Source organism: Puntigrus tetrazona, chromosome 7 (genome assembly GCF_018831695.1).
Source record: "Puntigrus tetrazona isolate hp1 chromosome 7, ASM1883169v1, whole genome shotgun sequence".
Classification (NCBI taxonomy): domain Eukaryota; kingdom Metazoa; phylum Chordata; class Actinopteri; order Cypriniformes; family Cyprinidae; genus Puntigrus; species Puntigrus tetrazona.
In genome coordinates, this window is record NC_056705.1 from 36,809,755 (window position 1) to 36,880,109 (window position 70,355).

Below are 70,355 nucleotides of genomic sequence, written 5' to 3' on the forward strand. Positions count from 1 at the left end.
GGGATGCATTGTGAAGTCAGCTAATAAATTCACAGTTGTGTTTGTAAAATCATCTATAAATAATGAATTATGACATTTATTGAAGTACCTGCGCTTTTTGCACGAGGCTAACAGCAGTTTGGATCGTGACGTTTATGGCGCGGAGTTAGCAGTGTTGTGATGTAATTACATAAAGGCCATTCTTGTGACGCAATTTCATCCCCATTTCGTTCCACTGACTTTATCTGTCTGATCATACACTCTTTGCACATGTATAATTAATGTAGTTATATAATTATGCTCAATAGCTTACTTACCCCTGCACCCAAGCAAAAAAAAAACACAGGAGAAACCATGAAATGTGATATATATGTCACATAAGATTCATTTATTTAAATATGATATACCAAAGGACAAGATGTAATATTTATATGCTATTCACGGCAAAACGGCCACAAGGAAAGAGTTTCTCACAATTTAGTTATCAATTTTACAACCATATCTATCGAGAGAAACACATGTTATGTGCATTTGTGTTGTATTTTACTTTGTTTTACGTTCATTTATTCAGTCATTTATTCTCATTTCATTTAATTAAATCAATGGTATTGTTCTATTCGATCAAATAAGCATTTATAATAATCATTACAGTCATTTATGCATTCATTTAATTTGTTTGTTAGTTTGTCATTTCTATTCTATCGTATCCTGTTTTTTTCTGTTCTATACTGTTTGCTCATTTTATTTTTCATTGTTGTTTAGTCTCGTGACCGTGTGGTTCAAGGGCTGCTTGCCTTCATGAATAATAAGAGATACGAGGGAAGGTTTTTTGGAGACTCGAGGTTCATGGGACGTTGTTCTGAAGCTGTTTGCTATAACAATGCATGTTATGACTTATTCTGAGCACTGAAACATACCCAACTACGCCAATTCAATAAACTTCTTTTATCATCACTCCATCTCCTACTTTTGCTCTTCACTGGCTTTTTCTCAGGTAACTTCTTCACTGATAGACTGTTGACATAGTTTTGGTATTTTGGGGGTCCCAGAAAAGACCTCCTTAACAGGTTTTAGGCATCCAACTACTTTGCTGTTGTTCTTACACCTAATCCTAAAGTAAGCCCTTTCATATACTAACTCTGTCAAAACACAGCAAACCTGATTCATTAGCTCTAGTTTTCTATCCAACAGAAACATATAGTCTATCATAGAGCATAGAACAGTTGATGACTTTATAAAAACCACATTACTTATCATATTTATGTTCTACCTGCATATAATAGACAATATAAAAAACATAACTTTTTCAGTTTAACTTCAACTGAAACCCTTTTTACAGTGATGAAGAAGGTAAACGGTTTCAAAACTCATAATAAAAACCTCCTACAACTGTTCAGCTCCCTCTTCCAGGCATTATCTCTCTCTCTCTCTCTCTCTCTCTCTCTCTCTCTCTCTAATTCTGTGTTGTTCTGCATCAACAAAACCAATTCAAAAATGTATTTTTCTTGTTGTTGGCGAAAAGAGCTTCAATACCTGCCTATTCCATTAAGTGAGACAGGAATAAACTATTAATAAGCGACTTAAAAATACTTACCAGTTGTTACAAAACACCGTTTGTAGAGCTTTTTCATTACTTTTGAGCTGCTGTTATCGCAGAACTAGATGCTTTATACTACATTTTAGGTTTGGAACATTACATCTTCATTTCTGACACGTTGCGTTTAAGCATTTGTAAAAAAAATAATAAGATCCGCGATTTTGCAATGGGGTAAACTTGTGTTATTGACTGAATATTGTGGGAAAGCGACATGAATTGTGTTAATGCTGTGCTAACTGTGTTTAGAGAATGTGACTAGAAATCGGACAAAAGGATGTTAGCAATAGTAGAAAAACTAATACTGTGCATCGTGCACCATTTTTTTCCAAGTGTTTTTTCATTGAACTATTTATTTACTCGCTTTGAAAATGTGCTTTTATCATTTTAGATAAATGAACTATGCTTGTAAATGTGTTTGCATGCTCTTGCGTCCTCCCCACATGCGGCCCTTTGTTTTATAGCTATTATAGAGTAAGGTTAGGCTTAATCTGTTTCCTTTGAGGTCAGCGTCTCCTGCTCTCCTTCAGCCGCACATCTGTGGACACAGACAAAACACCCACACTGAGCCACTTCCGAAACGTGTTCATACCTGGCATTCCTCTCCGTTCCCACGTCAGCACATGATTTGCTGACATCGAGAACTGGGTCACCGAGGGTCATCGAGAGGATTATTCCAATTCAGCGCAAGTTTGGCAAAATAAAGGCTGAGCTCTTCATTCAGCGGCAAGGTTTAAACTCGTGTTTGCTTTTCAGGCCAGAGGAAACCAACCCGTTTCGTTCTGACAGATCTGATCAGTAACTGCTATATCCACAGTGACCTAAAACACGAGCCTTTTCTTCTCAGTCTCATCAGATTTGACACAATAGATTGCTTAGATTTTGCACTGTGTCAAGTCTCCTTTGAAAGAAAGAAACAAGTCTAAATACATTATCATCTTATAAACAAATAATCCAGACTGCCTGAAATCTAGAAAATCACCTGCCTTTCTGTGCCCTATATGTGTCTCCTAGCACTTTGTAAGGAGAAGTATTACTTATTAGATCTGCTATTACTTTTCTACTACCTAGGTATCAAACCAGAGCACTTTCTGTATAGACTCTCTAAACTTTTAAAATGATATTCAAATATATGTATTTTCCCCCAAAGAAAAATTAAATGTAATCAATATATTTTCTGTAACCGCAAGCTAATGCTAAGTAATTCAGATCAAAATAGATAGGGATTAATTAGAATTGTTTTCCAGTCATCTCAATGACAAAAAAAGTGTAGAAATATATATTGAGTTTTTACAACTCAATTTGACCATAAACAAAGGCTAAACGACTTTCACACAACTGAACTTAAATGCTTTGTAAGTAAATGTTCGCTTACTACAAATAAATATAAAACTTTGAAAGATGTTTTTGTGGTGTCTTTTACAACATGAATTCCGGAAAAATGTTGGGTTTTAAATTTGAACAAAATGAAAACTAAAAGAATTTCACATTCACGCGACCAATGTTTTATTCACAATAGAATATAGATAACAGATGTTTCAATTGAGAAATTTACACACAAAATGAGCTTATCTTATGTATGCTACAGGTCTCAAAATAGCATGGGAACATGTTTACATGGTGTAGCGTCTCCTCTTCTTTTTTGTTAATAAAAAAGATCTGGGCATCAAAGTTATGGGTTTCTGGAGTTTTGGTGTTGGAGTTCGCTTGAAACAGGTTTCCAGCTGCTGAAGAGTTTGTGGTCATCTTTCACATATGTTTTTTAATGATGCACTAAATGTGAGTGAAAGAAGTCCAGGCAGTCCAGTTCAGCTCCTTTGATTGCTTATGCTTAACAGTTCAACAGCTTACTATAGCTGTTAATTCCATTCAGCTCTATTGGTAACAACGAAACTTGTGTCCACACCTGCTTTTGGGAAACGCATCCCAAAACACCAAGCATTTGCATAGCTAAGCCTTGTCAACTGCACATAGCTTTTTACGTGGCCTTTGTAGGCACAGCTTACATTTTCTTCAGCAGATTTTCCCAGGGCCCGTGATGAAAAATGACCCGATTAATTTTGAAACACTAACTGCGGCATCTCGCTACGGGACCGAGCGCTGCTCCTTAATACAGATATGAAACCAATCATTTCTCACAATGAGCATTGTTTGTTTTGACTGGGGCCTGTCCGTGTTGTGACTTGCAAGACTGTTTGCTCTCTTGAGATGGAGGCGAGCTGAGGATGACAGGATGAAATGTTGGAACTGAAGTAATGCAAGGTAAACTCAAAGTTGGGAGTTTTTCCATCTGACAACATGCGAAGTTCATGGATAATGCATTTTAATACCGAATTCCCTCATTAGCCTCAGGTAAGAGTCTGTTAAGCCAATAAACACCGAATACATAATCCCCAAGATAGGAAAATGTTAGTAACAATAGCACAGGGACTTTTGACTGCATTACAGTAATTATTACTGCTTGTTCAGACAAGAATTATTATTCATATACTGGGTTAAAGATTCGAACAAATCCTTAACTCTAAGTATTAAACTTTGATGTGAATCTCATCTCTGGGTATTAAGGATACATCTTGCGGCTTGTTGAGATGAGGATTGCTGTTATTTTTCTAAATGACTGAATGAAGATGAGGGTGGATTTTTTAATGGGTCAGTAAGCCTAGCAACCATCAAGCAATGTCTTAACATCTTCCAACGAATGCCCTCAAAAGTCAAAAATGTTCTCTTCATGCTTAGAAGATGCAAGTTATTATTAGATATGTCTATGTTGTGTATATTAGATTGGCTTAAAGAAATTAAATCATTTCTTAATTAACAATTTTTTTTTTACTTTTTTCAATGAGGATACATTAAATTTATTGCTTTTTTCATATACATTTAATTATTCAGTAGATGTAAAGATTATGTTTTTTATTGTTAGAAAGAATTCTAATGAATGCTGTTCTATTTTCTACTTTTCTATATTTTTACGAAATAAAAAAATAGTATTATGAAATGTTTCAACATTATCATTAATAAAGACTATGATGCTAAAAATAACATTTTAAAATATATATTTAAATAGAAAACATTTGTATTGTCATAATATTACACTGTTACAGTTTTTACTGTATTTCTGATACCTAAAAACTAATAAATGCAGCCTTAGCAAATATATTTATAATGCATACTGCATTAAAAAGGTATTCTTAATGTAACGCATTATATCTTTTCATAAATAAGTGCAAAAAAAGTTTACTTTAACAAACTTTAAAAGTTTGTGTTAAAATGCATTATACTTTCTAAAGATGTAACAATAAGTATTAAAATGCATTAGAACTGTGGTTACAGTCATTCACGAAATCATACAATACATTATAAGATTCATTACAAGACATAATTAATGCATTAAAACTACTTTCACGATGCATTATATATCAAGGCGACCCCAAATTTCTTACAGTGTAAAAAATTCACCAGCCCCCGTCTGATGCATTTTAATCAAATGTAAAATTCTATGTCGACACAGAAGCTGTTTAACGTACAAATTTTTCATCCGGTGTAACTTTTCTCTCCATGGCCCTGCACCATCCACAAACCGCCTTTTTACAAAGGTGAAAATCTCCCATGGTCGAGACTCTGTCCCACACTGTGAACGGGGTCAAAGTCCACAGCGGGGCCCCACGGGCCCGGTACACCTGTCATTACTCTCATACAGCGACGTCTAATGAGGTGGAGCCCGGCGTAATTCCTGAGGATACTTTGCTGCGTCTCCACGGTGGGCCTCTGATCTTTCTGCTCTCGGAAACAAAGCGTTCGGAAAAGCCTCCTGCCTCCGGCTCGAAGGGCCCCGTAGCAGTCACTGATTTGGGTGAAGTGTGCTTGAGCGGGTCAGCCCATTGCCATTGCTGATTGGCCCCCTGTAGGACTCCGGTGGTTTGGTAGGGTGTTAATGAAAAGCAGCCCTCTTCAGTGCCCGGCTGTATTAGCGACACAGCAGCAGGTTAGCAAGACGACACAGAAAAGTGACACATTCCACAAATTAGCAAAGGCTATTATATTGTCAGGAATGGACTGATGTTACCCGACAAGCAAGGAGAACAAAATTGCATTAAATATGAGTGACTAACTACAAGCCGAAATGCATTTTTTATACGCAGAGACCTGTTCGTGCTGCAGACGCTACGGCAAGCTTCACTGCTGTATTAATCATAAAAAAGGCATGTGATTGCGGTATTACGACAAGGAAAAGTGCAGTTTTATGTTCTGCGGCATGCAGTAAACGAAACGCTAAAAAGCTTTAAAAATGCAGTACTTCAATTCCGTACTGTAGCATTTGCGGTTTAAGGATGGAAAGATATTTTATATAATTATTTGAAGTCCGTGTGAAGTATAACTGTAAACACATTATACATTTTAGAAGTGCATTGCTTGAAATGTTACAAAGACTGTGAACTATATAGTGCTTAATTTCGGAGTTAAACCGTTAAACCGTTTTTCCAGCCTCACCATTTTTGCAAGGGACTAATGACTCGATGACACACGGCTCCTTCCCCAACACTATAAGAGATGTGTTCGACTGCACAGGACGATCAGTGTGTGACATAAAAGTACAGCGAAACGCTCCTCATGCTTTTGAATCAGTATCGTTCTGCGTGATATCATTGCAACTGCTCCAGACATGGTACGGCAGCAAAGCTCCTTGATTATTACGCACCGGAAGGAGAATATAGTTCCCAGCCATATCGGCCTAGAAAATCTTCTGTTGGTCTTAGTACACAATGTGACTACGGAAAAGACAAGCTTTAAATAGGATAATTATCAAAACTTTGGTGCATTTTTGAGTGAGATGCAAACTAATCGGATGCTAAGCTATGCTAAAAGTGCTACCGCCAGACCCCTATATCGCCTGCAGCAGATTCAAAAACGGTGAAACTCAGCCGTTTAACTCTAGGGGAGTTGGAAAAAGTGTCTTTTTTCAAAAGAAGTGGAGTGTTCCTTTAAAGGGTAACGCTGATAGCGCTGCATTGCACGAAAAAAAAAAAGTTGTAGGATTTACTTCAAACAGCTTTCACTCAGAAAATGAACTATAGTACATTTAAAAAATGTTCTTGTTTAAACCGTGCAGTAAATGTTTAAAGACTCAGCAGGCTTTGCACTGTTGGTTCAGCTGTAATAGACATGCAGTATCAGAGTTAACTTAACACTGCCACTCGATTAAACTTACAGCACCGAACTCAGATTACGTATACTGTTAGATTTTTTTCCACAGGCTCGGTGGTAGAGAAATAATTACTTGGTAACCTTCTCAGATGCTACGTATGTGCCTCTCTCATTACTGCCTGGAGACAGGCTCATTAAAGAAACCAATGGGGAATTTCTCAGAGAGGGCCCTCGAGATTCCAGCCGATCTCACTGATTCACGAACGAGACGAGAACGGCTAAAGAACTCGCACGGAGAACACAACAGATTCATCTGGAGCACAAACCGCCTCATGTGCATGGGAAAGTTGGTACAGAAGAGGGATAAATAGCTAAAGGACAAACCACAGCACCAAATGTGTGTGTGTGTGTGTGTGTGTGTTACACCCAGTTTTGCTTCATTGTTTCTTTTTCTCAGAGCTAGTTTCTCAAAGCTAGTTCTCAGCTAGTTTCTTTATTCTGTCTGCTTTGTTTAGAATGCGCCGGTAGAAACACTTTATGCGTGTATCTCCTAACAAGGTCACAGAATGTGATACTCTTCTTCCTCCACAGCAGAAGTGATATTGGTCTCGGTAATTCCTATTATATCCCAATTTGTAAGTATTGTGTTTCTTTTTAAGTGTGTTTGAAAATAAGATGTCGCAAGCTTTTTTCCATTCTGCAACAGTTTCATACCGTAGTAACAAACTTTCATCTTTACATACTTTTGCAATACAGGATGCGCAACTTGCTTTTGTCAAACAAATGCCTGTGGGGAGATGACAAAGTAGTGTCAAAAACAACCTCCAAGGAAGATATTATAATGCAGATATTTTTGCAATAGGACATAATTGTGTTGTATCTTCGGGAATTTAGTCAGGAATTGATGGCGGATCTCACAGAATATGTTTACCGGAAAGTACCACAGTAATTAAATGTCTTCCTTTTAAAGCTTTTTTGAGCCTTGTTGGTAACATAGTAATGTTTCTTTTCATTCTTCTTTATTTTAATTAAATAAAAATGTTTATATATATATATATATATATATATATATATATATATATATATATATATATATATATATATATATATATATATATATTTATATATTTATATATATACACTATATATGTGTGTATGTGTGTGTATATATATATATATGTGTGTGTGTGTGTGTGTGTGTGTGTGTATATAAAATAAAATGAAATTATATTAAATTAAAAGGTAAAATAAACCTTCCTTAGGTTAATGTTAATGGAACAAGCAGTATCTTGAGGGATGTAATAGTCACTAGTAATTCTTATATTCATATATTACATCTTTTAATTTTCAACCATAATTGCTTATTATAATATTCACAGTTTATTAATCTTATAAAGCGCATATTCTGCATAACCATATTCTACATCCCAAATCCCACCCAACACCAAAACTTAACTATTTTACAAATTTTTGAAGCAGCAAATTAAGCGTTCACTAAGGCAAAAGTTGTAGTTTATGGTTTGCTAAAAGGCTAACATAGCTATATTAATCTTATTATTATACAAACGTGAATGTTGACGCTGGCTTCAGACATTTATAGCTTTCGGGACTTGTTTCGATTCGTTAAGCCATACGTGCACCATAACTGATGAAACGCTCCGAGTCATATCAGGAGGGCTTTCTCGGTAAAAAGCTTAAATTGAACAGGGCTGGGATGTTTGCCATCCAGAGTACATTCCTCTGGCTCATTCCTCATCCGCTTGCCTGCGTGTTTGTTTGTCTGCATCAAAGCGCTGTCAGCAGTGGCCTTTGACTTTACCGAAGAACATACAAGAGAAGCATTTACACAAGAAACCTTGACTTATTAGCCGACAGTTGCTTTGTTTTACTGCAGTTTAGTAACCCGTGCGCATGTGACGTGTGAACCACCTGAACTTGTTGTGTTTGTCGTGTCACGCATTTTTCAGGGAAAAGTCTTTATTCGGAGTGGATTTCCTCCCTCTCTTTATGCCGACTTCATGCCTGCAAGAAAGGCCATGTTTGCTCACCAATCACTTTTCTTTTCTGTCTCTTGAAAAGGAGCTGTCACCGGGCCATCACGCGCCGTGCCAAGCAAACAACGCCGCAGAGAGAGCGACTGAGACAAGAGAGCCGTTTCAATCATTTGCCTTCAGCTGTGACTTTGTCCATTTTAAAGCAGTGCAACATTTTCTCTTCGGTAATCTCGACAGGTTTCGCCGAATGCTTTGTACAGATTGCAGCTGATACAGTATGTTTATCTCTGTCCTGAACCTGAATTTTAACTGTAAGTAATTTTAAAGTAAAGTATTGGGAAGGATTAGGGATTTTAGAATAAGGTCATGTAGAATAAGGCATTGATATATGCTTAATTAGCACTAACAAATGGCTAATATTCCAGTAATATGCATGCTAATAAGAAACTAATAGGTGTTTTAAAAGCAGATCATTTAAAATGTAATGCATTGCAACAAACCATATAGACCCTGCAAAGCCTACTGTATCATATTTGATTTGTAAATAAATTAGTAAGGACTCTGAACATAAAACAATTTTTAAAACGTGTTGTTGGGAACCTTTTAGTGTCATTCTACGCTTTGGTTCATGCTGTAAAGTCTTTACTGATTTTGATTCACGTAAGTATACCTTTTATATTGCTAGTCATTTTTCAAAACACGGTTTTGTTTTTTTATACGTAATTGTCTCGAAAAATCATGTTAAAATGTGTGCATTAAATGCTGTAAATCATACATTGTAATGCATCGCTCCCATAAAATAAAAACGGGCTTCATCATAAAACTAAGCATTGACGTATCGTCTTTCTGCGACATATAATGGGGAGATGACATCTCATATTTACATGCATTGTAACATTTCAGTTTGGGAGTAATTTTACCATTAACTAGCATCTCATTAGCATGTATATTACTATCATATTATCAGTTTGTAGTATAATTGATCCCATATTCTGCATGACCCTACTTTCAGATCCCTTAATTCTACCTAACACCTATCCTGCTAACTATTAATAAGCAGTAATTACAACTACAGTATATGCATTTTATGTGTATTATAATGTTCTCACTGACTTACTTTATAAGCTATATATAAATAAAGCTGAATTGACCGCACCTGCATATTTTACTTTTTGCTATCTTTCTTTATTTCTTGTTTGATATGTCTTGAAAACTAGTCTGACCAACCAGCCGAGGACTGATACGTCTTTAAGCGTTCAAAATATTTCCATTTTTATGTAACTGACTCAAGAATTTAGCTGCAACTTGTAAGCTAACAGCAAAGCATTTTATGTAGCTGACCCCTGTGGGCAACAGTTTACAGTCTTATTTACATTTACCGAATTTCCCCCGCAATACGAAAATCCCAGGAGGAGTCAGACATCCTAATGGCTCGGTCTGACCCTAAACACATTTGAAATGTCCCACATGCTTTTTTTTTTGACGTCCTTTGGGGTCATGAAGGTGAACAAAACCCATCTGCAGTTTAGCATCTTGCCACTATTCTGCTGTAATATTTATAACGTAAAAAAATGGAGGAATCGGGGATTTCCCTATGCTTTGATTCCACTATGTTCATGTTTCCTCAGTAATCTTGTACACGTTTGTGTGTGTGTGACATGCCATGCAGTTACTCTGTGTAAAACATGACACTAATCCGACTGAAAGTCAGTTTAATGAACGCTTGTCGAGAGGCTTTGTTCCTGGTGACATCTTTGTGGCATTCGTTATTTGCACAGTCATAGCTTTTATAACAGCAACCGTCTCAGCCCAGTCAGGACAAAAACAAAACCAGTAACCAGTTAGCGCCAAAAAGCCATGGCTATGTTTTGTGTTTTAGCGCCCTCTGGTGGTGAACGCGTGTAAGCGGCGTTATGTTCAACACTACAACATAATAACAACAACCATTTATTCTCGTCTGCCACTGATAGTGTATAGGAAATAGGTTAGGAAAAGTTTCGGTGACATATACGTGTATTTGAACCGTTTAGATTCATGTAGAGTTATAACTTTTTATCATCATCCTCATCATTATTACAATAGCACTTTTTTTTTTTACTAATACATATATTACGTGCGCACAAATCACAAAATACATTATTTTATTTAATACAATAAACAATTAAATACATAAGATGATATATATATATATATATATATATATATATATATATATATATATATATATATATATATATATATATATATATATAATGACGAAAACTTATATATGTAAAAAGTTAGTGCAAGCGTTTTGCAGCTAGTCTTCGTGTGTGTGTTTGTGTGTGTGTGTGTGTGTGTGTGTGTGTGCGTGCGTGCGTGTGTGTGAAATGACCCACATAATCTTCTAAATCTAAATTTCACGCGTCGACTGTAAAACGATAACCACGCGCCTGACCCTAAGAGCCCTTCGCGTTTGTTGAACATAATTACAAAAAAATTAGCCTGACGCACAAACAAACGACGTAGCTCTGCTTCGGAATCCACCACTGGCTCTTTGTTTACTGTTGTTGCAAAGCTGCGATATTTTGACCTTTTCCATTGGCTGAGCTCATTCCCCGTGTTTTCCCATTGGCTCTCGGATTCGTAAAGCGCGTTCTGATTGGACAAAGGGCTCATCGCTCAGTCTACGCTGTAATGCTATTGGCTCAATAAGTAGGTTAGTGGTCCTCTACTTATTAGAGCGAGAGTAAAGTAGGTCATAGAGAATGTATAGCGATACTGCCTAGCGCCGTCCATATTCGCCTGATTATACATGTGCTTTTCTGCCTTCTTCATGTAAGTAAGACATATTTGATTTATAAACACGTCGAACTGTGCTGTGGGATGTGTATATGTAAATACGGCTATGCGTCTAGTTACTTAATTCGCAAGTCAACGAGAGATACATTCAGGCTTTTAAAGATCTAATATCGTTTTATACAATCGTACGCGTTTTTAAAATACAACATTTCTGCGTACAGTGCTAGCTAGCGCTACAAAAAAAACATCAAACTGGTCCGACAATCGCACTTTTGAATCCATGTTAGGTTGTATGAGGTCATAGCATGTGCCTGAGAGAAATGAACGTGTTTGTTTTAAACCACAACGCCGACTGCAGCGACAGTGTCATATTTCCGATATAAAACATGATGGTTTAAATAAAAAACTTAGTCTTTACAAGTGCACACATAATGATGCACGTGCTTCAGTTTTGCTGCGTGAAGCACAAATGTGTCTCGATGCGGCGTGGAGGGACACTGTAAGCTCTCGTCTTTTTCCTAAAGTAAACACTGAAACCGTCTCGAATCCGGCGATGTGGCTACCTAGGGAATATTTATAGCATTATTTGAGCTTCCAGCATCGTTTTTCAATATTCAGCGTCACGCTGAGCATCATTATGAATCAGGTGCTGTTTTGGGGCATCGTTAGCATTTTTAACCTGGGCATCACAGACAGGAACAATGATTTTTTTTTTCTCATTTATTTCTGTTTTGCCAGGTAAGGCAAAACCAGTAGTGAATAATTAAATGAAGGATTCGGCACGCTGCAGCTGTGTTTAACTTTTCTGATCTTGCAATGAGGCATTTACAATTACAAAGTTTTCTTGGTACTATACACACACACACACACACACACACACACACACACACACAAATCATAAATACAGTTGTTGTTTTTTCTATTTTGGAAATCGTGATTTGTGATCTTTTTGTTCACTGTACATTGTTGTTAAAGTAGCCTATTAATTTCTAAAAAAACAAACCAAAATAAAATTTTACTGACCCAAACGTTTCAATGACAATGTGTTTATGGGCATAATGTATTTAAAAACCTAATTTGTTGAACACATATATATATATATATATATATATATATATATATATATATATATATGAGTTCTCATGCCTCTTAATGTCTAGTGCAAAACCAGCTAACAGTTATTCACATGTTTGGGCATCATACTGTGGGTGTATTCTGTATCTTTAAGCTTGGCCAGTGAGTCATGTGCAAAGATTTTAAGGTTTAATAAAAGCACGTCATGTTTTTATACATCATTGGCAGGTGAAAAAATAGCTGTTATTGTTAGGCGTCAGACTGGGAGCTTCATAGGTGCACACTGCAATTTTTGGACATCTTGCGCACTCAAGCCTATTATTAAACACAGTTTTGGGATGTTTGTGTTTTTCTGTACAGTAAACTACACCATCCTCCCATTCAACGAGTCAGACTTCCATTGATTTTGTGTGCAGCAAAGGTGTTCGCTTTTACATATGGGTGTGTTTGTGTTGTGTATGGCTATTTTATTATGCTTTTATTACTGCAACAAGGAACTAACCGTGAAAAAAAAAAACACAAGAAACGTGTTTACCAGAAAGAATGTGATCCAGTTCAGGGCAGACATAAAGAAGTTTAAAACAAAGCTGCTTGCTGTTTTATGTACAATGGTTTTCTTTATGTATCATGGATACTTCAATGAATATCACGGTATTACTATGGTCCCTGTGCTCAAATTGGCAGAATTTTTATGTGAAGTGTGAAGCTTGAGCCAGAATGTTAAAAATCAGTCTACTTATCAGACCCTAGATGGATTTTCGTCTTTATTAAAATAAGGTATTATATATATATATATATATATTTTATTATTTATAAAAATATTAATAGCATAAGCAGAAAAGTATTTGAAATTGAAAACTGTAGTTATATAATCATATAGTTTTGTTTCTTTTATTTAATGCATTCTTGCTAGGTAAAAAATAAATAAATAGATAATAAAGTGCATGTTAATTTATACACAGAATATATAATAAAATTAATTTAAAATATTTTAGCATCAAGCCTTTAGATAAAAAGTGCAATGACGTTACGAATTTATTAATTTGAAGATGTAAAGATCACGGGAAACCGTTCAGTCTAATCATCTGAGCAGCAGGACGTCTCAGCTCTGCGAGAAAGATCCGTGTAAAGACGGCGAAAAGCCTTGCTCTTCATCTTAACTGATAAATCTTATTCAACTTCAGTAATGCAGCGAGACGCCTGATTATTCGCGAGGCGGTGCCGTGACACCTGTCTGTGCAGGTGAGCTCGCTGCATCTGCTGCTCCGGGTGAAGATGGTACGGTTAAGCAGCTTGCAGCGTCTTGCGGAGTCTCTGTCCTCCCATGATCCTCCGCTAACTGTACATCATGTGCAGAGAAGCCATCTGCTGTCCCTGCAGTCACAGACGAGCCCTCATACAATCAGCACAGCAGTTTGTGGAGCGACACTGCTTTACTAACGTTCGCACGCTCTGTCTTTTTGTTTCCCCCGCTTCTGCATCTGTCCGTGGCCTGTGCTCTCTCAGGTCCAGTGCCTGTTCTGTGTATTCCCGCGGAAGCCAGCGCTGTGAGGAGACAGCTGTTTTCTGAGGTATGTGCTCGAGGATAATTGGAAACGGTCTCCATTGAATTTATTAATGGGACGCTTCATCCAACAATGAAAATCTGTGATTACTTACTCACCCTCAAGTCACTGAATGATTTCTGAATGATTAACGAATTAAATGTCAGTTTGTGTCTCAAGCAAAGCTGTTGCCTGACATCATTGTTCATATCGTGAATTGAAGACTTTTGATGTTTAGAGAAAAAGGACATTATTTTTACTGAAGCTATTTACACTAATTGAAAATAGCAGCATTATATTATCTTCTGCTATGCTACTAATTAAAGGGCAGTTATCTGCACCTCAGTACTGAAGCACATTATAAAACATAATGCAACTTATTGAGTTTAAATGTTCATTTTAATTCAAACAATTAAATAGACGCCATGGTTGACACCTTTACCTTTAGCCCTCTCTACATTTACCCTAATCCTACCCGATACTTTAATAATACTTTATCCTGTTATTATTGAAAATAAATGCTTTTATGATTCGATTTCAAATTTATGAAGGTAGAAAATTTGGATTCGAACCCACTTCGATCGCATCTAAATACGATCATCATACGTCTGACATCTGCACCATTGAAGCTGATTTCAGAGAACAATCTTTTTGTAATGATGACTGTCCCAGTCACATGTTGGTGGGTGGAGTTAGTCACTGCCAATAAGGCGGGCCATTTGGGCTATTCGATAATACTTATAATACTTATAATTTGGCGAAGGTTTAGAACAATTGCCATTAGAGAACCATGAACGCATTCATAAAATGTTTACTTCGGGTCTCAAGGGGTACTAAGGAAGAATTTTTTTCGTCTTAAGGGTTCTGTCGGAAAGAAGGTTTTGGAAGTCAGTACAATACAGAATAACAGTGAGATTTCTACAAAAATACCAAAAGTTGAGAAAGCTTGAAAGTTTAAGGCAACCAGCTTCAGCGGATCTTTGTGTTTTCTCGGCTTGTTTTGTAGATGATGTTAAGTGAATAATGTCTGTTTTGGACATCAGTAAACTATAACATTTTTTTTATTTTATGCTTTAACTGATCATGCCTGTGTTTATATGATAGGCCTTTTATAATACCTTTGAATTAAGACCTTTGTATGTCCAACATCTTTTTTTTTTGTCATGAATTGTGAGGTAAATAGGTCAGGTGTGCTTCCTAGATACCAAAATACTGTGATTAGTAATTATTTTGATGAAATCCATAACAAACACACATCACATCAGACTTTTTTTATTAAGTATAATAACTTGCTGTAAATGAACAGACTTACTCAAGTGGCCTAAATTCACGGCCGCTTTTGTGAACTTCTGGCTATTTCCTTCTGTTCCACGACCTGATATTCACACGCTCTCCTTTTGGTTTTTTGTTTGCTCACATCGTCCTGATATGATCTTGTGGTTGATTTAGATTTTTTTTTTTTGGTTTTATCTGTTATAACTTTTGGTTACACGTTATTTTAAGATGTCCTTGTTACATGTTACGTATGCATGTGTCTGGGAAAAAAAGTGATGCTTTTTATTATTAAAATGTAATTAATTAAAATGGCATCCAGAAAATCTATAGAAAACAATTTTTGTAAAAATGGAGCTGAATTAAAAATGTTTTAGGGCATTACAATATATATTTGTTATTAAATAGCTTTTAATTATTTTTAATTTGTGTATTTATTTAGCTTTTTAACTTTTTTTATTTAATTTTAATTTATTATTTTTTTTATAAATTACTGTTAAACATTGTTTCATCATTTCAATTAATTAAACATGATTCTTTTGATTTAATAAATTTAAATTTGACCATTAAAACCATTAAAAGAAAAATTATGTAAATAAAACAATTTAAAGAGAAATCAGTCAAATATAAAAAATGAATGTAATTTGAAAAATAAAAATAATTGTAATTACAAAAAAAAATGGATTTCATAGGGCCTTAAGTTCCTGACAGGAATGTCATTGAGGTGCTTGATGTGTAAATGTAGAGAATTCTTCAAGGTCAGACTCCAGTGCTTCTTATTACTGTTGCAAGGCATTTAGTTTCCATAATCCATCTGTCACAGACTTGTCACATTATCAGCGTCCTTCTATACTTGTCTGCAAGCTTCACGTTTCACGATGCAAATTATTGGCTTGAATAGAAGCAGGTGTCAGTCTGACCTATAACTGCAAAGAGAACAGATTGTGCCAGAACATAATCGAATATGGGCTGTTGGAGGCGTGGGGCGATCAGGGTGTTACATAGCAGCTTTAATTGGGTGTCACGGCACCCTGGATCAGTCAGGTCAGTTGGATCAAGTGTCAGCTGGGGAAAGATAGGTCAAAGATAATGATGAACAGAGTCTTAGAAGAGACACAGCCTTAAGATGATGATATGCAGTAAAAAAGAAGCATATTTGAAGATTTGATGTTTTTTTAAATATGTCATATTTGATACATGATATTACGATATAGGAGAAAATGGAGCTCATGCTCAAGGAGGAATAAAAAGACTTGAGGTCAAAAATGAGCAAAAATATAAAAGTAAGCCAAATAGTAAAATTGGAGAAAAAAAGATGAGATTTTTGTGACATTGTAACAGACTGCTCACATGAAATTCACATTAATATCAGTTGTCACTCCATGTCTCTACATTGTCTAAGAAAAAAAAATTAAATGCTTCAATAATCAACGCTCAGTGGTTTTTGATGTAGAAGCAAAACATATAATCCAATGAACAAATAAATGTTCCTTAAAGTGCCCCTATTATGAGTCTTGAAAGGGTCATATTTTGGGTTTGAGTCCCAAACAACAGCTTGACATGCATTTAAAACCAAAAAAATGTTTTGTTTTTTTTTTAATTTTTTTTATAATATGCTTTTATGTTTACCTTGTTCAATGACTCCCAAACTATTCATTCAATGATTTGTTCATTTTCTGCACTCTTCTGATGGTTTGATTTAAAGCAGTGTTTGTGAGCTTTTAACGCTCCAAAAGTGGCACCTAGTGTCAAAGAATTAACTTACGTTTTCATTCAGACCAATGCAAGGCAAAACGACCAACAAGTGGGAGGAAAATATGCTAATGTTTCATCAACATGAAACAGCTTGGGACTCGTTTAAAAAAAAAAAAAAACGACTTATTTCGAGACAGTAATTTTATACACACTGCACTGTATTTTATACACTGCATGAAAGGTCATTTTCAAAAATCCACAATAGGGGCACTTTAAAAGCCTGATGCATCATGTTTAAAGCTCCCATATTGTCAGATCTGAAATTTCCTGGCTTTATCATGATAAGTGAGCTCTAAGGGCTATGTAACTATCATATAAGTTTCAAAATGATCAATCCACAGCCTGCATAAAGTAGCTGTGATTTTTCAAGAGCCATTGTGACTTCCTTAAAAAATGTGATGCCATATCTACTCAGTCACTGCCTACAGTCATCACCCAAGCCTCCTGTCTTCCCTTTGTTTTGCATCCAGTGACATAATTGTGATGTCGTTACATTTGATTGGCCTGCTCGTTCGTCAGTCAGAAAAGAACAGTCCAATCAGAAGAGAGGCTCATTAAAAGTAATTAGACAAGCCAAAATCAACCCGTTTTTGACTCTGTAGAAGCATATTGAGATGATTTTTGTTACTTATAGTTCAAATAGATATTATTGAGAACATCAACACCTTAAATGAAACTCCAAAAAGGTGTACCGTGTGAGACCTTTAATACATTTTGCCATGTTTCCAATGTTCTTTTGAATTATTTTTAACAATAAAAAGTTCATTCTTACGCTAAAAATTAAGTATTTCACAGCAGAAAGAAACATGCATCCTGACCTAAAGGTGAACATTTTTTAGAATTATACTAAAAGACCTTTTCTTGCTAAAAAGTGTACTCCGAAACAGAGAGCATGTAGATTGAGTTCAACAGCTGGTGCAACATTCAAATTCTAATTCTAAAACACAAATTGAAGTCTCAATTGAACACGATAGTATTTGACACCGAGAAGTGTTTGTCTGCTCGCCTACATCATCTAAACCCATCTCTCGTGTCTGGTTTATGAAATGCTCGAGCGCTGTAGGGTGGAGATTATAAAGTATATCCTGCTTTACCACAACTTTCTTCTCTAGCAGAGGAGGTTCTCTTCAGACCGCCTCAGGAAATGGTGAAGGAAGAACAGTCCTCGTCTCTTTCTGTGGTGAGAATAAAAAGTACTGCCTTCTAGTTTTTGCTCTTTTTAAATAATCCAAATCTAATTTCATATATAATTTGTATTAGGTTAATTCGTATCAGTTAATCAGTATTAACTTAAACGTTTGCTGTCATGATTGACTTTTTTTGTGTGCTTTGCAGATGGTCTAATGGCAGACCAAAGAATGGACATCTCCTCCACGATGAATGAGTTCATGTCTCCCAGCTCCACTGATCTGATCAGCAGCTCCATGGGTACACCAGGCATGGACTACAGCCGCAAGAGGAAGGGCAGCATCACCGACTACGAGTAAGAGAAAGCCCCGACAGATCCTCTAACATTGGGATTCTGAAATTACATTAGCTTTCAAAAGTTTGAGGGGTCAGTAAGGTTTTTATTTAGGGATGATGCATTAAATGTGACCCTGGACCACGAAACCAGTCAAGTGGGTTTGTAGCAATAGCCAAAAAAACTGAATCATATCATATTATGGTGGTTTCTGATTGATCATGTGACACTGAAGACTGGAATAATGATGCTGAAAATAGCTTTAAGTATAATGCAGTTTTGGTGGGCAGTAGAGACTTCTTGTAAAATTGTACAAACTCCAAATATTTGAATGCTACTGTATATTTGTGGAGCATGGAGCAGACTTGCATCATTTTTCTTGTAGCAAGTTTGTTGTTATTATTGATACTATTATTATTTTATAGCATCTGTGTTCTCTGGTGTCACTCTGAAATGACTCCACAACGAACGCACTAATAACAGAATGCTTTGGCTGGGGAGGAAACGTCTCTTTATTCACGTTTCCTGTTTTGTAGTTTATAAGTTACAGAATTTGCATATTTTGTAGTTTTAAATCGTCGGGGCAACCAAAAAATTAAAATTTGGTTGTCATTTACTTTCCTTACCAAGAGGTCAAGTTGTTTCTTCTGTGGAACATATAAGAATAAAAGAAGACATTTTGAAGAACGCTGGTAACAAAACAGTTTCCGTTTCCATTTTGCATGGACTAAAAATGCAATTGAATCAAAAATGTTGGGTCACCCACGTACTTTAAGATGTCTTCTTTTATGTTCCACAGAAGCGAAAACTTAAAGATGACAGAATTGTGATTTGTTTTTGAGTGGACTGTCCCTTTAACTTGAGATGGCCTGAAATTTAAATTGTCGATATCTTTATTTTCACAGAATCGATGGCTTTTCTTTTGAGTAAGTATCAAAACGTTTCAATCGCACTCACTTTACGATACTCCAGTATCCCAAAACTAATATTCCATACAACTAATATTCAACTTCTTTTACCGTGGCATACCATGGTGCATGAACAGTATAACATCTTATTATCAAGCTGTCATCACCAAAAACGTCACTAAATCACTAAACGCTACTGTCACAACTCTACCTGATTACAAGCGTGTCTTCGTTTGAGGACAGGCACATTATTTATCTGTAAAAAAAATTAAAAATAAAGAAAGAAATAAGTATATGAACTCAACCCTTGTTTTTGAGAAAAAATACCAATTTTATCCTCTTAGATCTGAGGCTTCATGGATGAGATTCCTCATCCCAAGCTCACAGCTCACACAGTCCGCTGAAAGTGAATGGTCAGTGAGTATGGATGAAGTCTTGCAAAATGGTCAAACTGTCCGGTCTGTTCTTGTTTTAACACAAATATAATCCAGCACCTTTGCTATCCACATATCATATTCTCACTCCATGCAAACAGACGGAGTGCAAAGTGTTTTAAGGACAAATACTGTTCACAAATATTTGCAGGAGATATCAAAAACAGCTTGCGCAAATACACGCTTATCGGTCACAGTTCATTCTGAGGAAATTCACCCCTTTTAATAGTTCATAACTCTTAGAGTAATAGCAGGAATTGGGGTTTCCCGTCCAGGGGGTTGAAAACTATTGGCGCAATCTCACGGAAATGATCAGATTAGCTATTTTAACCGTTTGCAAACAAGAACAATCGAAGGTCGCATTATATTATCAATCAAGTAAATATTTTTGGTCATAGGGGTCGGGTGCTCTAATGAAAAACTCATAACAGTTATTTAACCAACCGGGACTAAATATCTGAGCTCGTCAGTATGAAGCGCTCAGGTAAACGGTGTGTGAAGTTTCTTTTATTCTGGTCAGTTATGACACAAGCCATTATGAAACGGTCGAGCTGGAGCTGATGGTGCGTAAAATGGAAGTTACATCATGTCGAGTCATAGTGTATTTGCAACCAGGTACCGTATTGTAATGACATTTAATGAGGAGCAATGAATCGGATGCTTCTCTTAACCTAAACGTTAATGGACGGTAATCAAAATATGATATAAAATATCATTAAAAAATAATTACGTTTTTTTCAGGCTTTTGAGAAGACATGTTCCTTGTAAATCACTCAAGTAATATATTTAAAATACATTTATTATATATTTTTAAGCCTAGTTCAAATACTGACTTGACTTATATAAAAACTATAATACATTTTATTTGGAGTACTTCTTGTGCACACTTCATTAGTGCTGTCAAACAATCCAAAACATTTGTTTTTTTACAAAATATATTTGTGCGCGTACCATGTATTTATTTATTATGTGTATATAAATTTAAAACCATGCATGTATATATTTAGGAAAATATTTTCTGTTTATATATTGAGTATATTTAAATAATAATAAGACTATAAACAAGTAAATAAGTGTAAGCATTTTCAAAATATATACTGTTTGTGTGGGCATTTATGTATGCATAATAAAAATGCACAGTACACATAAATCTTCTGCGTAAACGAAAACATTTATTTTGGATATGATTAATCATTTGACAGCACTATTTATTACTGAGCCCAAAATGTGTTTTAACGGCATTGTTGATCAGGACATGAGTGAATGTAAGATCATAGATGCACCAACGTGATTCAGGGCAAACTAAAAACACGCTTATAAAATGGATTCATGGTATACTCACTTGTTATCTCAATTTTGTACATTTTGAAAATAAAAAAGGTAATGACTGCAGCATTAAGTAAATACATGCGTAAATGTATTTGTAGTATACTTAGTAGTCTGTTTATTTTCACTTAGGGCATCCTCCCATTCAGATTACTTTTACACTGGTTTATTTGCGAACTGTTTAATCTAATGTTTTGTTGCTGTTTATTTTTAAGGGACAGTATGGACATAGACAAGGACAAACAACTTGGAAGGTAAATTAATTTATCATTCATAAATATACAGCATAAATGACCACTGAAAAAGCATTTATTTTATTTTACATTTTGCATTGTGTGCAGTGTAGTTTGTGGTCCTTTTGGTTTAAGGATAATTTTATAAATAATTTTTTTAATCATTAAATCTATTTTTTTAAATGATTCTCAATCCTTTATTTTTTAGCATATATGTAAGGGATTAGTAATGTGATTATTCCACCTGTTGCTGGATGTGTTAATGTAGGTTCTGGTGCTTATACTTAACCTACATTTAATTATTATTATTTCTCAGATATTAAAGTCATTTTTCTCTCAACAGGGTCGATCAGCAGATTAAGAATGCAAGGTGCTGTAATCCAGATTTGTTTTTTAATTATTAGTGGATAGATTATACTCTGCTGGATCCTATGTCTTTTCTTCCAATTGTAACGTTGTCTCGGACTGTTTATTGTCAACAGGGAGGCTCACAGTCAGATAGAGAAGAGACGCAGAGACAAGATGAACAGCTTTATTGATGAGCTGGCTTCATTAGTGCCTACCTGCAATGCCATGTCCCGCAAGCTGGACAAACTCACGGTGCTGCGCATGGCGGTCCAGCACATGAAAACACTACGAGGTGAGATTCAGTTCCCTTCATACATCATTTTGTGTTTCAAGTCATTGTAAATTTGAGTACTATTATATATACATTATATGCATCTAAAATATGACTTGATTTAATATATATATATATATATATATATATATATATATATTGTGAGTTATTGCTGAACCATATAATATACACTACCAGTCAAAAGTTTGAAAACGGTAAGAGGCTGCATTTATTTGATCAAAAATACAGAGAAAAAAGTAATATTGTGAAATGTTTTACCATTTAAAATAATTGGTTTCTGTTTTAATATACTTCATTTATTTTTATGATGCAAAGCTGAATTTCCATCAGTCTTAACTAGTTTTCAGTGTCACATGATCTTTCAGAAATCATTCTAATATGCTGATTTATTATCTTTTTTTTTTTCTTGGCTTCTTGAATGCAACAAAAGTTAAAAAGAAGAGCATTATTTTAAATAGAAGTACTTTCTAACAATATACACTACCATAAAAAAAATTGGGGTCAGTAAATTTTTGTCCTTTAAGAAATGAAAACTTTTATTCAGCTAGGATGTGTTAAATTGATAAGAAGTGATGGCAAAGATTTATATCGTTAGAAAAGATTTATATTTTTAATAAATGATGTTCTGTGTAACTTGTAATTCACCAAAAATCCTGAAAACGGTATTGCAGTTTCCAAAAAATGATTTGTCATTGCAACTTTGCCAACATTAATAATTCTAATCATAAATCAGCATATTAGAATGATTTCTGAAGGATCATGTGAGAGTAATGACTGATGGAAATTCAGCTTTGCATCACAAAAAAAATTATATTTTAAAATGTATCAAAATAGAAACCCATTATTTTAAATGCTAAAAATTATACCAGCCTTCATAACCATAAGAAACATCTTTTAAAAATATTACAGAATTATTACTGCTTCCAAATGTTTGACTGGTACTGTATTTATAATTTTTCCTTCAATCATTTTATTTATTTCTATCACCATAACTCATGCAAATTATATTTTGACTAGTTGGTGTACAAATACTCAAAAGAAAAATGTTATTTTTTCATTTTATTTTAAGGTGCTGCAAACCCTTATACTGAAGCTAACTACAAGCCAGCCTTTTTATCAGACGATGAGCTGAAGCACCTGATATTAAGGGTAGGTGAGCTAAAGAAAAATCCTTTTGTGCTGAGCTGAGTGACAAACCCTGGCTGTGACTCACCAGTGATTCACTCTGCATCTCAGGCTGCTGATGGTTTTCTGTTCGTTGTGGGCTGCGATCGGGGAAAGATCCTTTTTGTGTCAGAGTCCGTCTACAAAATTTTAAATTACAGTCAGGTAAGGCCTTCTAAAGCTACTATGATTCCCCGCTGATCATCAGACTGTGAAGTGACTCCCAGCGTTGCCTGATTTCTCCATCAGAATGACCTGATTGGCCAGAGTTTGTTTGATTACTTGCATCCTAAAGACATCGCAAAAGTCAAAGAGCAGCTCTCGTCATCCGACACAGCCCCGCGCGAAAGACTCATTGATGCTAAAAGTAAGTTAGCACCTGCTAAAAAAAAATACACTGTTAGGCAGACAAACCATAAAAGCTCAAATATGCTGTGTGACTAGTAGAGTAATAGACCAAAAGACTATGTTTATATCTTGTTTAATCATCTTATAAATGTATGAGGTGGCAAGAGGGGCCTTTTAGCTCGCAAATGAGAAACAAAATCATTTTAAAAGGAGATGATAATTTAATATAAATTTACAGTAGCATCAACAAATTATATTTTATTACCTAATGGTTCTTCTATTGCCTTCTAATGGAAAATAATGTCAAAGGCGAAAAAGTAGTGTATGCCAGCCTTTAATTACATACTTTTCACAATTTTTTTTTATCTTATCTGACAGTGCATTGTTATTTCCTCAGCTGGGCTGCCAGTCAGGACAGACATTGCCCCATGTCCCTCCAGACTGTGCTCAGGGGCCCGCCGATCCTTCTCCTGCAGGATGAAGTGCAATAGGCCCCTTGTCAAAATGGAGGACAAAGATTTTCCCTCGACTTGCTCCAAAAAGAAAGGTAAATCAGTTCTTTCGTTGTATAAATAAAAAGAAAAAGTTTCCATCATACCTATCGTTTTCTGTTGCTCCCTGCAGCCGACCGCAAGAGCTTCTGCACCATCCACAGCACTGGCTATCTGAAGAGCTGGCCGCCCACAAAGATGGGCTTAGATGAAGACAACGAGCCTGATAACGAAGGCTGTAATCTCAGCTGCTTGGTGGCCATTGGCCGATTGCATCCTCATATTGTCCCGCAACCCATGAACGGAGACATCCGGGTGAAGGCCACAGAGTACGTCTCACGCCACGCCATTGATGGGAAGTTTGTTTTTGTGGACCAAAGGTAAGTAGTGACCACAAGGTGGCCTTAATAGTAGCGAAATCCGTGTCAATGGAAATCAACACAGTGAAGAATTTTGCCGGATAGACTCCTGATGGCAAAAATCATTTCTTCGCATTAGGTTCACGTTCGGTCGGATTCGTAATTTAAAAACCAAAACTAAAGATATGCAGCGCATGAGGCACTCATTCTGAGAGTTTTTACTCACCACACATTAAAAATTCTAAATTATAATTATGAAATTTTTCCTTTAAGAGGTGTTTTGGAAAGCGGCTGGCAAGAATGGCTACGGAAAATGTGACCAAATCTTAACCTGGTTAAAAAAACGCCAGCGCACTATAACTATGACGTGCTTGCATAATGTGATATCATTTTCCAGACTCGAAATTACATTAGTAAGCTTTGGTAATTGGTTTGGATATGTTTGTTTTGTCTGCCACTGGATAAACTGATTTGAGACAAATGTTTGGGATCCGTGCTGACTTTACGACCGATCTTGATGTTAGCGTGACAGCTTATTTGGTTTTGTGAGCACAATGCAGGTCAATATCCAAATATAGCCATGGATAAATGATGCGGAAGGTCACGGCCTGGCTAGAGGCGGAAATATAGGGCACACGATGCACCTAAAAATACACTCTGACAAAGACACTGCCTGTCATTTATATATCAGTTGCATCTGTGGATTCCTCATATTTATGTATGCGGTCTTAAAAGTCGCTATGAAAAGGAAGTACCGGCAGATCTTTTGTATTGTGATGCACTGTTAAAGGAGTCATATGACGATGCTAAAAATTATATTATTTGGTGTAATGTGATGCGTTTACTTGGTTTGAGGTTAAAAAAGCTTTTCCTCTATGCCCTGCCTTTCTGAAACATGTCGATTTGTACAAAGCTCACCGTTCTGAAAAGCACAGCGCGCTCTGATTGGCCAACTATCCAATGCACTGTGATTGGCCGAGTACCTCAAGCGCATGAAGCAGTTGTTACGCCCCTTACCATGTTTTGAAACGCACCGCATCTCCATGACATTGTGAGAATAAAAGTCACGCCTTCTTTATTTGCAGAAAAATTTGGGCGGTGTTATGCAAATCCCAACACGGTGGCATAGGTATGAGGGGCGTGATTAATTGTGGCACTTTAGGTAGCCGCGGATGAGTCTTAAAGCACGCCATATTACGGATTTTTAAAAACGAGCTTTCGTGCGGTGTGTAACACGGCTGTTCACAAGTGAATGAACATCCTGCAGAGATTTAAACCTGAAAGTGCGTCGTGTATAAAGTCGTCGTCTCTCAAGAGAATGATTGAAACAAATTGCTTTTAAAACAAGTTAGTTGACGTCAGAATGAAATGGCATATCACCCGCCCACTTGTTGCGTGCACGGACCTGGGAAAACTCGATTTTCCGCACAAACACTGCTTCACAAATTAGTGTCATGCAAAGCAGGTGTTTGTAAAAACCAATTGTTGAACGAATCATTTGGGAGTCGTTGTACATATAAGGTAAAATATAAAGACAAATAAGACAAAGGAACAGTTCAAAACTCATCATATGACCCCTTTAAACATATACCGTTTTTGCTTAATGTGATCTTGCAGTTCACATGTATCTACTTCCCAACACTGTATGTGACAGATGCTTATTTTCATTTCAGGGCCACAGCCATTCTTGCTTATCTACCTCAAGAGCTGCTGGGCACGTCGTTCTATGAGTATTTCCATCAGGATGACATCGGACATCTTGCCGAATGCCACAGACAAGGTAACATTAGAGCAGCGCTCTCCATACGGTGTAGCACAAGCAGATTTCTGTGTCTGACCTCGCTCGTCTGTGTTGCAGTGCTGCAGATGAGAGAGAAGATCAACACCAACTGTTACAAGTTCAAGATTAAAGATGGCTCTTTTATAACTTTAAGAAGTCGCTGGTTCAGTTTCATGAACCCTTGGACCAAAGAAGTAGAATACATAGTTTCGACTAACACGGTCGTCTCGTGAGTGCACAAAATCGCTAATGATAAAATAAAGCGCCATGATGTTCTCGTGGCTTCGTTTAGTAACTTGAACGGCTGTGTTTTCAGAAGCGGTTCTCTTGATGGAGCAGAGCCTGGTTATCCTCAGCTCACTGCCTCCCCCCAGAGCATGGACAGCGTCCTCACAGCAGCTGACGGTGGGCAGATCCTAACACAACACGTACTAACCAGACGTAACCAGTTACCTGCTACAAGCCATTTTTCAGTTCTGCAGCACGGCCAATCAGAAAATACTTTTAATAAAAGGATACAGCTCATATTTGAATACAATTAAATAAGGATTAAATATAATTGTTATATTGAATGAAATGTAATCGTTATATGTAATTAAGAAATAATTAAATGCATAATTAAAATTATAATTAATTGCCTACAGGGTGCCGTTTAAAGTACATATTTCCTTTATAACTAATTTATTTATTAATAATTTATTTATTATTACTAATTTAATAATAAATAAATACAGAATACAATGATGAAATGAAAGTTTATATCACATTTAAGTCTTCCATTCACCTATTTAATAAATACTAACTTCAAGTATGTTTATAGTGTGTTGTGAAAAAAGACTTTAGAAACAAGGGGCACAATTTATCACAAAATTCTATTGTAATTGTAATATGTTATTAAATGATTACATATAAATGGTATAAAATTATCAAATAAAAACATACGTTAAGACTTTGAATTTTAAGTGTAAATTAACACCTGACTGCACTACTAAGATTGCAACTGTTAGGAAAAAAAAATCACAGAAGACTAAAAAAAATTAGCAGGCAAGCAATAGTAGGATGTAAGCAACACTACAGCAAACTAAACTGATCACGGGTGTGTTAGATTTGTGTGAATAAACCAGGATCTTATTGGTGGCACCGATGGGCCCCCAAATAAAATTCTCCTTAGGGCCCCATTTAGGCTTGGGCTGGCCCTGCCATAAGCTACGAGATTTGCTGCTTATTAATAATTAGCAAGGTAATTAAGTTTAGGCATTGGGGTGGATTAAGGATGTAAAATATGTGCTTTATAAGAACTAAAAAACAGCCAATATGTTAATACTAGGCAAGTATCACCAAAATACTGGCGTATATACAGTTTTTACTGTATTTTTGATCTTCCACAGGTTCCGGGAAAACTGTCCCTGGAATCCCTGGAGGCACAAGACCCGGAGCGGGAAAGATCGGCCGCATGATCGCTGAGGAAGTGATGGAGATACAACGGTGAGCTGATCGCTTTGCACAGATCAAGTCTAATAATCCAGAAGTGAGTTATGATCTTAGTGACACTGCAGCTGGTTTTATCTTTTATTGATATGATTGACAGGATAAGAGGCTCATCTCCTTCTAGTTGTGGCTCAAGTCCCCTCAACATCTCCAACAGCACACCCCCTCCTGACACGTCATCACCCGGGGGCAGGAAGGTAACACTTGGACACTGTGACCCTCGTGATACAGAAGACACATATACCACCCAAAAAAATTCATTTATTTTTGCATTAATGCATTTACTCTCTGCTTTTTTTGTTATTGAAGCTCCAGAAAATTCATGTCAAATTATATTAATGTGATAAATGTGTATATATATAACAGCATCTGTTTTTTTTACTGCTCAGATTTCAAACGGTGGAAGTCCAGACATTCCTTCAGCAGGGATGGTGTCGGGTCAGGACAGCATAGGATATCCTTACTCTAACAGCTCGATTTTAAGTAAGTTTTGAAGTTGATCTGATCGCCGATTGGTCAGCTTTGCTTTGGAACGGTTCACAATACTGCGTCTGATCCACAGGTGATCAGTCACACATCGGTATCGGTGACATCATGGACGAGCCGGGCTCCAGCAGTCCCAGCAGCGACGAGGCTGCCATGGCCATCATCATGAGCCTGCTGGAGGCCGACGCAGGCCTGGGAGGTCCCGTGGACTTCAGCGACCTGCCCTGGCCTCTGTGAGAAGACCTTCACCCGGTCCTGACGGGGGACTACATCCAGCCATGACCCTGACAATCAACGCATGCGGACAGGTTTTTTTTTTTTTTTTTTTTTTTTGGTGACTTTGTTTTCGACACGGTGCCTCAGGTAGCTCCACACACGCTAATATCTCTTTGGCCTCATTGTACGGCTAATGTCAAATTAGTGATTTTGTCACTATTTCACTTTCATTGAGAACAAATGGTTTTATAGCACCTGGTTGGGACACAACGTTAGAGCAACATCATTAGTGTTGATACGGCATATAAGGGCATTGTTTCAGTCTACAGAAACTAAATACCACAAATCCTGTTGGGCTCGGTTTTTGTTTATATATCCACCTCGGCATTTTTATTGTTTCTGCATATTTGCTTATTATAAATCAAATGTGTATCATAGATGTGTATTCTAACAGTATTTTATTTGAATGTACATGATTGTAATGAACTGAAAGGGCAGTGATTTATTTTTTAAAATAAAAAGTGTATATATATATTTCCCTTAAAAAAAAAAAAAAATCATACCCATGACCAATTTTGTCATATTTTCTGATCTGCGTTATAGTAAATAGTATTTGCTAACTTTAAAGTCTAGTCAGTATTTTGGCTTGTGTTAGATCACTGTTTATTGTGTACTTTAAAGGGCGTTCATTATGCCTCCTTTTACAAGATTTAACATTGGCCTTGGATGTCCTCAGAATGTGTGTGTGTGTGTGTGTGTGTGTGTGTGAAGATTCAGTCCAAAATACTCCACAGATCAGTTATCATAACAGCTGGAAAATGTCATTTTTGGGGTATGATGTGAATCCCGTTCCACCAAACGTGAGGTGCTCTATTGGATGGACAACTTGGGCCTCAAGTTTTGTAAACAGTACTGCGGTTTTTGGGAATGTTGGCTGCTCTATATTACAGGATTTGGACGATGATTGGTGATCTTTCATGTTAATGACATCAATTAGGAGCCATTTAAGAGGCAGAGAGCTGAAACCATTAAGTTGCTCAAGTTCAAGATAATTTGCGATTTAAACAATACTCAATAGGTACCAAGGGGGCAAACTGGTGCAAAGAAATTATTTGTCCCACCATTACAGCCTGAACCGTGGACAGAAGACATGTTGGATTCATGCTTTCATGTTTACACCAGATTCTGAATCGCAGCAGAAATCAAAGCACACCAGACAAGGCGATGTGTTCCTAGTCTTTCTTGTCCAGTTTTTGTGAGCCATACAAATTCTAGAGTCAGTTTCTTGTTCTAAGCTGACAGGCATGGCAGCCGGTGTGGTCTTCTGCTGTGTGTTACAATCAACTGAACTAGTCCATTCCTGCATTCTGGCATCAACGAGGCACAGAACTGATGCTCATTGGAAGTTTTTCGGACCATATTGATGATACTAGGTTGTGCATGAAAAGTACCAGGAACTCCTTTTAACCAATTCATTGTTTGATCCGTGTTACAGATCATGTTCTTTACAAAACTCAAAATCTGCATTTTTTTACTTTAAGATCTGCTTTTAAAGTGAATACCAAGTATCCCTAAATTTAAGTTTACAGCTGCCGCTAATTGTATTTCGGTTTGCATATATTGTGTAACAAGCAATTTTTTTGCCCCATGTGTTACACAACCATAACAGTTTCCATTATCATTCTTGGTGTCACTAAAAGCAACCGAAAATCTAATTTTGTGTGTCAAACACTGCAGATTACATTATATATCTTTATTAATACAATGATTTTCAAGCGCTTGAACAGACAGATCTTGAGCAGATAAATTAACGTAGACTAAGAAAAACACTGCATTCATTCACCAGGCAAATGGACCTCCCGAGGAGACGCAAGAGTTTGAGGAGATCAAGGGGAGACCTTTCCAAAAGAAGAAGTGGCACCAAACCCAAATGCATCAAGTGTAAAAGAACTTCAAAATTATACGAATTCAACTCATTGCAGTAACAATATAGTAAAATAACAATAGTAATAATTAATCATATAACAGGCCCAATTACAAAATAAGTGAGGTTGCTAACTTCATTTCAAACAAACAAAAATAAATTTCCTTTGGTCAAGTAAAAAAAGAACAGCGAAGACGGAACAGGAGAGCACTGCCCATGCCAGTATCTCAAGTCCATGATGTTGTTGTTTTTTTTTCTTTTTCTTTTAAATACAGTAACTAGACAGTTGAGGCTCTAAGGCTGTGGAGGAGGTGCAGAAGGCAATCTGGTTATAGTGTCACTCTGTTTCATGCTGCAGCATGCTGTGAAGGGGCGTCTGCTCTCAGACGGCAGGCGAGGGGACGTCGGGGTCGGGCTCGTTGTTGAAGTTGTTGCTGTAGTGGTGGCCAGGGGGAGGGTGGTTGGGAAGAATGTCCAGTTCATCTACTTGTGGTCCAGGGTTCATCACCACGAGCTGGTCCTGGGGAATGTCTGCCGCCGCCGCCGCCAGGTTCGTGATAGACTTGCTCTTCACGCACTGGAAGTCCACGTGTCGACTCTTGCCTTCCTCCTTCTCCCAGGACATGCGGATGAAGGGTCTTTGGACGTAGTTGTAGATGACTTCGGGTCGGCCACCAGGACGCTTTTTCACTTTCTCTTTGTATGTTGGATAACCTACAGATTGCAGATTTGATATTCAAAAGCTGTGATGTGGGTCATAACCGTCAAGGTAAGAGTTCGCTAAAATTCGGTCATTATATCTATCCTCATGCAAAACCTTGCCCTTACTTGTAGCCATCAAATTAAACATGGCACCTTTTGTATAGAGGAAGATTGAGCCGCATCCTGCTTTGTACATATTCAAAAACATGTTTGGTTTTAATTGTTTACACAATATATGCGGGTGAATTGTGTATATTTATGTATATATAAATACACACACGTATAGAATATATTTACGCATTTATATTAATATAATTGATATCAAATGTATATATTAAATATATAAATGTAATTTTTTTTTTCAAATATATACATGTGTATTTACATAAAATATTTTGCTTACACTTGTGTACTGTGTATATTTATTATATTTCGGATGTGATTAATCATTTGACAGCAATAATTTTAATACAATAACAAAAATCTTTATGACCAATTGTTACATTTGATAACAGCTGCCATACCTGACTCATGGTTACTTCAGAGAATAACATTTTTTTTGGGTAAGCTATCCCTTTAAAATTGTTAAAATGAGATTTATTCATTCATTCAAATATGCAATGTTGTAAAAAATAGTATGCAAGAAAAAGGATTCTTACCTTCGATACCCAGTCTAATTTTTTTCAGTCCTCGCTCTTTTAAAACTGATTTGGCTACATCGCGGTTTTCAATGTATTTGAAGAAACGATACAGTTTTGTACTGTAGATAACTAAAAGAGAGGAAAAAAAACATTCGTTTTAATTCATCGCCTAAGCTTCAGACTTACAAACCGGTTTTAGTCTTCTGAAAGTATTTTTGTAACAATGTTTTAGTCTGTTGTTAAAAAAAGCATACAGTCCATTGAACGCACTGTAATTCTGTCCCGGTCTTGCTTTTTATTTTTATCAAAAATGAAACAAGCTGCCAACCTGGCTGAGGTCTATAAATCACGATAAGCTTAATAGTTTGCTCAATTTTCAACCACAAGACAACAGAAAACAGTTTGTGAACAATGTCATGTAAAGTTACATTTGCACAAGGAATGCCATTCACTGTTCAGATTATTTGGGCTAGAAAAAAAATAAATAAACAGGAGCATTTTGCTAAACAGATGTACTGTACTACATATTTTACTAATCATGTTGTCATGACATTAAATATATAAATATATTATTATTATTATTATTAATATATTATTATATTTAATAATATATATTTATTTAATAATATATTTACATATATATTTAATATAAATATATACTATTAAAAAATATATATATATATATAAAATTTATTTTTTTATTTAATAAACAGTATTTTCAAGCTAAAAAACTAATACTTTCAGTTTCAGTAAAAAAAATATATAATAAATTGTGCTGCATCATTAAAAACGAGATAATCTTAAAATCGGATTACTTTGTGAATACTCCTCTCCCATCTGAGGTGGGTACTCCTCGTCCCAGTCCACCACGTCATCGTCTGTGAGCACGACTATGTGACACTCCCTCTCTCCACTCTGAGCGCTCGCCACCATCAGAGGAAGCACCATCTCCTCCAGATAGAACTCAAACTGCCGCCGAGCGCCGTCATTGGACAGTTCATGCATCAGGGCACCTGAAAGACAAACCTGGTCAATAAAGGAAAACCTGAGGAAAACCAGGTAAATCTGGAATCGTGTAAAACATGAGGCAGAAAGGATTGTTAAAATACCACAGTTGTCACAGTACCGATATGAACACTGGTAGAAGATTAAAGGAACAAATTAGCCAAAAATTTTAAAAAATAGTCCTCTGAATTTTGTAAGAATTTGTTTCTTACAAAACTTTGTACAAGACATGAATTAATAAACTGGAGCCACGTGGATGACTGCATCGTTTTTAATCAGCTGTTTGACGGCACCCATTCACTGTCTGCAGTGACGGCATCCATTGGTGACATTTCTCCAAACTCGGTTCTGATACAGAACCAAAAGCTGCGTCTTAGATGGGTGTGTAAATGTTCAGCAAATTGTTATAAGTCTTGTGCGTCAGGAAGGGCGTTTGAGGAATTACTCACTCAGGTCTCGGCACTTGATAGTACTGTAGTCGAAAGAGATGCACAGATAGTCGCACGCTTCCCTTAGCTCAGGAATGGAGATTCCATCAGGACAACGGATTATCCCAGATTTATAGTAATCCTGCCAGTTACGGAAAGAACAGACAACACATAAGATGCCATTATAGAAGCCGCCTCGCTTACAGACGAACGCGGACGTGAGCCAGATTCACGTGCACTGCTGTGCTAATACTACAGATACGCAATATATCAACACCCTATCAGTTACTGGCTGGGATTTACAGAAAATGTAACTCACTTCAGGCAATAATCTCTTAAAATTAATCTGTAAAAACTCTAATAATTAAATAAATTGAATACAATTTCAGCAAATGTCATAATGAATACCCGCTTTTTTGCATTGCTTTTGTACATTTATCATCATCAATGTGTGACAGCAACAAAAAGATGAACTTCTCTCAACTCTAAGATTGAAGATAAACTGTTCTCATGTTATATGTTTATTTTCCCACATTTTGCGGTCACACCATTGGACACAGTTTAGTATTTGTGTGTCAACTACCCATATGCATTGTCACATCAGAACCAAAATGCTCAAAGGTGATTCAAATCCCATTTCCGATTACGAAAATAATTATTGTATCGCATTTAAATTGTTTCTGAAAACCGCGTGCTACTGTTTTTCAAGCTCTCCCAGTCAACGCATCCTCTCTCTGGATCACTAGTCAGTGTCATTATTTGAATGCGCTCATCTGATTTTATCGATTGTCTACAGCACTCTGAGCTACAACGGTACAATGAACAGTGTCCTGAGACACATAACAGACACAGCGTTGAAAGATCATTACAGCAGGATATACAGCAAAGCTGATGACAGGCTTATGCTGCACTTAACTTCATTATTTAAAAGCTGTTGCTGGAAGCTCATTATGAGATGTTCCCAGAGCCGAAGCGGCCCACTGTGAAAGCCTGCGACTAAACCACAGAGCTGTCTCAAACGCCAAGTCACCCATACAAATCAACAATTAGACTTTATCAGTGCGCTGTCTCCAAATTAATAAGTATAAAATGGCATTTTTCCTACTATATAAACACAACGGTCCATTTAGGATTTTCTTGTCAAGACGCTTAGCTTTGGTTTCAGAAAGAAACAATTTATCCTAAGCATTTGTGACAGACTGGAGCTTCTTAAGTGGGTCGTATAACAGACAAGCAACATGTCGTGACGCATCACAGGAAGGACAAGTAACAGGGTAATATCATATATTAGGGTTGCGCCGTCAGATGATAGTATTGTCCATCAACGATAGTCAAAGATATTGACGATATCAGATGTCTTTGTCGACAGTCAATATTATATGTGGCTCACTCTCCTATTAATGTATAAAACTATTAGCCTATTATTATTATTATGTGGCCTATTATCATCAAAACTGCCCCGCTATTTCATCTTAGCTCATTGGAAATGTTTTAAAAACTAAGCCCACAACAAAACTGAACTGCAGGGCGATAAACCTTTTACAAATGATGTCAAGAGTGCTAAGAGAGACATCCTTCAGACGTCTGTACTTTACCAGCTACGAGTGAACATGACCAACTGCATTGTCACCAGCACGTCGTTTTCTTTACAGCACATTAGCAAAAAACATTGATGGTTATTCATCAAATATAAAAGGTAGTGAGTTAGGCTATCAGTCTGAAACGGGGCTCGTCGTGGGGCGCGTGGTATGGAACGCTGTAAGAATTAGGTATTAGGCTTTTTTTCCAAACAAATTTACTTAGGATACCTGAAAACACTTCTCTTGAACTTATGTGTAATATTCAGTGCTAAACTGTTGGTCTTTAAAATTAATCTACTTTTGATTTTTACCTTGACTGATTTTTAGACTAATCACTTCTGCACCGATGCGGTTCTAATAGAGATGTATGACTGCTATATCCAAATATATGGTATATCGAAAATATTTTTATATTTAACATCTCAGTTTGTTTAAAAGTATATTATTATAGAAAGTGCTCCCCCGTCTAGACTGATCCTGATCTACATCTCTATATATAAAATGAATCGCTGTACATGTATTTTGTCCGCCTGCAGCACTGACCAGCTTTACTGTGAGAAAGTTAAGGTGCGATGTCGAGTGACCTACCAGAATGGCTCTAAACACAGTGGAGCTGATGCCCTCTGCCACCTCGTATTCTCCTTTCTCATTGGGCCGAGTAAAATTGTGTTCTCGTCCAGATCCAAACATTCTAGCAAAACATACAAAAATAAAACAAACAATTCAGAAACAACAACGTAAAATGTATTAAAAATAGACAGGTTACAGATTATTTTAAGTTAAAGGGTTAATTCTGTCATTATCTATTCTTGTGTGATCCCACGTTGTGTTTTTTTAGGTAATGAAGTCTTAAATGGTTCAACAAAAGTATATTGAAAAAGGCATAGCTCAGCCATAAATAAAAATTCTATCAATTTCTCGCCCTCTTATCACTCCAAACCAATAAGACTTAATCTTCAAAACAAAGTCCAAGAAACCAAAACATGTTAAAAACACCAAAATACAATACTGATCAACCAATTTAATCCAATTTAAACCAATCCAATTTATTTGTATTAATATTAATTAGTGGATAAATGGTTTTATTTTGAATAAAACATGCCGATTTCCCTGTTGAATGCATAACCCAGACTGCTTTAGCAAGTAATTTATAATAATATAAATGATTTATTTGGAGACTACAGGTTTGTTCTGTATGAACGAATGATATTCATTTTATTTGTGGAGATCTTAAAGCTTATAAAAGTATTACCTTTGCTTTTTAAACCATGTAACATGTCCTATACGCATTCAGATCGCATTTCAAAAGGTTTATTCTGGGTAACCTGTAGACAGATTAGCATTAACATTACAAACTGCTCAAAAATATTTTCAATGGCCTCTGAATGTGTTGTGAGTGATCAGATCTCAAAACAAAGAGCGCCCCACTTTATCAGATCGGACTAAATTAATCTTCATACTAGGTGTAAATGTGGTCACACATGGCTTAAATGACGTGAAGATGATCAGATCTTTTTGACAGATGACCGGTCCTAACCTGCCGAGCATGGTGTTGGGCTGTGCTGTGAAAATCGAGGGGTCCACCACGAAGCGAGTGTTGTCCACAATAAGCGTGACCTTCTCTGATGTGCGGACGCTTCGGGCTCCATCTTTGACATTCTCGTAGATGAAGACCATCTCGCCGGGGACCATGCTCTTGTAGGTGCCCTCGGAGCTGGACAAGCTACTGTTGCGGCTGCTGGCCACCCCACTGCTGCTGCTGCTGGGAGAGATCCTCTGAGGCCTGGGGCTGCTGGGCCGCGATGAGCCGCCCTCGCGATCTGCTCACGTAACACGTATGACATCACATGATGACAAACCCTCGAATTTAAAAATAAAGAGCCACGTTGGACCTAAACGCCAAAAAGCACTTTCTCACCGCTGTTGTGCTGGCGTGTGGGTGAGGTCACGTTGCGAATGCAGGGTGTGAGTTGGCCTTCTCCGCGCTCGTGTGAGGAGTCCCGAGAGCGGTCGCTGGAACGGCGTCGATCTCTGGATCGGTCACAGCCTCCACTGGCACCATGCATGTTCATTTTCACCTGGACAGTCTAATGCATTTGGCCACTGCAGGAAGAGAAAAAGATAGACCTCAGAAAAACACCTCTGAAAACAAGATCCGGAGTCATAATTCAGCGAGTCTCAAGAGGAACAAACTCCAGGTGCACCGGCTCCCAGAATGTCACAGAGAGCTAATGCCAGGATTGTTCACATCTCAACTAAGACCAGAGTTATTATGGTTGATAGATTATGAAAAGTATTTTTATTATTTATTATAACTGAAACATTTGCATTTTTCATTTAAATTGAAGTCTATTAAAATAACTAGAATGGAAATAATTAATACAAGTTTTAATTAAAAGAAAACAGAATATAAAAAATAACTATGTAACTATAGCTTAATAGTATCTCAATGATCCTAAAATACTAGGATCACCCATCAACACAAATGCCATATGTTCTGATAGGGATGGAAATCTTTCATATCATGTGCTCAGCTCTGAATGCACTATATGCCACAAGTTAAAACATTCTGAACAGTACATTTTTAATGTTTTTAAAATTCTCTACTGCTCACCACGCCTGCATTTATTTTATTCAAAAACAGCAAAAGCAGTAATATTGTGAAATATTTCTACTATTTACACTAACAGCTTTCAATATGAATGCATTCCTGTGATCAAAGCTGAATTTTCAGCATCATTACTCCAGGCTTCAGAGTCACATGATCTATCAGAAATCATCCCAATATTCTTATTTGCTGTTAAAGAAACATTATTATTATTATTAGTAGTAGTAGTATTTATATTTAGTTTAGTATTTTTCAGGCTTATCTGATGAACAGAATGATCCAAAGATCAACATTTTGGTAGTGCGGGGGCAAAATTCTCTTGCATTTGAGAAATGTCTAGTCAAAATATTTCACAAATGTCAAAAAATTACACAATCTATTCATCTAGCCACAATCAAAATGTTTTTATTCATTGCTCAGAAAGACTGATTTATTCTCTCCCTTTCCCCATTCTCACAGTTTTAGTTATAAACACAGAATCTAGAATCTAAAATTAAACAGCACTGCTTTTTATTAGAGAGAGCTCAGAACTAAAACCATTGCCTCCGTATAATTCAACCATAAATAACACCCTTTGTCATATACAGCTAGGCCTATGCTAGTGAGCTGTAAAACAATCTGCTTTTTTTTTTTTTAGCTCTTCAGTGAATAACACATTTCCAACACACCCTTTAATGCAATTCACAACACCATATTTATGATACTCGTTCATGCCAGACGCTCAGGCAGAAATGGAGAATATTTACAGTATCCAAAAGAACAAAAGATTAAACAAGGCAGCAGATGAGCGCGGTCACACAGGATTGAGAAAGGGTGTGTTTGAACGGCTTTGGTTCCAGTTGATCAGGAAGTGCCTGGGGTGAATTTAACTGGATGTCATGAGTGTAACACACACACACACACACACACACGAGAAACGAGGCAAGGGCTGGGGTGCTTGACGCACTACTGACTCACTGTGTGTGAACATCTGTGTGCAACATAGAAGATCAAAACAGCACTACTGTACACCAACAGCTTTTGGTAGATATGGTAAATATCGAAGCGTACCATCGGATACATCAACGTACCGAGGTAAAGACACTTTTAAAAGTCAAATCATGTCAAACATACACAACTTATTGGACAAACAAGATGGGATATGAATCATACGTTTGTGTACAGCACCGCTCCCTCTGTGCACAGCGCTTCGGGGTTTTTTTTTAAAAAGCTCAGGAAATTCCAAAGATAGTTGTCCATTTAAACCAGTCCCTTAAAATAAAACAACAAATAGAGAGAGACAAGAGACCACCCCTTTCTTCCTTACCCACGCAGTGAGCGAAAACACAGCTGATAAACCCTTGGCTACTCTCTCACCCCTACATACAGTGCCAAGTACCATATATTCTACTCTAGATTAAAAAAAAGCGAAGTAAATAAAAGCACTGTTGCTGCACAAAATTATAAATCAAAGGGTTTATATAGTCTCTAAAACCGCAAACAGTCAACCTTTGAAATTTGTAGGTTAAGTGACTCACAAGCAGATAAACCAGTAGTTTTAGTAAACACTTACAAGGAAGTGTATTGCTACATTTATCATCCTGTAGTGTGTGTGTGTGTGTGAGTAATCTGTAGTGTTTACACACTTTTACACAACCATGTGACACTGCGACTCAAAAGCACAAGCGGACCATTCATTCAGATTCTTTCCTCATAACCTCAGATAATGTCATTAATTAAGAACAAGTGCACTGATTTTACCGCAGCTATCACCATTACACGGTTTATTTGACGACAGGAATGTGCGGGCGTTTGAATCAAGTGAGAATTAAACACATAATGTTTGGTATTTAAATATTTTCGCAGTTTTTAAGTGTGGCTTAATCTTCTGACCCATGTTACATTACAGCCAAGCCTCCAGGGCATGGCTTCCTTTTTAACCCATTCACAAAATTGTATACAATGGTCTTTTTTTTTACTTTTTAGTAATGCAAATACTGATGAAAGTGCCCCGACTAATATAGAATAATATATTCTATTACAAACACGCAATTTAGTAAAAAGAGAAAGGGAAATTATTATAATAATCATTACTGCAGAAGTAAAGTAATTAGTCATTTTAACAAGACTAAATGTATATAGGCAATACAGTTAAAAAAGTTATTTAGCAAGTCTTATCAAATTAAATTGGCCTTACCGCATAAGCATGAAATTATATTTTTTTAATCTACAGTTTTATTGTTTACTCTAAACCTACCAGTTTTAGTTTTATATTATGTACTTTCGATTAAAAAAAAATATTACAGCGTTGTTTTTAGGTTTTTAGCTTGTCTGTGTAAACTATTAATTCATACATACTTCTAAAGCCAGATGAGAACATCCGTAAACGGTGAGATTTCATAATATTATCCACTTCATTTAATGTTTTTTAAGCTCTTGTGATCCGCCAAAAGCCACAGGACGGACATCCATACAACTGATCAATGACTGATCGAAGTCTCGCGGATGGTGTGTCATCCTGCCAGAGTCGATACATGACAATAAAAACAGAACAAAAGCAACAGACGCGATCTGACAAGCTTCCCTCGTTCGTTAAACGGGGATTTGTAACTAAATGTGTGATTATATGCGTGCTGCGTTGTTAAGCACCGGACGCATCTTCACGCACAAAACCTCAGCGGACGTTACTGAACTATTAGCTAGCCGCCGAAGCTAAGCAACAAAACAATAGATGTTTGGATTGTGAATTAAACAAATTCTTACCTTTTTTACAGCGCCGCGAGCATAGTTCGTAAAGCAGCTAATTACTGGTGCTCTCCCGCGAGGAAAAACAGAAAATAACGAGCATCAAAATTTGAAGAGGACCATCAGCTTTTTCGGAAAAAGCGAATTTGATCTCCACCAACTGCTGACGGGAAACGAGACTTCGAAATATCGCGAGAACCGCGTGGTGCGGTCAATGGGCTTTTTCAAATTTATCAGATTACAAGTTAAACGTGAAAGAGAGAAAGAAAGGAAGAAAGAAAGAAAAAAAAGAAAGAAAGAAAACACAAAATGAGTCTTGCTTAGTTTGTCGTGTATGTAATGTAGTGTATAAATAAACACATCCAGTTGGTCCACATTTTAGTGCAATTGTTGGATGTCTAAAAAAGTACAAATATTTGTTGAAAGTACATTTAAAAAATCAGTATGGCACTACACTGGAACGAAAACAGTGAAAACAGAGAGGCCTACTACAAGGTTAAGACATTGTCCTTTGTATGTCCTACACAGTTTCTGAACAATATGCTTAAATATCTAAACAACAACCTTTATTTACAAATAAATAAAAAAATAAATTAAAAAGACATAAGTAAAGCAGTGCGCATTCTTTCTCCGAGTACAACAGTATATTTTAATTGACACTTGCCGTGTCCTCCTCCTGCACTGACGTTACCGAGAAAACACTTTTCATTATTTAGAGTTCATTCGTTTTTCAGAAACATCAGTTCACGATCCACGCCGCACCTTCCCCCTTTCTCAAACGCCTGATAGATGGGCCGCTGGCTTTTCCTTTTTGCTCCTTCTGAGAGTCGTTTATTGAGGGGATGAGGATATTGTTGAGCTTCAGCTGAAGCCAGTCCTGCCTTTCCAACATCTCCTTGTGCTCCCGAACATTGTGCATGAGCTGAACTTCGCTGATTGACCTCTTGCTGTGGCAGACGGAGATACGGAGTGATCGTTTTTTTGATTGCAATCACGAAGCTAAAAACACCAATACGTTGCATCTCATTTCTCTCTTACCTGAGTGGCCGTCCTTCCAGATATAGCAAACTGCAAAGACCCCACAGCACAATAATGAGCACGATTTTCTCCAAAGAACGTATGGGTAACATAGTGATACCTGCGGAATAAGTTAAGGATAAGTCGTAGTACTTGCAAGACAGAGCGTCCGTTGTAGACAGACGTCGGCCTCTAAACTTACCAGGTATTGTTGTCTTTTATTTGACTGCTTCTGTATTTTGTAGCTGCTGTGCTGAGAGGGTCCATGTGTTGTTCGGTGTCGTATTTGTGCGTTGGGGCTACTCTTCCTCTTTTTATACGCACAAGCCCCCTCCCGCCGGTCATTGATGAGCTATCTCCATTATTGATGGTGATGTCATCCATGCTTTGATGGAGGCTGGCATGCACATGACGACACATGGCTACCGACACCCCCACTAATTCTGTTTTCAACACCTTGGTCAAGACCCCTGTGATCACAGCGCTGGAGAACTAGTGCCATGTACGGCTATGACGGTCAGGCAGGGTGCCACCTTCGGCAAAGTAAGTATATATTTCATCATAATACGTTCAGATACTCAAAACCTATTCTTGAACATTTTTACAAATAAATTAGGAATCTTATCTTTTGCCTGCTTTAATTGGGTATTCTTAATTATTACGTCAAAGAGATTTTAAAATGCATTTTTAATAAACTCATTTATTTTTGTTCATTTGTTTGCTTTTTCAGTAGAATGCTGTATTGACGATTTAATTTGCGTATCATTATTAATGATTATTATATTGTTAACGGTTGCTTTCTCAAATCCACACATTGAAACTGATGTGTTAGTGGCACTATTGAGAAAAAGACTGGCTATTGCAAAAATAAAAATAAATTAAATTTTTTATTTGTTTTTAATTTATCTAGCAAACATTTTTACCCATTTACTTATTTTTTATATTAACACTGATATAATTAGAATGCAAGTTCAGTTCTGTAACTCATTCCTTGTGTCGTTCACAACACATTAGACGATTGAAGCATTGCTGGGGTTTTTTTTTCCTTGTGGTTTACTAGGTCAGACTTAAAAAAATAAAATAACAGTTTTATGTCAGACATCATTGTGCAAGCGAGGTCCACCTGAAGTTTAAGTGATCTATGGGAGGTGTATAACCTTGTCATACTCTCATGGGACACATTAGGTAACCATGAGAGAAGTTTTCTAAATGTGGACGAGGAATGACTGTGTCATGACACATGCAGTAAGTCCTAGCAAGTAACCAAACTGAACGAACCAAAACAAATGTCTGTTATATCAGTGAAAATGCGAAAGGAATGTTACAAGCACGTAAATTGTAATTTCCAAAAATTCTTCGATAACTGTGTCAGCGCCGCTCAGAAGTTGAATTTAAATCCGGAATTAAGGATTAAATATTAATGAATGCTTTCTAATAATAAATAATATTATCTTTAACTTACATCTTTCGTACAGCACGGCATGAACCACACCACTAAACGTGATAATGATAGGAAATTAAATATATAGACAGATATACCTCGCAGTAACATCTATAATAAAACAATACAATGTAGAATTTTTTTACTTTGCAAGTAAATAGGAAATTAAAACAGACGTATCACAAGGGAAGGCGAAGAACAGTGCAATATGTGAATGCTCTTGATGTACAGTTGGTACAGTATCAGTCTATATTTTGCTGTATACTTACTCCTGAGAGCATGTCTAATGTTTTCTTTAAGTGATAAAACAGCAAGTTGATTTTACTCTAACTGCTGGATATATATTGAGGACGATAAGTCACACATTAGCAGAACAACACGTTTATTTTTATTTGTTTATTACATTTACAATGCATACACATGTAAATGATTAAGATAATAAAAAACTAAAGAACAAACGCGAATTTAAATAATACGCATAGCAATAAAAACGCACATCTGTAATATAGAAAACAATATTATTTCCAACACAAAGCCTTGAGGAACACCACAAGTGACCGATGAAACTTTTCAATAATTATTAAATATTCAAGAATTATTAACGAGTCCTTTGTTGAGTTAAAAAAATGACAGATTTGGGATAAGTCATGGCATTTCAGCCCAAACCACATGTTGTTTTTGAAGCGGGTCATTGCTCAGACAAGGCTCTCTTTTAAAGGGTGTGATGAGTGTCATGAAGTATTGTAGTTATTGCAGTGTCAGATGAGCTTGAGGTTGAGCGCTATATATCACACGTAGACTCCCTTGATTTATTATTATTACTATTTTATTGTTGTGCAGTCCAGCAAAGAATATAAAATATGTTATATCAAGCCGTGCTGCTTTGCAAAAAATAAACACAAATACATGTTGTTGCCAGGTTTCTCATTCCCGAAAGAAAAAAAATAGCACATTTATTAATACACCATAATCGTTTCTTTACCATGTTCTGCTTAATTATCTAAAAACATTAAACGAGTGCTAATTTTGCACATTGTTGAAATCAGAAAACGTAGTTTTTTTCGAGATCTGTGCCTTGCAAATGCACATGCTCCAATTAAAGTGGCAACAAGCATAGACAACTTACCTCATGTCATACATTAATAACTTATGTGTTTGTGCACCTGAGAGCGGGTTGGTATGGAGAACAGACTTAACTGCACATGTTGAGTCAACCCAAGCAAGCTGTTCTCATTACCTCATGCGGTCACAATGTTTGTCATCTCACTAATGGCATGTAGCAGCAGTAGTGTGCGGGGGAACCGCTCAGGATTAAGGTGAAGAATTGCTTACAAACCATTTACAGGGGTCACCCCCATGTAACAATGTCAGAAATGCCGCATGAAAATCACGCAGGTCTTCTTTAAAATGGGCTTCAGACATATAGCCGTTTAACCTTTGGCTGAAGCCAGCGCTTTGTTGGGCCTGTCAATAATTGGTGAGTTATTTTTAGCTGGGCATGTGTGAGAAATTGAAATGATGAATATGCAACCCCGCATGCATTTCAGCTATTCTTTGTAAGACATAAATAATGAATAGCTGGAGATGAAACGTATCGCTAAACGTCTTGCAGCTGAAAGTGATTTTATGACCTTGCGCTGCTGTGTTTATGATCATGTGCCCCTGGATATTAATGGATTATCACATAAACTGAGCATGTTTAGATGTTTTGTTTTTAGTTAAATTCATGTGATCATTCTACCCTTCTATTGTGCCTTCTTCTTCTTCTTTAAAATAATTTTTTTTTATTTATTTGAGAGCTTGTACAGTACGCACAGATATACAGTATGCATCACACTAGAGTATAAATAAATGTGCATTGAGGGTATCTTACCCTGGCAGGTCATGCCGATGCATACTTTATGGTATGTTATCACAATGAAAGCCTGTCGTTTATGCGCACTAGTTTGTGGGAAAAGAGTTTTGTTGTCGTTTTTGAAGAACTATTTAAAGAAAATCGTAATAAGAAGAAACCTGTAAGAAATCTGTATTTGGAATAAAAGCATATAAAAATGTGGCAATTGCAAAAAAAAAACGTATAACTCAATTCAAAAAACAATTGAGAAAAAAATAAAAAAAATATTTTTGCAATTTATTTGTAATTCTTAACTGAATAAAATTGCATGTGACAAAATATCATTGTTCTGTAAATATAGAATAAATTAATCGTAGAAATTTTTTTGGGGGGTTTATTCAACTGAAAATATACTCAAAATATGCTTTAACACAAGATGCCTTGCTAAAAATCAAGAACATGCAAAATGTCCACAAGGTGTCAGTATGATAATAAGTAAAAAAGTCTGATACTCAAATGAATGCCACTTACTGATTAAAAAATACCTTGGTGAATATTGTATTGTGTATTGAAATTAATGCATTGCGGATGTAAACCATAAAGTGATAATCGTTTTTTTCTGTTCTAGTGATATATTTTTAAAAACTTAATATATTATACTTTAATGTCTATGTTAAAATATCTAAGTGCACTGCATTTTATAATTTAATTACAAGTTTTAAGGTGCACTTTATATCATTATGTTTATAAAGGCATTATATTTTAAGATCTTTTATTGTGCTTTAAATAAGTGCACCATTCATAGAATGTCTCGGTTAACTAAAGCACGTGCGAACTGCTTAATTACAATATATTGTTTGCTATTACATTTAAAGTGAATTTATTTCATATGCGCCAAAAGTATGCATTATTATTTGCAAAGCTGAAATATGATCAATTGTACTTTTTCACAAGTGTGCTGTAGTTCTCTTTCAGTTTAGCATTACCTGAACGCATGCCTGTGTTGAATGGAGAACGACAGACAAAGGGTAAAGTCAAAAAATTCAAGTCCATCTTTCATCCTACAACAGAGTTCTGTCAGACTCTGTATCGCAAAGTCTTCCAGTCGCATTTTACTGGCGAGCGAGCATGACCTGTTCTGCTCCACAGAGCTGTGCTGTGTCCATGCATAGGGTATTAAACAGATTCCTGAGGCAGTAGAGAAGCACTCTGACACCAAGTCCGCTAATCCCGTCTGCAGCCTATCAAAGCCTGCAACATAATGCCCGGATTTCACATAATGAGCAACTGCCTTTTTACTTAAAAAAATGTGATTTGTGGCCACTGTAATTGGATTACATTCAACGCTGCCACTCGGATCAAGACGGAGCAGCTATAATGAAGGGAGAGCAAAACTCACGTCCCGTGTATATTAGACATGGGTCATACATATACATTACCAATTAGACAGAGCTCCCGTCTGTTCATTACAGCCGCTTCTTTCTGTTAATGCTCATGAAACTCATTTTTCTTGTACGGACTGCTTGTTTTTGTTTGTGTGCGCGCGAGCTATTTGTATACCCTGCTGTCTTGTTCTTAATTACATCCTGGGTAAGAATCCAGGGCTATGATTTGATGAGATCTGAGATTAATTACAATGAAAATAACAAGCCCTTTGACAGTAGTCCCGTTTTCACTTATGTATTAGCAATCATCCCACAACCAGTCCTCATTAGCATTTTAGTTTTCGGTCTTGGGTTGTAATCACTTGAAGAGATTATGTTGTATTAGATTTAAAGTGACTCAAAAAATCAATGGAAAACAAAAGTATGTGTGTAATGAGGCAATATTGCGGCCGCTTTGACAGCAACAAGCCACTATTTCATTCGCTTTCACGGCTGAGTGGCTTCAACTTAGGGGAAAACTTCTTTTCATTCTTTTGAAGCGCATTATGTCATTCATGCTAGATCGCACTGAGCTCTTACTTCTTCCGATTTTATCAGCTTAATATCAACCCACAGAAAAGCAAAACCACAAAGGAGGTCTCAGAATATCTCAATTGTTTCTCCTAGACAGTATGCAAGAAGTCTTTGGCTTTTCTGAAATATAAAAGATCCCAGTAGAAAAGACAGAGAATTCGATATGAACTTCAGTATGAGCAATTCTTTCAGGACCAAATTATATGATTCGCATCCACAGTGTTACCTTGCGTAGAGAATAATTTTGGAGGAACATCTGAGATAAATTAAATTAAAATAAAATAGTTTTATTGTAATACAGTATCCATAACAGAAAATATATTTTTCTAGGTGTGCCGTACGGCTGGTTGAAAGAATATGTGACTGAGTAGAGTGTAAAAGATATAAAATTCATTATGAATGTAGCATGTGACGTGAAATATACCTATGAATTTACCCAGAGCATAAAGCTAATTTATTATTGTTATGGACAGTAATTCTGGAAAGAGATTAAGAAGCAAACTGACTCATCAAACATTATGTTTCTTAGCCTGCAGGAAACCTTTAAAGAGAGGAATTGCTTTCACTTATATGAGATCAGGGTGATGGGATGATCATTACCTGGCAACCTGCGGTGAGCAATTAATGTGGTGTGCAATGCCATGATGCTGTGTTGAAATTAAATGAATTATGTGGAAAATGTGGAGGTAATGTAATTTCAGGAAGGTGAGAGTAGGAACGTTTTTAACACCTTAAATATACTTTTATCACTGCTTCTTAAAAAGCTGTCTTTAAGAGATTAAGAAAGAAAATCTGGATAACACTTTAATTTAAGGTGTTCATATTACAGAGTAATACTTAGTACTTAGTAGTAGCCAAAAAATAAAATGTACTTACCATTAACTATTTTATGGAAGTTGGTACTGGAACAGGTCCAAAAAATATCATATTTTGTATCAGTGAAAGTACAACAATTTGTAATTATGTACATATAATAGGCTGCTACTGTTACACATTTGTAACAGACAGAGTCTGTTACACAGCTACTTGCCAAAAGATTGTCGCACATGTGCTTAAACACATGTAATACCTTTCTAATTACATTAAGATGTTACACAGGCATAAGCCACTTAAAATAAAGTGTATCAAGATTGTACTTAAGTATAAGTAGCTGTGTAAAAGACTCAAAGTGTAAAAGACAGGACATTGGTAACAACACTTCACTAAGTAATCATGAAACAAACAGGACATATATAACTACATTTTGTAAGAACAGTATGTATAAGAGTAATTGGAAAATAATTGATCCAGGGGTTAAGATCTTGAGTTGGTGTTGTTGGTGCACCACTGTAATACCAGTGTACTTACATGGTGAATCCTCAGGAACTGTCCACTTAATATAAAGTGTAACATTAAAGCCTAACATACTGGCCGCTGCTGTGTAACATTACAATAATTACATGGAAAGTCCAAAGAAATTGCCTACTTATTATTATAAAATGTAACACTTTCATTAGCAAAAAGTGCTGTTACCGGTGTCCTGTTACATATTTATACTTACACATACCCTTAAGTGGGTTGTTACATATGCGTAGTTACACAAACATTAGAGCTGTAGATGTACCAATGTGCACTTACACCGTGGTTGCATACTATGTACACATGTAGATAAGTATGCAGATATTAGAAACACAGTATATCGTGGGGCCAAAGTAATCTGATTACTTAATTTTTGTTACTTTCCATTACTAATGTGTTACACTGTCCACAGGTTTCAAATGACATCCAAAATATAACTGTATTGCAGTAAACAGGCCAGTGTCATGTAAAATTGTGCTGTGACTATGTTTTGCCTTAATGATATTGCTTTGCTTGTAGCATGCCTCATGACAGTTTTCAAGTACAACCTTTAGTAACTGTTACATTAGTTGTTGTATGTTTTTCCCATTAAGTTTCTGTTCAGGTGGAGGACTGGGTGGAGCGGTTCAAACTTAACAGACATATACACTCATATGAAAATTAGTATATTGAAAGAATCAATAGGCAATCCCTCAATCTATCTTATTCGCTGTCAAGCCTGCTTTTACATCCAAGACATTTATTATACTTGGTGGGTTGATTGATAGGTTCAATTAGACTAAACCGAGCAGACACAGTCACCATATGTTGAAGTTTTATTACTGTCACACCCTAAAAAAACTTAAGCACACAGATGATATTAATGAAATATTCACAGAGAAATGCTCTTTGTCCCTACATGAACCCAGCCTCCTTCTGTCGAAAACTCAAACGGTTGTTTCTGCTTCAGCTTTACCGCAGATTTCATGCGGTACATGACCTCTAATTTCCTCTCAGGGGGTGTCAGTATTTGCAAGCATCTCGAAGCGTCCTGACTGTCCTGTATCCCTGCCTAATCATCACCATGGCACCAGAACGGCATGTTCCATCATTCGCTGATTTAATCAAATTCAGCGTGATTTCTGTCAGGAAACAGGAAATGCACACTGGAGGGGCTTTAGATCATTACTATAGCTTCATTCAGTCCACAGAACCTGTTAGGTCCTTATTTTAGTTTTCCACTAACGGAAATCCAGTATTTTAGGATATTTATAGGTTAATTTTCGCCTAGAAAAGAAAATGAATATAACACTGCCTATATTGATGGCGCAGACTGTGAGTGTCACTGAGTGGGTGTTAACAGGAGAGTGTGAGGTTACTCCTCCTCACAGATCTTGTGAAGTTTACATGCTACAGTCTGATGAGACAGGCCTACTTAATCAGCACCTTATGTGTTGTACTACATCACACTGGTGTAAATACCTTCCCACACATAAGACAACACCATTAAAAAACAGATATTGCAGAGTTAATCTTCAAGCAGTTCTAATGTATTTTATGTTGAGCATCTAGAAGAGAATAAATTATTTTTTGATTGTCTGTTGCAGGGCTGTTCGGTGATCTGCATAGTACATTAAAAGAATGTGTGTCTTCAATTTACATGATTAAATAAATAAAAAAATAACCTGCCATCAAGCAATCTGAAATGTAGACACATTTGTAATGGGGGAAATGTAGCATTACTTCATTTGCTCACCCATTGGTCCTCTGCAGTGAATGGGTGCCGTCAGAATGAGAGTCTAAACAGCTGATAAAAACATCACAATAATCCACAAGTAATCCACATGACTCCAGTCCATTATTTAACATACTGTAAAGTGAAAACTGTGTTTGTAATGAACAAATCAAGATGATTTGACTTCATTTCTTCTGTCTGAATCAGAAGAGTAATGTAAAGGTAAAGCACCATTTAGAAGCAAAACGGTTTTTCCAGATCTGTTCTGATGAAGAATAAAACTCTTCACAAATAGCATGACTTCACAAATAGCATGACTTCACAAATAGCATGACTTCATTTTCAGCAAATCACATTTGTTTTGGATTTACTATTCCCTTCAAAGCAGTGTATGTTCTTTTCAAATTAAAAGTGCTTCACTATGACATAGAAGAACCTTTTTTTGTCTAAATAGTTCATGAAGAACCTTCACAAAAGGTTCTTTGTGGCAAAAGACGGTTCTTCAGATTAAAACAAGGTAAGAAAGAGACAATTCTTTATTTGTTTATGGTTCTTTGTGCAACCAAAAATAGTTATTTTATGGCATTGCTGTGAAGAACCTTTTAAGCTCAATTATCATGTCAATATTCACAACGTGTCATTTTGGAGGAAAAGTCAAACAAACAGTTATAGCTGTTATTATTATATAGATTAAAATTGTCAGTTGTGGGTAATGTCATGTTTTTAACCTGATTTAGTCTAGGATAAGAACCCAAACAAAGGTGACTTTCAGGGCTGCTGATAATGTCGGGCAGTTTAACCTCTTGTCCTCGACCAAGGACACCGGATCGAACAGTAAACCAGTCATTGAAATGTGACTTTTATAGCCTTTAAAGTCATAAAACAGCCTTCTGAACGCACCTTACACTGTATTCCCAAATGGTGTAGCTTCATCTTCCTTCCAAAAGATGTCACTTTAGCTCTTTAAAGCTCTATAACTCAGGCTAATGTGCTTTATTTGCCACACGATAATCGATCATATATATTTCAGCCAGTAATACTATCAGTTTTGATTGCTTATATTTAGTAAAATATGATTCTTAACAGCGCTTTTGCTTTTTTAGTTTATGCAGTAGTTTGGCCTCTTTGAATAAAATGGATAGGTTAATTAAAAGACTAATTATAGAAAAGAAAAATTACATAGTGAGACTATTTTTTTCTGGTGAGCTCTGTTTCACAAGAGATCTCGACAATGTCCCAAACCGAGATTTCTGCAATCAAAATGCAAATTGTCAATAACATGTCAGAAACATCTCTCATCAAATTCTCCTTATAGCAAATCATTTTATCTGTTGTCCAGAATGATTTTTGTATCTCTACTTTAACCACATCAATAATTGTCCTTCTCATATTCTTAAGAAAATTGGAAATCGAAAAATGTAAACAGATGATCTTTTAAAGCTGGACATATGAAAAACTAATCTAATGTATTTTATTATTTTATGGAACAGCTATTGCACTTTTAGAAAAATAATGTAAAAATGGTAAAAAGGTTTTGTTTTTGTTTTTTCATAATTTTGGGTCTCAAATAGCATGTTATCTCTTAACACTTTTATTAAGAGAATCAAACAGAGAAAAAATATGCAACCAAAACCATTTTGTGCAGTTGCTGGTATTATATGGCCAAAACATCTCATGAAACTCTGAAAGATTGTAATATAAATCTTTATTATATGCAGGTAGCCTTAAACAGACTACTTGCATAAAATGCATAACTTTTGGCATTCTGTATCTCCTGATAATCTTTTTTATGAATATGATATTAAAATGGTAGGAGTTTTTATTATGGTGAGCAATACATTTAATGCAATGCAGTACAATGATGACTGAGAGATGAGCAAATAAATGTAAGTGTAAGTGTAAGTAAGTAAGTGTTCACCTTCAAATATTACTAAAAAGTTATTCTTAATATGTATAAAAGGCTTTTTACTTCCTGAAGGCATACAGCAAGGCATTTCCTTATAATATTTTGATCCTGCTGATCATTTAGAGGGCTTAAAATGAATAATAATAGCATTAGATACAGCAGGGTTAAATAAAACAATTGAGAAGTACGAAGCAGCCGAAGAGATTTAACTTTTCGCATTCTTTTCACCGCAATATAGTACAGAAATACATTTCATATATATCACTTAGGTGCCGGTGTAGAAAACTAATTAGCTTTGCTATAAAAACCTTATTGGATTTCATCCTCTGTGTAACGACACACAACACACTTGCAGCACGATTCGATATCCTAAGCAACAGTTCCAACGCCTGTCAAATCTCCCAGAGAACATGCAAGAGTAATGCAAGAAAAAAAAAAAAAAACTATTGAGGCAAGCGAGCTCTCCGTACAGAAATAAACAAATCTCTTGTGAGTATGTACCTGCAGGATGTTTTTGTGCGCTGAGCCGTGCTGAATCCAGCGAGCCCAGAGAGAGCGAGGAGAGACTAACGCGTTTCAAAACAGGACTGTGCCTTTCCGACATCTGACTGATGGACAGTCTGACTGACAGCGTACCCCGAGCAATGGGCCATCTATCTGTGCGGTAATAGGCTGCATGCACCTGAAGTGAATTTGTGCTGGATTTCATCAAATCAGGATGTAAGGTATCGAAACCGCAACCTAACATCGCTAAATGATGATTCGGGATAACATACTCGCACTTGTACATTCATGCATATGTATGCTCGAGCGCACAAAACACGCGCATACCAGCAGATGTTCGGCAGTCGTGATTTAAATTCAGCGCTCAGACAAATCTATTAGCGAAGCATGCTAAAAAGGGATAGAAAGAAATCCTTAGAATGCAAATATAATCGAGAAAACCTGCAGCCTGAATAAAATAAATTAGAGTTGGTACAAAGGTTAGCTGACTTGAATAATTCATTCCTATTAGCTGGCTGAACCAAAATAAACCTGTCCCTGATCTCTGGTGATAAAGCAAATTCATTCTGACTGAAACGTCCTCAGCTTTTACGAATACTCTGTTGTTTCTGCGCTCTACTGTTCCCTTGCGCTAAATGCTGCACATATAACTCAAAATCCAACCTCCGACACCACTTTACTTAATTGCTCAAGACGATTTGAATATTCACACATCCGAGATTAGCTTTGTTTAAAACAAACCTTGATGGGAAGACATGCTTCCAGAATGTCAGGCTTGAAGAGGGTCATTGACGGATCTTATCAGCGCAATGGGCAATTAGCATTTTGCCTGACCATATGACTGGATATCTAATTAATCGATGAGATTCCTTAGAGAGGCTGTTAAAATCATTATATGAGAAAGATAGATAGCTCTTTATAAGAGTTCACAAATGATATGTTGGACTAATATATATATATATATATGCATTTACCCCAAAGATAAAACATTCAAACTAAGTAAAAAAGATCATTTAAACTAAAGAACATATTATTACAATTTATTTAGACACAAGCGAAAATGGTTCCTTATATAAAAGATACAATATTTAGCCAATCAGTAGTCACTGTTTTAATTTAGTTTAGTTACTATTAATGAAGGCAACTTTGAAAGACCTAATGTTGATTATGATTGCGACATCTTTGAAGTATGAATCATATTATGCAGATAATGAAAATGCGTTCTGTACATCAACACTGGTGTACTAGGCCTATTAATGTGAATTTACATGAAAATGTAATCCAACTAAATACATTCAATTTATTTTTATATGAGTGTTATTTACGTTAATGCCACTAGAAAATTAGAAAACTTTTTACTTATAAGACCATTCGAAAATGTATTTTAAATAAATGATTTGTCATTTCACTTTTTTTCAATGTAGGGTTTAAAGAGACAGAAATGTCAAAATGCAATTTTTACTGCCTGTGAGGTATTTATGTGTGATATTTGAAAACTGGGCTTATAGAACCCTTAATATGTAAATCTTTCCTTCCTAAAGTGACAAATACATAACTAGATGTCAGACATCACATAAAGATGGATAGATAGATGAATGGAAGCGGGTGCAGGTGAATAAACATACATATAAAAAATAAAGAAAACATACAATAAGAAGGTTTGCTCTGTTTAAGGAGGAGAGCTCTGTTTCTGTGCTAGGTTGTGATCTGCACACTGACTCACTATGCTTAATATTCAGTCAGCAGAAAAGTGGTATAGCTGAACAGCATTTAGTGGGCTAAATAAATTGGGTGGGGATCTGGGACCATTTAAGTCATTGCTGGGCACTGCATGTATTGCATATTATATATATATATATATATATATATATATATATATATATATATATATATATATATTGTGACGGGGAGGAGCCAACGACAGACACAGTGGGCGTGGCGTCAGGCCTCGGAGAGGCTTTTATTGACAAAATAATAATAATACAAAATAAAGTGTCCAGGGGAAAGTGTCCAAATAAAAGGGGGATCTGGTGTCCTCGTCGTGCCGCGGGGAAAGTGAAGGTTGAGGCCGTGTTCCAGGGGGGAAGGGTCCAGGTAAGGGGCGGAGTCCGGCGGTCGCACGCGCTCCCCTTTTTCTGGCCCGGGGCGCGAGGGGCGGCGGCTTCTTCCGCGGCGTCTCCGTCGTTTCTTTGCTCCGGCGGCAGAGTGGGATGAGCTGTGTGCTCACAGCCTGGACTACGGGGGTCCCACGACGCACTTCTCGGACGGCGGGGTGAGGTCCATCACGCACCCTTCCTGGACCCACGAGGACACCAGCGTGCATGCACGGGGGAAGAGACCGGTCTCCCGAGGAGAGGCGCGCAGGGCATTTAACGGCGGCGGTGACAAGGCTAAATCCCCTTCAGGTGTGCCTCGTCACACGCCGCCAGACCTGGCCAATACCACGCCCCTCCTCTCGAACACACCCACTCCCGTCGGGAGCCTGGTGAAGGGCGGCGAATAAAGGACGGGGTGATGGTGACAATAAAGAGGAGGGGCAGCCGACTCGTCACAATATATATATATATATATATAATATGCACACACACTCTCAGTGATTGGCTCTCTCTTGTGCACATCCCTTCATCTTGATTGATTTTTTGAGCTCCATTGGTACGTAAATTCTTGATAAATTAAAATACTTTTTTTAATGTGCTATGCTGTTGAAATCGTCTAATTATTCAAGCTTATGCCAACAGCAATATTTCAGACATTTTATTACTCACATTCATCTTGTTTGCTCATTGATGCAATATATTTACCTTAATGTAAAATTTATTTTAATGTTTGTAATAAAATTTAGAACCATCTCCATGTAACAAAAAGTTCTGTTTTTTAAACAGAAAGAAAATCACAGATTGTTTTATTCACATTTTTATTGTTCACTTATGCTTATTTTTTGTGATATTATAAAGAGGTTTTATTTCAAATTCATTTAAAATATTGTATACATTTCAGAACCAACTCTCTGTAACAAAAAATTTTTATAAATAAATGATTTATAATTTACATTTTTTAGATGTAAAATCAATATTTTCCTGTCTGTCCATCAATACAAGTTACGTAGACTGGGGTCTTGCTTGGAGCCCTGATTAGCTCTGATTGAAAGAAAATGGCAATGAAATTTGGCAAGTGGTTCACTAATCCTGAGTCCTTCCCCGTCACACGGGTATGAAAAGACGACATGTAAACCACTTACCAGATTTTGCTTTGAAACCGACAGTCCGATGACTACGAGCTTTGAAGTGCAACACAAATAAAGAGGAGAAGATGAAACAGAAGCTGTTACGGGTGGCATAGAAGACACAATGCATCTTTTTAAAAGATGTTGTTTTGGCTGTGTCCTCTTGGGTGCAGTCGTTACAGCCAAGCGATCCTCCAGGTACATCAATGGTTCTACGTTGAAGTCATCGCATTAAGCATTGCACAGGAAAGAGGCGCCAGCCCCACCTCAGCCACCCTCCAAGTCATCCTGGAAGTTGATGAAGGGGCCCTTAAATGGATGCTGCACACCCATTGGTACACTGGTGACTCCGATGATGCCACTCGTGAGGAACTTGGATGTGTGACCAACCCATCGAGTTGGCTCATCCGAACGATTCAGTGATCCAGTTTGCCCAGCGACCTCCCAGGTTCAGTGGCATTCTTGAGACTTTGGTGGCAGTCCAGAATGCTCCTGTCTTGTGTGAGGAGATTGGCAAAGATGCCATGGAGCCGGTCCCTCCAGCCTAGATGGAGGGGGGGTTTTACAACCCCTACTTAATCGTACCCAAGAAAGGTGGTGGCCTTTGACTGATCATAGATCTGCAGGTTTTGATCCAGGGTCTGTACAGGCTCCCGTTCAAAATGCTCACACAGAAATGTGTGCAGCACCAGGATTGGTTTGCAGCAGTCGACCTGAAGGATGCATATTTCCATGTCTCCATTCTTCCTCACCACAGATTGTTCTTACGGTTTGCATTTAAAGGTTGAGCATGGCAGTACAAAGTCCTCCCATTTGAGCTCTTCCTGTCTCTGCATGTCTTTAAGATTGTTGTGGAGGGCACCCTTTCCCCACTACAGGAAGTGGGTGTCAGACTCCTCAACTATCTTGACGACTGGCTCATTCTGGCTCAGTTGCGAGAGAAGTTGTGTGAGCACAGGGACCTGTTGCTCCAGCACCTCAGTTCAGGTGCAGAGAATCTCTCCAGAGATGGGCATGACGCAGTGGAACACTCCGCATGACAATCACACCGGCTTGTCATTACACTTTCAACCCATGGACAGACATTGGGGTGCCCTTAGAACCAGTAGCATGGCATGTGGTCATAATGACTGATGCCACAAGTAATTTCCTACTAGCTTTCACGACAGCTCTCTTTTCCCGGAGAATGGCGACTCTACCCCGAGACAATCCATCTGTATATAGATCTACAGGTAGATCATATCATAGGTAGATCATAGGTAGATCTGTTTGCTTCTCGGGAGTCCTCCTATTGCCTGCTGTTTTATTCCCTGACTGAGGCTCCCCTTGAGACAGATGTGCTGGCACACAGCTGGCCTCAGGCTCTATGCAGGTATCCCCCCGGTGAGCCTGCTTGCATAGACTCTGTGCAAGGTAAGGGAGGAACAGGTCCTGTTGGTTGTGCCGTACTGGCCCACTCGGACCTGGTTTTCAGAACTTAACCTCCTGTTTTCCTGGTGCATACCTCTGAAGAAGGACCTCCTTTCTTAGGGGCTTGATCTGTTATAATGAATGCATAATGCATTATAAATAAGAATGTTGTATCATCTTATGAATAGTCATAATAACAGTTTTAATGGGTTATAATATTTATTTATTTGTGATTATGTGATTATGTGAGTATCATTTATAGCACACAATGAAAATGATTCATCCGCTTCTCACAGTTATAATGCATTACAAATCATATCTTTGCATTGTACTTATGTTACTTTACTTAAAGTGAACAAACGCCACTTTTTCTCAAACAGCCATAAGATATTAGATCAGGTGAATGTGTAATATGACACATTTGAACTTTTTTTATATATAATATAGATTTGATTATTTTGATGGTACCCTTTAGCCATCTGTTGATAAGTAACTCTGCAACTCTGCCTTGATTGGCTTTAGTAGTATGTCTGCTAAATATATGCTAATTTGATGGTTTCTGAACAGACATAATGAGTATAGGATACTTTGCAAGTATATGAATTATCTACCTACCTAACTACTCAAAAAGCGTTGTACTGTGCAGATCATAAATGATGTCAAGATATGATATAGTCTATTATAAATTAAGTAGATTTAATAAGATGTTCATTGTGTGTTATAAATAATCATACTCATCAGTTATAATCACAAATATGTAAATATTATAATGCATAATGTATGAGATTTTGCAGCACATTATAAGTTTTTTTTTTTTTATGATGCATTATGCATGCATTGTAATGCCTTAAAAATAATGTACTATAACTACAGGCTTCAGAGAAAGTGTTACTGTTTATTTTATATTATAAATATGTATATATATATATACTCTGCATCTTTATAGAATTACATTTTTGTCCCTGCACTGTCAACACACCCTGTACCCTATTATTAGTGAATGAGGCCCATTAACTAAATTTTCATTGAGGTTGACTGACTAGCCAAACCTAATATGCAAAAGTAACATTTTGTCCCTGTGAAGCTGAAGCGTAAAGGTCACTTTCAGTCCAGTCACCCAGAGGTCTATGATTAATTATGAGAAGTCTGTGTATAGAGAGCGGAGGAACGTAGGAAGGCTTATTCTGCAGCCCGAACGCAGTAAATAAAGCACAACTCTCATCTGACATGCCTTCAGACTTTTAAATGGCATTATAATCAATAGTAACTGTGCTCTGCGTTCCTTCAAGTGGTCTTCAGTGGCCCCATCTGACATCACATCCCACAAGGGAATCCAGAACAGAGGGCATCCCAGTGAATGATTTTTCTCATCTTTATTCATGGGTGGTCTTATGATAACAGTGATTTGTGTACCAACCTCACAGTTAAATTAATAATATTGACTTTAGAAGAGCTGGACCACAGTGCAAACATTTACCGAATCAAATATCAAAGCGCATTATCTCCAAGCAGTGAGAGATTTTAGTTCCTTATCCAATGGTACATGACTTTAATATGAAGTTGTTGTTAATTTTATTCCATGGACACTGTATTGAATTGCTATGAATATTAGCTGCATTTTAAAAAATGAATTACATTTCAACAATAGCATGTAATATTCAAGCTGTTCCTAATTGCATAAACATTGCAGCAGGTTCTTTAAGTAATTATTTAAGCAAGCAGTGATGAAGAACAATTAAATATTTTAATATTATTGACATAATGGACAACAGCGGGTCTATTAGACATCGTTTACATTTCAAGGTCTAATGCATAAATGCAGTATTTTCACACAAAAACTATTTTTGTCCAGTAACTTCAGACATAATCATTTATTTACATCAGTACCAAAGCAAGACTGAGGTAGACCATAAAGAGCATTTTACAGATTTTTTAAAATATACATTATATTTATACACACACACACACACACACACACACACACACACACACACACACACACACACATATATATATATATATATATATATATATATATATATATATATATATTCATTTGACATTCATGGTCAAAAACATAATATTTAATATAATATCTTATGATATCTTACTTGCTCGACTCCCAAGCGTTTTTCTCAACAATTCATTTTTCCAAACCCCTCCCCTTTACTGCTCGAAAACTGCATTTTCATTCAGACCAATGTGAAAAGACCAACAGGTGGGCTGGCAATACGCAAATATTTCATGTTGACGTCAGCATGAAACAGCTTGTGATTTGTTTTAAGAACGACTCGTTTAATTTTTCATTTATTATTTTGTATTTTAGCGTTTTTTCCGTTTTTGGAGAGAGAGTGAAAACGGGTTTATACACAGTAGCTGGATTTGGTCACTTACAGCTGTATTAAAGGTAATTTGGTTTGGTTAAGACTTATTCAAATATATGGCTTTTCTAAACTTCCTCAATAGCTCACCTGGTGCAGCAATGCATGTGTGCATTGTCCTTTGAAACACGAGTCGTGGTATTTAAAATAAGAGCTCAAAACTTTTTAGAAGTTGCATCAGTAAATGCCTTTACCTCACCTCCACATTATTGATTTAAGCTAGGGGGTTAATGTTGGTGGTAAGTTATTTTGAAATGCAAATGTATGTACCTATGATTTCCATACTGTTGTGATGCACACAACCAAATGTAACAAAACAACACCTATGCAGCAAAAAATGCAAGAAACAATGTTAGCACGATCCTTAGCTAATCACATGATACTCTAATAAGCAAATGCAACTAAACAAATACATAGCACACACAATTTCTGGGTAAAGAAATTTACTTCTAATTTGATTCATTTTATTTATACTATTCTGTACTGAATGAAATAAAATAGGTCTATGTTAATCGTAAACATAAATCCATATGCAATTCTGCATTCTGTAAAAGGATAGACGTGACGCTGCCTTATATTTCAACCAAATAAGGAAAGCAGCATAAGGTTGCAACAACCTTACATATGGAGCTAGAATATCTTAAAATACTGTCTAGGTAGGCAGCTCAGGTATTAGAACAAAGCTACTGTGTCAGTCTGTCAGCTAGTGAAACCAAGCATCTTCAGTTCACCTGACAGTGTTCTTCTCTGACCCAGGTTTTCAGGTCTGTTATAAGGACAAACAAGCTGATTTGTACTGTACTATCATACCCTTCCAAAACAGCAGGAGCATAATGAAGTCATTTGTCAAATCCACTCTATGGGAACGGCAGCAAAATACGAATCCAACACAAGCTGCCAGCTTTCCAAGAACAAAGCAAGGCAGGAAATAGAAGTGTCCTTCTAAATGTTTTGAAATAAATTGTTATTGCTTTAGGCTATTATTCCCTCAGGTGTGTTATCACGAACAGTCAGATGAATAGCTAAAACGAAACGGGTTTGGAATGCAAAAACTCTTTAGACTTAATTGTTTGAGCTCCCAGTCGAGCAGGTAGGCACGTTTAGCGCGATATAACAATAAATAGCCATAATTTAAATTCGCGATTGGGTCCTGTTGCCACGATCCAGTCGAGTTCTCTCTCACGCGCTAGGCATGTTTGCAGCGTGTACGCAATTCTCTCCGTGCTCTGTAATTTATGCATAACAAGCTAGAAACCATAACCGTTCAACAAAAAAAGTTGACAGGGTGATAATGAAACGGTGGTACACTCTCAAGCCAGTTAACCAGCCAGCAGGTGTTTCCAAAGCCACCGCTCACACTTTGTCACGCACCTAACAGTGCTGTTAGAAGGTAATGTGCAAATGAGCTTTGTTAAGCAGTCATTATATTGTAATGAATAATGTTGCTCTGGGGAAGCACTAATTCAAAGTTGGTTAATTATCACAGTCATCTCTGTGACAATGCAGCACTGTAATACTTATGAGAGCAGCCCACACTTTCCCTATTCATCCTTGTTGATAGTGAACGCTCCGCTGGTTTATTCCTCTTGAAGATGAAGGATCTCTCTGAGGGGAGTCAGATATGTCCTCAGAAGCTAATCGATCGGCACTGTTTCTCCAGAGGAAACGCGAGATGTTCCCTGTTTCCCTCCGATTATATTTGTACTGAGGTTTAGAGCAACTCAAGCTGAACTAATCTATATTTGCTCTGTAGTTTTTCACCTATAATGGATTCCATCTTTTCTGGCTCTGACACCCTGCTTGGCAAACTCTCCTCACCTCAAAGTCTCTGGGTCTCATATTTCCGACTTATGTGCTCATTCTGCGTAAGAACTTTTTTGATGACCAGCTTTTGAACACGGAATCATAAACATGACCCAGTGCCATAAACCACTATAATTTTAAACTTTCCTTCAAGAAAAGCAAGGAGAAGCACCTTGGGGCAAGCAAGCTTTGCTCAAGGACACAGTGGTGGTAGAGCAAGAGTGTGATTGCAGTTATTCCCTAGACTACTGATACTTCAGACTGACTTTCCAACCTACATACTTAAGTACTGATACCAAGCTCGATTATTACACTCTGATTACCTGGGTCAAATTTTTTTTTAACCATATCCTAGCTCATCTCTTTGCTGTGCAAATGTGAAGTATGCTTCAGCAGCCTTCCACGCACAAATGGGTCTACATTGGCCGTGAGTGTGCAGACCAAACTTTGTAGCCTCACGCACGTCTGAACATTTAAAGGTGATGTCTGGGTATGTGCCTTGAATTGCAAAAGAGGCTTACAGCAAAATGAGATTTTTCATTTTCACCTGAAATGAACACTAGAGGCAGTAAAAAAAAGCAAAAACCTTTATACGTTTTTAAACGAGTGCACGTGAACTCAATTAGAGGGCACTCCACCCAGGACTCTTGCGATTGGGGTCTGGACTCCATTTCTAATGCGTCTGATTGGTTCCTTGTATTGCTTGCGTCGTATGCTCATTGGTTGGTTTTTTCATGTGTACCCTGTGTCTAGTACAAAGGAAGCTCTTATTTGCTCTTTGGGGCTGATTATTGTATAGCCATTCCTGTGTTTCTACTTCCTGTGTTTTTCCTAGTTTCTCTGTCTTTTGACCTTGGACTGTTTCCTAGTTTTTGATCGTTTGCCGCCTGCCCTGACCCTCGCTTGTTCTATTGAATATACTCTTTTGCCTTGCCTGGATCATACTGTTTTGCTGGCATTTGACCCCGTCTGTAAATAAAGCCTGCACTTGGATCACAGCCTCTACGTTACACTAATTATGATGGTTATCTGGGTCAGAGTACTTATTAATAAAGACTTATTTTCGTGTGGTTCTTAGTACAATGCCCATGACAATTCCCATTTCCTGACCATGAGGAATATTAGCATATTTCAGTTGCACTTTGTCCACCATTTTCTCCGTGTTGGAGCAGCTATGTCATGCAAAAATATCTCGTAAGCGAATAGAGAATATGACGATGCAGTAGACTTGTTTTACCCCTCCATACAAAAAAACAACAACAAAAAAAGGGGACGGTAGCAGTAGCTCATTATGAGTTAAAGAGACATGCGCTGAAATGGGTCGCTGTGGACAGAGCTGTTTTCGACAAGATAAAAAGCGTGTTGTTTTTCACAACCATCTATGAATTTTAACCAAAGTGTGTGGCTAAACAGATTCATGTGCTCATGATTGTGCTTTTTACCTTCAGGAAGCAACTTATAGCCACAATATAGCCACAAGTACTTGTGGAATAGACTGGTGGATCCACTAGGTGGCAACACTCCCCTCAGCAAGTAGCTTTTAAAAACTAGTCGAAAAAGAAGGTGAAAAACCAATGAAAAAAACACAACAAAAATGACAGTGGGGGATAGTCAAAAGGTATAAATGTTATAATACGATCCAGACGTTGTTTCGAGCACAACATGTCGGCAAATCAACTAGCGGAAAGGTTTTTTAAATTGGTACTTCATTCAATGCCTCTTTAAATGTGCAAAACATGATTCATAAGCCACCATAAAAAAACTAGTGCGGTAAACACACTAAAGCTATTTGCACTACAAACTACTATGCTAATTATTATGAAAAAAGAATTAATATAATATGTTATCAAATACCGGTTTGCAACATCAAGCAGCATAATGGGCTGCTTTTGTGCAGATATGATAACTGGAAGTAAATGACGCAGGAAGAGTTTGAAAAGGTGGAAAAACAAGTGATGCAGGCTTACAGCAAGAGGACAGGCTGGCAAGGCTCCGTCCTCCTTTACGTAACCGGCAGCCTGTGTGCAATTAATCATTCCCAGCTCTCTCATTAATAATGTCACACTTTCTTTGTGAACTCCTAACATGACCTTCACCTCGTGTATCCCCACGCTGAAGGGCTGTAGAAGAGCCTCGCGGAGTACGCGTGTCGATGTCTACACTTCCTTGTTTCTCACTGCTGTCATCTCTCCGAGAAGCTCAGGCACATTGACACCAGCGCCCACGTTACATGTAGCTGAGGTTTGTTTTCTGAAGTCTGCTACTTGTACTGACACATGTCACTGAGCATAAGCAGATACACGAGCCGCATTCTGTAGCGGCTGGCACGAATCGCTCCTCATCTTGACCGCTTCAGTCAGCCTTGCGTAAGGCAACCGAGTTACCGAGCATCTGCCCCGTTCTGAATGGGAGGAGTCACCTTGTGTAATTCTTCCGTCTGTTACCGATGCGAAGGCTCGGCTCACTCCTGTAGTCTGTCGGAAGACATCAGGCTCACAGCTAACACCAGACTCAGTCAACCCGCTGACTACAACCTTGCAGGATTTGCCTGCTGCACATTAGTCTAGTCAAGTCTGTTTTCGCATACACTGAACCACAGCGAAAAAGACAATGGCAGAGGATTTGCATTTTGGTGCACCTTTTCAATATTATTTGGTTTTAAGTTTTAAGATTTTGCAAAAATGTTTATTTAAACAAAACTGCAGTTAATATGTGTACTCTTTTTCTGTTTGTGAACCTATATAGTGAACCTGTAAAAAAATTTGAAAGTGCACTTTTAGAAACTAAACACATTTTTGTTGGTTTATTAAAAATATCTCAAATTATACACAATATTTATTAGTGTGTTTTGGAAGAAGTGGCAGTGATTTTTGTATTTTATTTTAGACTAAATTGTCTGCATATTTCGTCAGATCTGTTTATTTTTATAATACATTACAAGTTTTAATTTTATTTATTTTAATTTAAATATTGTGTGTCATATTTAATTAAATGCATGCTTTTATCTCTCACTTTTTGGTGGCAGAGAGAGCTCAACGTGCTATTAAAGTACTATTAATATTAATTCATTAATAATACACTTATTATATAAAAATAAATAACAAAAAAGGTTTCTAGAGTTAAATCTTGGTATACACTAAATGCTTCTAAAAATGCACACGTGCTTTAGAAGCATTGGTATGCACAAATGCTTCTAAACCATATATTTATAAAAAAAAAATTAGATAAAAAAATGCTTTTTTGCAAATTTGGCAAAAGAGTTTCTATGTTAAATCTTTGGCAAATATGAATGTCAAACCAAAGGAAACATTGACACATATACAGTAAATGTTAGAAAAAGTGCACTGTAAATCATGGCTTTGTGGATGCGTTTAATGCCACAATAATTGAAAGAGCTGTAAGCTGCTTATTCTGTGTTTCATGTAGACAATGGCAGCTTTATGCCAACTGACACTCCGTCTTCATCAGTCTGCTACGGCATCAAGGCCAGATGAACCGCGCACAGAGGAAGTAATCAAAAATTCAGGGTGGTTCTGTTCTATTCATCTTGTTAATATAGCTACAGAGTATTGTCAGTAGTTGACAATCTTGTTTAAATGCTTCTGTGTGATTTCCCAAATGTCACACTGTAGGAGGCCAGTTTCGATGGATCAGTAACGAGAGTATGCACATCCCTTGTACCCCCTCCGTTTTGGCAGATGCCCGCTGTGACAACTGCCTCTGGTCGCTGGACACGCTTCCACATTTTTGAAATGACTAAAAAAAGACAGTTCGAGAGGAAGAAAGGGTTTTATGACAGTTTAAGAGTAAGCTGCGCATACTAATGCATGCTAATCTTCGTAATATGTCTAAAACTGATGTAGTCAGGTTATGGCTTTGTGATATCCTGTAGTTTGTTTTAATTTTCGTTCATAGTTTGAGCCGATATGAATATTGGCTAAATAGTTTCTCACATAAATATGCCACGTTCTTAAAAATCTGTCTAAGCATTTGGATCTGTTTTTGCATGTCGTTTGGACCACATTCATTTTTAAAGACAGACATTTAACATGCCCCTATTACGTATTTTCGAAAATGAGCTTTCATGCAGTGTGACACAGTCGATTCCGAATCATTGAAATGAGTCGTTTTTAAAAATGAATCCCAAGCCGTTTCATGTTGGTGGCAAAAATGAAACATTTTCTCCTGCCCACTTGTTGCGGGTTTTCATGTTGGTCTGAATGAAAACGCAAAGTCATTCTCCGCCACTAGGTGCCACTTTTGGAGCGTTGAAAGCTCAGAAACACTGCTTTAAATGAAATCGACCAACCACCGGAGGGTCAAAAATGAATCGTTAAATGAATCATTTGGGAATCTTTGAACAATTATAGTGTAAAAAATAAATACATATAATGAAAATGTTGTTTGGGACTCTCAAAACAATATGAACCTTTCATAACTCATAATAAGGGTGCTTTAAAAAGCATAGGTTTCGTTTTTTTCTTCATATCAAAATAATTGCTATATGATTTTGAGCCCTCCACGCATTGTTCAGAATTAAACACAAGACGAAACAAAAAATTAAACCATGCCGTTGACTCGTTTATGAAAGTATGGTTCAAATGGCACAATTTGAATCGCAAAAAAGCAACACGTAAGTATGAACTAAATGACAGCATCCATTCGCGCAGTCTTGTAGCACATAATATCAGCTGTTGACTCATTTTAAATGAAAAATTGTAGATTTAATATGAAGCAATTAATACATCACATCGAAAGACTATAGGTATCTACATCTGTCATTGAACTGTGGTTCCACAATCATTGCTGACTGGTTTTGATAAAATTCAAACTAGAGCTGATAGTTTTATTTTTCAAATAAAAAAATCTGTCGCATACACAACAGTGTTGCTTTCACGGCTGTAGAGCCCGCGCCTTTGACCATTCAGTGGTGATTACTGGATGCAAAGGGGCAGCATGTTAAAAGGTTTTCTCTTCTTTTTAAAGATAGCAAGTATGAGAGAACTTAAGCTGATTCCTGTGCAGAGAGCAGTTTTTGCCTTGAGCAGAAGTACTCTGCGTGTGTGTGTGAGAGAGAGAGAGAGTGTGTGTGTGTGTGTGTCTGTGTGTGTGTGCGCGCGCACGCTACAGTGTGTGTCTGAGTCTTTCTGCTAGTCAGGAAACCTACAGCAAAAAATGAGCTTTCTCATGCCTGGAAAAACTCATTATGTGTGCTGTTTCATGTGAAAGCCAGAGAGTCATGGTCAGATGCAAAAGTAACTTCAGCAGGGGAAGCTGCAGCACTAAGTGAAAAAGTAACATTCAAACAGTTCCCACAGTAACAGGAAGAACGCCACTGAATGAAAGTAAAGACGTAGTGAGAGCTTCATATTTCACTGCGCTTTATATTGTGTCGCTTTAATTTGATTCGTAAATATGTTTTCATGTTCGGTAATACTTTATAATAACGTTCAGTTGCAAGTGATTAGATGATGATTAACTAATCATTCACAAAACATGATTATTCTTTCAAATGATTAATAGATTAGGTTATAAATAATTTACAAGTGATTAGATGATGATTAACTAATCATTTACAAAACATGACTATACGTTCATAAGTACTGTAATTTTTATTATTATCATAATTATTCACATGATTATTAAGTAATATGCTAACAATTTACAAATATTTCATAAGTCATCTTAATTATCATGAAGGTTTTTTTTTTTTTAAAGTTTGGCAACTAAGTTTGTTGTTTTAAATGTAGCTAAAAAAATTTCAGTATAGTTACTAGTTAAGTTACTATTTAATACATTCTTAATCACTTATAAATAATTGAAATGTCAACATTGTTCTATTAACAAATCATAAATCATCAGTTTTCTGCTTTAGATTAGGGGATGCAGAAAGTGTTGTAAATGATTTATTTACACATACACAGGTTTTCAATACTTTGTACTTAGTTTTTTTAACGCTATGAGATAGTACATGTTTTTACATTTCAATAATTTAATATAAGTGATTAATATAATACTATAATTTTCTAATATATAATAATATATTAACTAGTAACATGTTAACTATTTACCAAGGATATTCTTGATTATTTTATGATATGCTATTTATGACTGATTTGTACATTGTTAGCATAATACTTAATCATTTGTGAACATATAGTTATGTTTTGTAAATGATTAGTTCATCATTATCTAATCACTTGTAAATGATTTATAGCTCCGCCTACAAAACACAGATAAACATATTAACATATGAATACATAGTTATGTTTCGTAAATGATTAGTTCATCATTAACTAATCATTTATAAATGCCTTATAACTGAACATTATTATAAAGCATTACCGTTTAAAACTGAGGTTTAATAATGGCAGTAAAAAAAAAAATCTCTCACAAAATTTATTATATTATATGGGCAGATTATCGATTATTGTGAAGGCTTATTTTTGTGTGTTTTCTTACGCAATAGCATGTTATGATCTTTTACCATAGTGCATTATTTAAAAACTAATGCATTTTCATGTTTGCCTTATATAACAAGCTCCATATTGTACATTTTTTGAAACATAGTAAGATTGCTCTGTAGGAAACCTGATGTGATGGAAAGTGCTAGAGGCCCGTGACCCACGAATCACAATAAAAAGTGCCCAGAAACATATAGAAGCGACCTAAAATGACTTCCCCAAACGTACTTTAATCCCATATTTACTTTTGTTAAGTCTTATCAGTTTATTTTAAAATGCAATAGCATTACACCATGTCCTTTCCACAACTGCTTCGAAATGTACAACAATCAGTAGATAAAACTGGATAATCCACGTTTAGCATCACTCTCTGGACATTTCACTTCGAAAGTGCAAGGAAACGCGCAAGAAGCAGCATAATGTCATTTTGAAGTAACGCCGCCACTGGCTAATTTTTTCAATTAGACTGGGTTGAATAAACACCTTTTTCTAGGCCATTGATATCCTTTTTAATGCGAGTCTTGTATAAAAGATGTTTTTCCAAACAAAATATGCCTACATATTTTAAAGCATGCTGTAACTTTTTTAACATTAACTAAACTGCAGTTTAATACTCAGAGAACTAAAGCATTGGGTTCAGTTAGACTGTTAAACTCGTGTGTATTTAAGTGCGAAATAAGCACCTCAGTTACCCGAAATCAAGAGCACAGCAGGTACAGTCCTATCTGATTCATACTCTGGCCATGCTGCCAGTGCAGACAGGGAGAGCCAATTGATTGGGTGCAGACCATTGTTCGGCGTGTTAGCTCTTTAGCTGTTCAAGCTAAGAAAATTCACTTTAAAAATCAAAAAGAAAACTCTGTCATCTTAGAGAAACCCATTCCTAGGATGAGCCGCTCAGGCCAAAATTACAGTTTTGCCATAATTCACTCACGTATTTCTTTCTTCGTGAATGGAGATGTTTTGAAAACGTCGAAACCCAAAACGGACAAAAAGCATCCCAATAGTAGCATTTTACAAAATCTCAGCATCGTTCACTTTTGCCGCTTAGAAGAGTGCAGCATAAAACGTGACTCACTCATGGATGTGACATCCGGTTTTTTTCCTCTTATCAATGCAATTTTGAAACTTATATTCAGGTGCGACTTATCTTCCAGATAACAAGACGACCCTTAAAGGCATCGAGCCTGTTACCTATTGAATTTATTTCAGCGATTTAAGGTTGATGAGGCGTGTTTAAAAGTTTGGAAAGTTTCTTAGCTCCATTCCTCCAGTGGCTTGTCTTTCCTTTTTAACTTGCCTTTGTGCAGTCACTGTATAATTGATTTTGCTGTGTCTTTGCTCCAGGAGACAATTAACAGCAGATTAGGCCTTTTTTCTTAAATAGTGCAACTTCTCTCGAGTCATTATTAAATCCATCACAACAGAAGAGGAGTGAAAACATTATTATGTTGGAGGGGGTGTTTTTATGTAATAAGCTTTATGATAAAGTTAGATTTAAAAATGAATGCCTGATGTTGGTTGATCTATACGGGAGGGGACGTCTTCAGATCACTTGGTTTATGAACTTGTGCAAACGTGATAATATTAACTCGTTCCCACAAATTAATATAACGTTCCCACGAAATAATATCTCGTACCGATTACATGAGAAATATAATTTATGGTAAAAACAAACAAACAAAAAAAACACATGATATGTTTCTGTAATGCTGAAGATGTTAATTGCCCATTTGAGAAAAAAACAATGTTATATTTTAATTTAAAAAAAATGTGTGAGATACACTTTTCTTTAAACTGAGCCCATTTTTTATTTTTTTTTTACATTTGGTTGATTGGGCCAGCAAATATTATCATTGATTTAGGCTAGTTAATATATTTATTGAAAAAGTTATAATTTAATATTTTATAATATTTTATGCAGACATTATTGGGAAATTGTTATTGGGATGTTGTAATATTTTTCATTATTAAAGATACCCGTTTATTTCTGTTCATTAAAATCAATTTGTATAAAAAGAAATAAATCCATGTCTTCTGTGGTCACGCGGGTTTGTTTAGGCGTTAAACTCGTTGCCAAGAGAAAAATATGTTGTTCCCTATCTATGGTTACCTCGACAAAACAGGACTTATCGTCACATTCCCACAAGTTAATATGACGTTCCCACTAATTAATATTGTGACATAGTGACATTGTTGAATGTCAAATATTAATATTTACCTGGAAATAAAGCAAAAGATTGACACTCGACCTGACATTTAGGCACATTGTCTTTGTACAGGTGATGGGATTTTTGTTAAAATGAATGAATCGTTGCCTGATGACACCTCCATCGCAGAATTCAACAAAGGCTTCTCCATATGCCCTCAAAATACCCGCCACGTTCAGTAAGACACTCACAGACATGTCATGCTTCAAGATGAGCCTAATATTAAGGTTGCCTTTTTTTTTTATGCTTTGATACCAGACAGGAATAGTTGGAGGCCGGAGATCTCCACTGGGATCTCTGACGGTACAGAAGAACAAGACCAACAATACCAATCAAAATCTGGAGTGCTACAATACCGCCAGAGGCATTTTGGAGAAAACACTACCAGAAGACAAACAAATGCAACAAAAATGCAACCTATTTTTACGTGATTATGTGTCGTAAATAATAACTTCATTTCACGACCTTTCCTTTTGTACCACGCTGACTTCTTCCACACTTCCGAGCGGTATGATTAGCACTTCAAACGGACTCGGCATCTGCTGGGGTTCTTCTTAAGGACATCATCAGAGAGTACTAGACTAACCCTTAATATCTGATGCTATTTGGGCCAGTCCAGTGTTTTTCTTAACAGTGGCATGACGGATTTTGGAGACAGATGAGAGGATAGTTGACATCTTGGCAGAGATTGGCATCGTGATGGATGGCAGTCTAAATCGTGGTGTGTTTTCACGGAGGCTGGTCTTCTTTTCTCGGTCATGGCTCAAGGCACTGGGATGGCTTCTTATTAGTCACATGGTTCACAATCTTTTGGCACAAAAAAATAAATGCTAAATGTGTGGTTCTGTTTCAAAATTCGGTAAAACTTTAGCATAGTGCCAATTCTCACTATTACCAACTTTCTTAATCATTTTACTAATATTTACATATTGGATGCATATTAACGCTTATGAAGCACATATTCTGCATGGCCAAATTCTGCATATCTAATCACACCCAATACTTAAATTACGGTAGCAACCTAAATTACGGTAGCAACTACCGTAATAACTAAATTAGGAGTTTATTTT

At 36.7% G+C, this 70,355-nt stretch overlaps 3 protein-coding genes across 7 annotated transcripts; 1 reads left to right on the plus strand and 2 right to left on the minus strand.

Moving 5' to 3' along the window:
- The first annotated feature begins 11,412 nt into the window (after window positions 1-11,412).
- arntl1b (aryl hydrocarbon receptor nuclear translocator-like 1b) lies at window positions 11,413-29,032 on the plus strand. 5 transcript variants are annotated; one of them, XM_043244289.1, is made up of 21 exons: window positions 11,413-11,526; window positions 14,071-14,135; window positions 18,248-18,328; window positions 18,471-18,618; window positions 19,503-19,523; window positions 19,850-19,918; window positions 21,481-21,519; window positions 21,842-21,868; window positions 21,981-22,138; window positions 23,208-23,287; window positions 23,375-23,467; window positions 23,552-23,669; window positions 24,048-24,197; window positions 24,275-24,521; window positions 26,174-26,280; window positions 26,359-26,509; window positions 26,597-26,685; window positions 27,669-27,765; window positions 27,869-27,965; window positions 28,158-28,251; window positions 28,331-29,032. In XM_043244289.1, the coding sequence occupies exons 3-21, from the start codon at window positions 18,280-18,282 to the stop codon at window positions 28,489-28,491; spliced, it is 1,995 nt and encodes a 664-aa protein (XP_043100224.1). In that variant the 5' UTR covers window positions 11,413-11,526; window positions 14,071-14,135; window positions 18,248-18,279; the 3' UTR covers window positions 28,492-29,032. The 5 variants fall into 5 exon arrangements, with proteins under 5 accessions (XP_043100224.1, XP_043100226.1, XP_043100225.1 ...); XM_043244291.1 differs by having other exon boundaries at window positions 18,248-18,315; XM_043244290.1 differs by having other exon boundaries at window positions 18,251-18,328.
- Window positions 29,033-30,208: 1,176 nt separating this feature from the next.
- btbd10b (BTB (POZ) domain containing 10b) lies at window positions 30,209-40,251 on the minus strand. The gene is made up of 8 exons (XM_043244294.1): window positions 40,101-40,251; window positions 36,669-36,853; window positions 36,288-36,570; window positions 35,339-35,441; window positions 33,192-33,312; window positions 32,553-32,750; window positions 31,756-31,866; window positions 30,209-31,108 (listed from the first exon to the last, which is right to left on the minus strand). The coding sequence occupies exons 2-8, from the start codon at window positions 36,820-36,822 to the stop codon at window positions 30,777-30,779; spliced, it is 1,302 nt and encodes a 433-aa protein (XP_043100229.1). The 5' UTR covers window positions 36,823-36,853; window positions 40,101-40,251; the 3' UTR covers window positions 30,209-30,776.
- Window positions 40,252-40,334: 83 nt separating this feature from the next.
- On the minus strand, window positions 40,335-41,379 carry pth1b (parathyroid hormone 1b). The gene is made up of 3 exons (XM_043244295.1): window positions 41,302-41,379; window positions 41,121-41,220; window positions 40,335-41,029 (listed from the first exon to the last, which is right to left on the minus strand). Exons 2-3 carry the CDS (start codon window positions 41,210-41,212, stop codon window positions 40,822-40,824), a joined length of 300 nt encoding a protein of 99 aa, XP_043100230.1. The 5' UTR covers window positions 41,213-41,220; window positions 41,302-41,379; the 3' UTR covers window positions 40,335-40,821.
- Window positions 41,380-70,355: the final 28,976 nt, after the last annotated feature.

Excerpts from the sequence above, each read along its gene's own strand:
- arntl1b (XM_043244289.1), top strand. The coding sequence starts at position 18,280 with ATGGTGAAGGAAGAACAGTCCTCGTCTCTTTCTGTGGTGAGAATAAAA. Across the intron at positions 18,329-18,470 it reads TTCTGTGGTGAGAATAAAAA|ATGGTCTAATGGCAGACCAA; the intron begins GTACTGCCTTCT and ends TGTGCTTTGCAG. Across the intron at positions 23,288-23,374 it reads TGAAGCACCTGATATTAAGG|GCTGCTGATGGTTTTCTGTT; the intron begins GTAGGTGAGCTA and ends TCTGCATCTCAG.
- btbd10b (XM_043244294.1), bottom strand. The coding sequence starts at position 36,822 with ATGAACATGCATGGTGCCAGTGGAGGCTGTGACCGATCCAGAGATCGA. Across the intron at positions 33,313-35,338 it reads CTGTGTTTAGAGCCATTCTG|GATTACTATAAATCTGGGAT; the intron begins GTAGGTCACTCG and ends CGTAACTGGCAG. Across the intron at positions 32,751-33,191 it reads TATCAAGTGCCGAGACCTGA|GTGCCCTGATGCATGAACTG; the intron begins GTGAGTAATTCC and ends TTTGTCTTTCAG.
- pth1b (XM_043244295.1), bottom strand. The coding sequence starts at position 41,212 with ATGTTACCCATACGTTCTTTGGAGAAAATCGTGCTCATTATTGTGCTG. Across the intron at positions 41,030-41,120 it reads CTGGAAGGACGGCCACTCAG|CAAGAGGTCAATCAGCGAAG; the intron begins GTAAGAGAGAAA and ends CGTCTGCCACAG.